This window comes from Arachis hypogaea, chromosome 19 (genome assembly GCF_003086295.3).
Source record: "Arachis hypogaea cultivar Tifrunner chromosome 19, arahy.Tifrunner.gnm2.J5K5, whole genome shotgun sequence".
Classification (NCBI taxonomy): Eukaryota; Viridiplantae; Streptophyta; class Magnoliopsida; order Fabales; family Fabaceae; genus Arachis; species Arachis hypogaea.
The window spans coordinates 144,731,467-144,803,555 of NC_092054.1; the positions used below are offsets into that span (position 1 = coordinate 144,731,467).

General features: G+C 36.6%; 1 protein-coding gene, 2 long non-coding RNA genes and 1 other non-coding gene across 8 annotated transcripts; 3 read left to right on the forward strand and 1 right to left on the reverse strand.

Moving 5' to 3' along the window:
- Positions 1-22,290: 22,290 nt before the first annotated feature.
- LOC112781592 (small nucleolar RNA R71) lies at positions 22,291-22,398 on the forward strand. Its single transcript, XR_003192360.1, has one exon. It is a non-coding gene; the product is annotated as a small nucleolar RNA R71 (small nucleolar RNA).
- A 7,957-nt stretch (positions 22,399-30,355) lies between these two features.
- On the forward strand, positions 30,356-32,146 carry LOC112777389 (uncharacterized). Of its 5 annotated transcripts, none has more exons than XR_011877051.1 (5): positions 30,356-30,463; positions 30,770-30,939; positions 31,031-31,090; positions 31,362-31,486; positions 31,992-32,146. It is a non-coding gene; the product is annotated as an uncharacterized lncRNA (long non-coding RNA). The 5 variants fall into 5 exon arrangements; XR_011877049.1 differs by having other exon boundaries at positions 31,365-31,486; XR_011877050.1 differs by having other exon boundaries at positions 30,369-30,575; positions 31,365-31,486.
- A 10,865-nt stretch (positions 32,147-43,011) lies between these two features.
- Positions 43,012-45,797, forward strand: LOC112780031 (uncharacterized). Its single transcript, XR_011877800.1, has 3 exons — positions 43,012-44,468; positions 44,565-44,619; positions 44,706-45,797. It is a non-coding gene; the product is annotated as an uncharacterized lncRNA (long non-coding RNA).
- Positions 45,798-58,137: 12,340 nt separating this feature from the next.
- Positions 58,138-61,509, reverse strand: LOC112779793 (uncharacterized). Its single transcript, XM_072227142.1, has 11 exons — positions 61,373-61,509; positions 60,945-61,250; positions 60,771-60,821; positions 60,496-60,627; positions 60,274-60,366; positions 60,069-60,155; positions 59,910-59,999; positions 59,698-59,832; positions 59,464-59,543; positions 58,704-58,773; positions 58,138-58,610 (listed from the first exon to the last, which is right to left on the reverse strand). The coding sequence occupies exons 2-4, from the start codon at positions 61,215-61,217 to the stop codon at positions 60,616-60,618; spliced, it is 336 nt and encodes a 111-aa protein (XP_072083243.1). The 5' UTR covers positions 61,218-61,250; positions 61,373-61,509; the 3' UTR covers positions 58,138-58,610; positions 58,704-58,773; positions 59,464-59,543; positions 59,698-59,832; positions 59,910-59,999; positions 60,069-60,155; positions 60,274-60,366; positions 60,496-60,615.
- Positions 61,510-72,089: the final 10,580 nt, after the last annotated feature.

Below are 72,089 nucleotides of genomic sequence, written 5' to 3' on the forward strand. Positions count from 1 at the left end.
ATCCTCAAGAACAGATTGTTGAACTAAATCAGCAATTACTTCTAATGACAAAACAATTAGCAGAATTCAAGGAGATGCTCCAAGACACTAAAAATGCTAACAAGAATATAGAAGCACAATTAAATCAGACAAGACAGCAGCTATCTAAACAGATAACAGAAGAATGCCAAGCTGTTCAACTAAGGAGCGGGAAGACATTGAATAATTCAGTTCAAAGTAGCAAAAAGTCAAGAAAGGAACAAATGACAGAGGATGATCAAACCACTGCCCAAAATCCCTCTGAGGACAGCAAGAGCCCAGAGAGGAATAATTCTGGCATTCAAACGCCAGAAAAGGGAGAAAAGTTGGCGTTAAACGCCCATTCCTTGCCCAGTTCTGGCGTTCAAACGCCAGAAAAGGGTGGGAAGCTGGCGTTAAACCCCCATCCTGCACCCAATCCTGGCGTTCAAACGCCAATGAGGGATCAGACAACTACAAGTGCTGATAGTAACCCCTCTAAGAAGGCTTCTCCAACCACTTCTGTAGGGAATAAACCTGCAGCAACTAAAGTTGAAGAATATAAAGCCAAGATGCCTTATCCTCATAAACTCTGCCAAGCGGAACAGGATAAATAATTTGCCCGCTTTGCAGACTATCTCAGGACTCTTGAAATAAAGATCCCATTTGCAGAGGCACTTGAGCAAATACCCTCTTATGCTAAGTTCATGAAAGAGATCTTAAGTCATAAGAAGGATTGGAGAGAAACTGAAAGAGTGTTTCTCACTGAAGAATGCAGTGCAGTCATTCTGAAAAGCTTACCAGAAAAGCTTCAAGATCCAGGAAGCTTCATGATACCATGCACATTAGAGGGTGCTTGTACCAAGACAGCTCTATGTGACCTTGGAGCAAGTATCAACCTAATACCTGCATCCACTATCAGAAAGCTTGGGTTGACTGAAGAAGTCAAACCAACCTGGATATGTCTTCAACTTGCTGATGGCTCCATTAAATATCCATCAGGCATCATTGAGGACATGATTGTTAAGGTTGGGCCATTTGCCTTTCTCACTGACTTTGTAGTGTTGGAAATGGAGGAGCACAAGAGTGCAACTCTCATTCTAGGAAGACCTTTCCTAGCAACTGGACGAACTCTCATTGATGTCCAAAAAGGGGAAGTGACCCTGAGAGTCAATGAGGATGAATTCAAGTTAAATGCTGTCAAAGCTATGCAGCATCCAGACACATCAATTGACTGCATGAGCGCTGATATTATTGACTCTTTGGTGGAAGAGATCAATATAACTGAGAGTCTTGAATCAGAGCTATATGACATCTTTAAGGATGTTCAGCCTGATCTGGAGGAACCAGAGGAAATAAAAGAACCTCTAAAAATCCCTCAGGAAGAGGAGAAACCTCCTAAACCTGAACTCAAACCACTACCACCATCCATGAAATATGCATTTCTGGGAGAGGGTGACACTTTTCCAGTGATCATAAGCTCTGCTTTAAATCCACAGGAAGAGAAAGCACTAATTCAAGTGCTAAGGACACACAAGACAGCTCTTGGGTGGTCCATAAGTGATTTTAAGGGCATTAGCCCAGCAAGATGCATGCACAAGATCCTATTGGAGGATGATGCTAAGCCAGTGGTTCAACCACAGAGGCGGCTAAATCCAGCTATGAAGTAGGTGGTGCAGAAAGAGGTCACTAAGTTACTAGAGGCTGGGATTATTTATCCTATTTCTGATAGCCCCTGGGTGAGCCCTGTCCAAGTTGTCCCCAAGAAGGGAGGCATGACAGTAGTTCATAATGAAAAGAATGAACTGGTTTCCACAAGAACAGTTACAGGGTGGCACATGTGTATTGACTACAGAAGGCTCAATACAGCCACCAGAAAGGTTCATTTTCCTTTACCATTCATAGACCAAATGCTAGAGAGACTAGCAGGCCATGAATACTACTGCTTTTTGGATGGCTATTCAGGCTACAACCAAATTGCAGTGGATCCTCAAGACCAAGAAAAAATAGCATTCACATGTCCATCTGGAGTATTTGCTTACAGAAGAATGCCTTTTGGTCTGTGCAATGCACCTGCAACCTTTCAGAGGTGCATGCTCTCTATCTTCTCTGATATGGTAGAGAAGTTCCTGGAAGTCTTCATGGATGACTTCTCAGTATTTGGAGACTCATTCAGCTCCTGTCTTGATCATCTAGCACTTGTCCTGAAAAGGTGCCAAGAGACTAACCTGGTCTTAAACTGGGAAAAATGTCACTTTATGGTGGCTGAAGAAATTGTCCTTGGGCCCAAAATTTCAAGCAAGGGAATAGAGGTAGATCAAGCCAAGGTAGAGGTAATTGAAAAATTACCACCACCTGCTAATGTTAATGCAATCAGAAGCTTTCTGGGGAATGCAGGATTCTATAGGAGGTTCATAAAGGATTTTTCAAAAATTGTAAAACTTCTGAGCAACCTACTAGCTGCTGATACACCATTTGTGTTTGACACAGAGTGTCTGCAGGCGTTTGAAATCCTAAAGCCCAAGCTAGTCACAGCACCAATCATCTCTGCACCTGACTGGACATTACCATTCGAATTAATGTGTGATGCAAGTGACCATGCCATTGGTGCAGTGTTGGGACAAAGGCATAACAAGCTTCTGCACGTCATTTACTATGCCAGTTGTGTTCTAAATGACGCATAGAAGAATTACACAACCACAGAAAAAGAGCTGCTTGCAGTGGTTTATGCCATTGACAAGTTTAGATCCTATTTAGTAGGATCAAAAGTGATTGTGTACACTAACCATGCTGCTCTTAAATATTTACTCACAAAGCAGGATTCAAAACCCAGGCTCATAAGATGGGTGTTGCTTCTGCAAGAGTTTGATATAGAAATAAGAGACAGAAAAAGGACGGAGAACCAGGTAGCTGATTACCTGTCCCGGATAGAACCAGTAGATGGGGCGTCCCTCCCTTCTACTGAGATCTCTGAGACCTTTCCAGATGAGTAACTCTTTGCCATTCAGGAAGCACCATGGTTTGCAGACATTGCAAATTATAAAGCTGTGAGGTTCATACCCCAGGAGTACAGCATGGTGCAAAAGAAAAAACTAATTTCTGATGCAAAGTACTACTTGTGGGATGAACCATATCTCTTTAAGAGATGTGAAGACGGAATGACCCGCAGATGCATCCCTAGAGAGGAGGCACAGAAGATCCTGTGGCATTGCCATGGATCACAGTATGGAAGACACTTCAGAAGTGAGCGCACAGCCACTAAAGTCCTCCAATGTGGCTTCTACTGGCTTACTCTCTATAGAGATGCCCGAGAGTTTGTGCGTAACTGTGACAGTTGCCAAAGAGTTGACAACTTACCTCATGGTTACGCCATGCCTCAACAAGGGATCTTAGAGATTGAGTTGTTTGATGTATGGGGTATTGACTTCATGGGTCTTTTCCCACCATCATACTCAAACACTTACATTCTGGTGGCAGTAGACTACGTATCTAAATGGGTGGAGGCAATTGCCACACCAACTAATAATACCTAGACTGTGCTGAAGTTCCTCCAGAAACATATTTTCAGTAGATTTGGTGTTCCCAGAGTACTAATCAGTGATGGGGGCACCCATTTCTGTAATAAACAGCTTTACTCTGCCATGGTCCGATATGGAATTAGCCACAAAGTAGCAACTCCGTATCATCCACAGACAAATGGGCAGGCTGAAGTCTCTAATAGAGAGCTAAAAAGAATCCTAGAACGGACTGTAATTGTCCGTAGAAAGGATTGGACAAAGAGCTTGGATGATGCTCTGTGGGCATACAGAACAGTATTCAAGACTCCTATAGGAACCTCTCCATACCAGCTTGTGTATGGGAAGGCCTGTCATCTGTCCGTGGAACTAGAACATAAAGCCTACTGGGCAACCAGATTCCTAAACCTGGATGCTAAGTTAGCTGGTGAGAAAAGATTGCTCCAGCTAAATGAGCTAGAGGAGTTCAGACTCAATGCTTTTGAAAATGCAAAAATTTATAAGGAAAAAGCAAAAAAGTGGCATGACAAGAAATTGTCATCCAGAGTCTTTGAGCCAGAACAAAAAGTTCTGCTATTCAACTCTAGGCTCAGATTATTCCCCGGGAAATTAAAATCCCGGTGGAGGGGACCATATGTGATTACAGGAGTGTCACCATATGGATATGTTGAGCTTCAAGATATTGATTCTGACAAAAAGTTCATTGTTAATGGACAAAGAATCAAACATTATCTTGAAAGCAATTTTGAGCAAGAATGCTCAAAATTGAGGCTTGAATGAAGCTCAGTAAAAGGTCCAGCTAAAGATAATAAAGAAGCGCTTGCTGGGAGGCAACCCAGCCATTAGCAGGTTATTTGTTTTAATTAATACTTGTAGAAATTTGATATACATTTTCTTCAAAGGTTAATCATCAAAATTGAAGAAATTCACAGAGTTGCAGAAGGATTCAGTGCAAAAAGCAGAGAAAAGGAGCTTGCTGACAAGAAAATGCCAGTAAAGGGCATTTTGGGCGTTAAACGCCAGAATGGGTACCATTCTGGGCGTTTAACGCCAGAATTGCAGCATCCTAGGCGTTCAGCAAAACGCCCAGTGATAAAGGGGTTTCTGGCGTTTAACACCAGCCAGGGTACCTGGCTGGGCGTTAAACGCCCATAATGGCCAACAATTGGGCATTAAACGCCAGAATGGATACCATTCTGGGCGTTTAACTCCAGAAAGGCAGGGGGAGGAGATTTTGTTTCCAAATTCAAATTTTTTCAAATTTTCATGTTTTAACTCATAATTTTCTGCATAAACATGTTTCAAACTTTCATTATTCACCCTCAATTTTCAAAAATTCAACAATTCTCTAAATCTCTTTTCAATTTTCTTTCAAATCCTTCCCAAATCTTCTTCAAAAACTCAAGTATCTTTTCAATTTCTTTTCAAATCTTTTCAAACCCATCATATCATCTCTTATTTCTTAGATGTATAACCAAATTTTCAGATTTAACCTCTTTATATCTTTTTCAATTGAAAATCTCATCTTTTTCATATCATGATTTTATTTTCTTCCACCAATCATATCTCTATGGCATATCTCTTTCAAAATTTTCGAAATCCCTTCCCTCTTCTTATAAATACACATTCGGCCATCCCCTCCTCTCCATTATTCGAATTTGCCTCTTCTCCTCTCTCTCCCCTTTCTTTTCTTTTGCTTGAGGGCAAGCAAACCTCTAAGTTTGGTGTGTTTTTTCGTGATCATTGAGCTAAGACTCATCAAGATCATGGCACCTAAGGGAAAGCAAACCAAATCAAGAGGCAAGAAAGAGAATACTCCAAAGAGTCTTTGGAATCAAGAGAGGTTCCTAACCAAAGAACATGCAGACCATTACCACAAAATAATGGGTCTGAGGTCAGTGATCCCGGAAGTTAAATTCAATCTGAAAGAAGATGAATATCCGGAGATCCAAGAGCAAATTCGAAACAGAAGATGGGAAATTCTAGCTAATCTTGAAACAAAGGTTAGAAGAAACATGGTTTAGGAATTCTACTCAAATCTGTGGCTAACAGATAAGCAGAGAATAACTGGAACCACCTTTCATACCTACCGAACCATGGTCAGAGGGAGGCTTATTTACTTCCATCTGGACAAAATAAGAGAGGTCTTCAAACTGCCTCAACTACAAGATGATCCAGAATCCTTTAATAGGAGAATGGTGAGAGTAGATAAGGGGTTAGATCAAGTTCTAGAGGACATATGCCTCCTTGGAACTAAGTGGATAACCAATTCAAAAGGTGTCCCAAACCAACTCAAGAGGGGAGATCTCAAACCAGTTGCAAGAGGCTGGTTGGACTTCATTGGGCGTTCTATATTGCCCACTAGCAACCGCTCTGAGGTCACTGTCAAAAGAGCAGTGATGATTCATTGTATTATGCTTGGAAAAGAAGTGGAGATTCATCATCTGATTTCTTGTGAGATTTACACAATTGCAAACAAGAATTCTACTGAAGCCAAACTGGCCTACCCAAGCTTAATTTCTCTGCTATGTAGAGATGCTGGGGTGAGGATGGGAGTAGATGAATTCATCCCAATCGAACACCTAATCACCAAGAATCAATGGAAGGACAAGTGAAAGACAACTCCATAAAAAGGAGGGCGCAGGAGTTCCTCCCAGAAATTCCTGAAATTGACTATTGGACCCGCCTAGAAGCATCTGTTACCAAACTGCAAGAAGCTATGGAACAACTTAAGGAAGAACAGCAGAATCAAAACTGCATGCTCTGCAAACTGCTGAAGGAACAGGAGAAGCAGGGGCGTGAGCTACAGGAGCTGAAGCACTAGAAGCTCTCCCTTGAAGAACCAAGCACCCCACAGATTGAGGGAGCATCCACTTCTCAAAATCAAGGTTGTTGAGTCCTAACTCTGTGATAACCTTTATTATTAAGAGTCTATTTTAAGAGTCATTTATTTTTTTGTTTTTTAATTTTCTGTCTTCTATTATTATTGGTTTGCTCTTATATTTATTTTTGAGTCTTATTGTCATTCCATGATTAATAAAATTTAAATTTTATGTCTTAAAGCTATGAATGTCCTATGAATCTATCACCTTTCTTAAATAAAAAGTGTTTTTAATTGAAAAAGAAAAAGAAGTACATGAACTTTAAATTTTAAAACAGTTTAATTATTTTGATGTGGTGGCAATACTCTTGTTTTCTGAATGAATGCTTGAACAGTGCATATGTTTGAATTTGTTGTTTATGAATGTTAAAAGTGTTGGCTCTTGAAAGAATGATGGAAAAGGAGAAATGTTATTGATAATCTGAAAAATCAAAAAATTGATTCTTAAAGCAAGAAAAAGAAGTGAATAGAAAAAAAAGAGGATGATATGCGAAAAAAAAAAAGAAAGAAAGAAAAAGCAAGCAGAAGAAGCCAATAGCCCTTTAAACCAAAAGGCAAGGGTAATAAAAAGGATCCAAGGCTTTGAGCATCAGTGGATAGGAGGGCCTTCAGGAATAAAATCCTGGCCTAAGCGGCTAAACCAAGCTGTCCCTAACCATGTGCTTGTGGCGTGAAGGTGTCAAGTGAAAACTTGAGACTGAGCGGTTAAAGTCGTGGTCCAAAAGCAAAAAGAGTGTGCTTAAGAGCTCTGGACACCTCTAATTGGGGACTCTAGCAAAGCTGAGTCACAATCTGAAAAGGTTCACCCAGTTATGTGTCTATGGCATTTATGTATCCGGTGGTAATACTGGAAAACAAAATACTTAGGGTCACGGCCAAGACTCATAAAGTAGCTGTGTTCAAGAATCAACATACTTAACTAGGAGAATCAATAACACTATCTGGATTCTGAGTTCCTATAGAAGCCAATCATTCTGAACTTCAAAGGATAAAGTGAGATGCCAAAACTGTTCAGAGGCAAAAAGCTAAAAGTCCTGCTCATCTAATTAATACTGATCTTCATAGATGTTTTTGGAATTCATTGTATATTCTCTTCTTTTTATCCTATTTGATTTTTAGTTGCTTGGGGACAAGCAACAATTTAAGTTTGGTGTTGTGATGAGCGGATAATTTATACGCTTTTTGGCACTGTTTTTAGTATGTTTTTAGTATATTTTAGTTAGTTTTTATTATATTTTTATTAGTTTTATTTAAAATTCACTTTTTTGGACTTTACTATGAGTTTGTGTGTTTTTCTGTGATTTCAGGTATTTTCTGGCTGAAATTGAGGGACCTGAGCAAAAATCTGATTTAGAGGCTGAAAAAGGACTGCAGATGTTGTTGGATTCTGACCTCTCTGCACTCGAAGTGAATTTTTTGGAGCTACAGAAGCCCAATTGGTGCGCTAACAATTGCGTTGGAAAGTAGACATTCTGGGCTTTCCAGCAATATATAATAGTCCATACTTTGTCCAAGATTTGATGGCCCAAACCGGCGTTCCAAGTCAGCTTAAGAATTCTGGCGTTTAACGCCAGAACTGGCATAAAAGCTGGAGTTAAACGCCCAAACTGGCACAAAAGCTGGCGTTTAACTCCAAGAAAAGTCTCTACACATGAAAGCTTCAATGCTCAGCCCAAGCACACACCAAGTGGGCCCCGGAAGTGGATTTCTACACTAAACACCCTAGCTTACTCATTTTCTGTAACCCTAGGTCACTAGTTTACTATAAAAACTACTTTTAGTGATTCATCTTGTACCTCATGACACTTTACACGTTTCATATTGTATCTTCTATGGCATGAGTCTCTAAACCCCATGGTTGGGGGTGAGGAGCTCTGCTGTTCTTCATGAATTAATACAATTACTACTGTTTTCCATTCTATCACGCTTGCTTCTATTCTAAGATATTCATTCGCACTTCAACCTTATGAATGTGATGATTCGCGACACTCATCATCATTCTCACCTATGAACACGTGCCTGAAAACCACCTCCGTTCTACCTTAGATTGAATGAATATCTCTTAGCCTCATGATTCAGATTAGAGTCTTCGTGGTATAAGCTAGAATTATTGGCGGCCATTCCTGAGATCCGAAATGTCTAAAACTTGTCTGTGGTATTCTGAGTAGGATCTGGGAAGGGATGACTGTGACGAGTTTCAAACTCGCGAGTGTTGGGCGTAGTGACAAACGCAAAAGGATCAATGGATCCTATTCCGACATGATCGAGAACCGACAGATGATTAGCTGTGCGGTGACAGCGCATTTGGAACATTTTCACTGAGAGGACGGGAAGTAGCCATTGACAACGGTGATGCCCAACATAAATCTTGTCATGGAAGGAGCCTTGCGTGCATGAAGAAGAAGACAGTAGGAAAGCAGAGATTCAGAAGACAAAGCATCTCCAAAACCTCAACCCGTTCTTCATTACTGCATAACAAGTATTTATTTCATGTTCTTTTACTTTTTACAATTAAATCTGAGAATTATTGATATCCTGCCTAAGAGTTACAAGATAACCATAGCTTGCTTCAAGCTGACAATCTCCGTGGGATCGACCCTTACTCACGTAAGGTATTACTTGGACGACCCAGTGCACTTGCTGGTTAGTTCTGCGAAATTGCAAAAGTGTGATTGTGATTTTGTGCACCACATATTCACAATGCTTCATTGAAAAAAGAATAGTAGAAAACCAAATTTACAATGTTGTATGTGATTTCAATGCACTTGGGCAACCAAGGTGGATTAACATCAAAGGATCCAAATTAATTTGGATACCTAAGGTTGATTGAAATTTTATGCAGATTTGCCTAGCATCCAAGTATAAAAAGGACATGTGATACTTAGATAGTGGGTGTTCTAGGCACATGACTAGAAGGTCAACTTTCTTCATCAAACTAAACAAGTATGATGGAGGTTTTGTGACCTTTGGAGATGATGGAAAAGGTAAAATAGTTGCTATTGGAAAAGTAGGTAACAATCAATCTACTTTCATTGATGATGTTTTTTTGGTTAATAGTTTAAGGCACAACTTGTTGAGCATAAGTCATTTGTGTGATTTGGGTTATTTGGTAATTTTTAAAAGATTGGAATGCTGTGTTGTAAATTAAAAGACCAATTAAGTATTGTTTATTGCTAAGCATTGTAATAATGTGTATGGACTTACCCTTGATGAATTAAAGGATCAAAATGTAGCTTGTTTTCATTCTAAAGAATCTGAAAAGTGGCTATGGCGCAAGAGATTAGGCCATGCAAGTATGTTTCAAATAAATAAACTTGTCAAGAAAGGATTAGTAAGAGGTCTTCCTTTGATAAGGTTTGAGAAAGACATCACTTGTGATGCTTGCTAAATGGAAAAACAAACAAAGAGTTCATTTAAATCAAAGGAAGAGATCCCTACTAAAAGACCACTTGAATTGCTACATATTGATTTATTTGGTCCAACAAGAACTCAAAGCTTAGGTGGTAAACATTATGGTTTAGTAATTGTGGATAACTACTCTAGGTTTGGTTGGGTTTTATTTCTTGCACACAAAAATGAAGCCTTTTCGGCCTTTGAAATTTTTAACAAGAAAGTTCAAAATAAAAAGGATTTAAAGATCTCTTCTATAAGAAGTGATCATGGAACTGAATTTGAAAACAAATTATTTGAATCCTTTTGTGAGGAATTTGGAATATCTCACAACTTCTCTTGTCCAAGGACACCACAACAAAATGGTGTTATGGAAAGAAGAAATAGAAGTATTCAAGAAATGACAAGATCTATGCTTTGTGAGAGTCGTGTTCCAAAATTCCTTTGGGATGAAGCGGTTAATACAACTTGCCACATTTTGAATAGAACCATCACAAGAAAATTTTTGAAGAAAATACCTTATGAACTTTGGAAAGGTTACCCTCTAAACTTAAACTACTTGCATATATTTGGATGTAAATATTTTGTTCTAAATAACAAAGATAATTTGGAAAAATTTATTCCAAAGGCATATGAGTGTTTATTTGTAGGATATTCCACAACTAGTAAAGCATATAGAGTTTATCATCAAGATGCTAGAATAATTGAGGAGTCCATACATGTTACATTTTGTGACACTAACTTGGTTCAAGGCATTTTGGAAGATTGTAAAGCAGGAAATCAGGTTCAAAATGAGGATGGAAAAGACCAAAATTGTGAAAAAGAAAACTCTGCACAAAAGGAATCTGAAACTGCAGCTGCTGAAAATTCTGCACGAGACAATTCTATTTTGTCTCATGAATCTGGAGAAGATCCTGAAACCACCAGCTCCTTAGTTCCCTCAGTGACCGAATCTGCTTCTAAGTCCGCTAAACCTAGGGAATGGAGATTCCTAAAGAATTATCCACAAGAGTTTGTTATTGGGGATGTGTCACAAGGTGTCAAAACACATTCCTCCACTAGAAAAGCAAATGAAGAAATAAACATGACTTTTCTCTCTCAAATAGAGCCTCAAAACGTCAAGGAAGCACTTAATGACCCTTCTTGGGTAAAGGCAATGGAGGATGAGCTCTATGAATTTGAAAAAAACCAAGTGTGGACTCTAGTTCCAAAACCTAATGGAAAGAAAGTGATCGACACCAAATGGATATTTCAAAACAAGCTTGGTGAAGATGGTAGCATTGCTAGAAACAAAGCAAGACTAGTGGCGCAAAGATATGACCAAGAAGAGGGAATAGACTTTGATGAATCCTTTGCCTCTGTTGCCCGAATGGAAGCCATAAGACTTCTTCTAGCTTATACAGCTTTTTGTAGTTTTAAAGTATATCAAATGGATGTGAAATGTGCATTCTTGAATGGTGTGATAGATAGAGAAGTGTATGTGGCACAGCCACCTAGTTTTGAAAACAAAGAACTTCCTAACCATGTTTTCAAACTATCAAAAGCTCTCTATGGTTTAATACAAGCTCCTAGAGCTTGGTGTGAGAGACTTAGCTCTTTTCTCTTGAAAAATGGTTTTTAAAGAGACACCACAGACACTACTCTATTTATCAAGAATTCTAATGATTCTTTCATTCTAGTCCAAATCTATGTTGATGACATTATTTTTGGATCAGCCAATGAATCCCTTTGTAATGAATTTGGAAAACTCAGATAAGTGAATTTGACATGAGCATGATGGGTGAACTTAATTTTTTCCTTGGACTTCAAATTAAGCAAACTGAAAATGGTATTTTTATTCATCAAGAGAAGTATGCCAAGGAACTAGTTAAGAAATTTGGTATGGATAATGCCAAACCTATGGGAACTCCCATGCACCCTAATTCAAAATTAGAAAAGGGAGAAACTGAGAAAGATATAGATGAGACTAGGTATAGAGGAATGATTAGCTCTCTTATGTACTTAACTTCCTCTAGACCTGATATTGTGCAAAGTATTGGAATGTGTTCAAGATTCCAATCAAAACCAAAAGAGTCACATCTTTCTGCAGTTAAAAGGATCATTAGATATATTCATGGCACATCTAATTTTGGTTTATCGTATCCTAAGATTGATAATTTTTCTGCAGTTGGTTATTGTGATGCAGATTTTGCTGGTAATAGAGTTGATAAAAGGAGCACATCAGGCTTATGTTGTTTCCTTGGAAAGTCTCTGAATGTTTGGTCAAGTAAGAAGCAGTCCACAGTGGCTTTATCCACTACAGAGGCTGAGTATATAGCTGCTTCTTCTTGTTGTTCTCAGCTTATGTGGTTAAAAACACAACTTGCTGATTATAAATTAAATGCTGAAAATATTCCCTTGTTGTGTGACAATATGAGTGCCATGAATATTTCAAAAAATCCAGTTTTGCACTCTAGAACTAAACATATTGAAGTGAGATTTCACTCAATAAGAGAACATGTTCAAAAAGGGGATATTAGCATTCAATTTGTTAAATCAGAAGAGCAATTGGCAGATATTTTCACTAAACCACTAGCTGAAGACAGATTTTGCATGCTTAGGACTAGTCTAGGGATTTTAAGTCATGATTCATTATTTGAAAACTGCTGATGTGTTTGTTGAAGTTTTTGTCTCATAGGTTAGGATGAGACAATTTTGGGCATATGAAGAACCATCTCTCTGAACGGCATTCTCTGGGCTTTATTGCATGTGCTGAATCATCTGGGCCAACCTTAAAATTCGGATTCTAAGTGTTCCAATGTGTTTCCTTAAAATGAACCATCTCTGGGCCCAAATGAGTGTTACATCATCCTTGTGTTTTATCTTATTTTATTATTTTTGTCCTTTAGTCAAAAGTTTTCAAATTTAAAATTACCTTCTGTTTTCTTTTTTAATAAAATCAAATCTTTTTTTTTTGTGATGTCAAGTCCTTTCAATGTCAAATCATAGATGATGCAGTTGCATGTTTTAAGAAAATCTTTTTCATGGTGCGGTTACCAACACTCCATCTTCTCTCTTCATAAAGCCTTCCACTAACCCTTCGTTTCCTCCTCCACTACCATAAATGCTCCTCACATTTTGAAACCAGGGTTTCACCTAATGAGGAAGAAGGTTATTCAGCAGAAACCACCGCGTGAAAAGCTTCTCAAACTCCCTTCGAAGCCAAAACTTTCCACTCGCTCCAGAGATCAAACATTCACACCCTCACCTTCTCCTCCTACATCTTCTCCTCGCACAGATCCCATGGCTCGCACCAAGAATCCCTCAAGGGTTCCATCTTCCTCCAAGCCAACCTCAACTCCCAGTGCTCCTCACAGCGCTCCATCAAAGCCAAGCTCCTCAAAGGGGAAATGCCCTGCTACAGCCGAACCAACTCCTGAGCCATCTCAACCTAAGTCAAGGTATGTTCCTACACGTGCTTAGAGAGGTAAACCACATATCCCTCTTAAATATGTTAGGGAACCAGACATTGATTTGTTTGCACACAAATCACACTTCATGACCTTTCACTCAAATTATAACCCTCACAGATTTAGGTCTGCCATGAATAATGATTTTTATGAAGGAGTTATTAAGTACCATATCCTGTGTCCCACATTTCTTGCTGATATACCCAATCTGAAAAAGAAAGGTTTTCCTTTTGTTGAAAATTTGGAATTTCTGAACTGGAATCATCTCTTTAACATCAAAAAGCCAATGTACCCACTTTTAGTCGAAGAGTTTTATGCAAATATGATTTATCATGAGGGCAGTGTTCATTCTTATATCAAGGGCTGAGACATTGTGCTAAACAATGAAACTATTAGTGATTTCTTGAAATACACTAATGTTGGGGCTTGTGCATATACTTCGGGTAAATGGGATGAAGGAGTCGGTATATCTTTCAATGATGCTCTGGCTCATATCTGTGAACATGTTTCTTTGATTGATGGTATCACCCCTACTCATAGAGCCCTGGGTTATGAACGTGCTCAATTGCACCGTATTGTAAATCATATCATCCTTTCTCAGAGTGGTTCATATCAAAGGGTATCTTACACTGACACTCTTGTTTTGTATGCTCTTCTCATAAAAATAGAAATATCTTTTGCTTATTTAATGGTTAGATATATGTTTGATTCTGTTCGAAGTGAGAAAGACAAAGCTCTTCCTTATGGCATGTTCTTAACTTGTATTTTTGAACATTATGGTGTTGATTTGTCCAATGAGTCATATGAAAATAGACACTCGTATCTAAAAGGAGGTGGTTCAGTGAAACAGCAAAGAAAGGGACCCACTCGCTCTGAAAGGGTGGTTCTAGATGATGATGATGATGAATCTGTTCCTGAGGATTCTCCCCCACCTTCTACCGAGGGAACCTCAGTCTCAACTGGACAAAAATATGCTTTATTTGGGGTTGTTAAGGACGTGATTCAAGAATTTGTCTCCCAGTCAAACCATATGATTGCTATGAGCAAGGAACATAGGAAGCTAGCAAGCAAGCATGAGAATTTTCTCAAAAAATCAAGAGATAGAGTGGCTGTTTTCATGAAGTTCATTGATAATCTCCAACAAGATGAAGATGCTACCACTGATGCTGAAGAAGAAGCTGATTCTGAGGAGGATGGTTTGGATGCCTGAAATTATCTCATGATTGCTGCTGCCTTATGTTTATTTTTGTCTCATAAAAACTGTTGTCATTTACTTTTGAACTACTCTATTTTTGTGGATGACTGTAATACTTCTAACTACTGTTGCACTTAGTTAATTACCTACTTGTTTTTTGGACTTTACACTAACACTTTGTTGCAGGCCTTAGCTCACTTTTGTTCCACTCTTGATGACAAAGGGGGGAGTAGTATGAAGAATTTGAAATTTTGCTGTGATTGCTAAATTTTGCTGCTGTTGTGTTTGTTTGGCATGTGAATGTGAATTTGATTTACATGATTTGTTGCTCTGCTTTGCCATTGCTAGTCTTGATGCTCTGTATTGTTAAGTTCTTGAACAGTTTTGGGCTGGATATTTGTTATTATTGCTGATATGTTTTGTTCACTTTTGAGATAGATATTTGGTTGTTTGCACAATCCCCTTATTCAAATTTATGAGAAGTTAAATTATTTAAAAACCTAACTGATTGCTTCATCCATGGTTAACATAGTGTATGTAGTCTATTATTGTGTTTCCTATGAGTACATGCAAACAGAAAAGAAGAGAAGAGCATAAATCTAGGGGGAGCATCTCTTGAAAAGGAAAGGGGGAGCCACACAAAAACAAGTAACATCATTCAAAGGAAAGTTTCTTAACTTTATTCAAATTCAATTCCTTTGATTAATTTTTTAATTATATTTGTCATCAAGGGGGAGATTGTTGAGTTAATAAGAAATTAACTAACATAATTGATGATGACAAACATTAATTTCATTGGGCCAACTACCCAATTAGTTTTGATGATTTTGTTTTAAGTGATGCAGGCCAAATTTCATTGTTGTAGCAGCCGAAATAAATGAAATAAAAATCAGAAGCTCCACAGTATGCATCATTTAAAAATAAAGCCTAAGGTAAATTATAACAATGAAATCAGATGGGCCAAATGGACACAGCCAACCCAAGTCCGAATTGATCTCTCAAGCTAATCCCTCCAAAGTGATTCCACCAAAGCAACGTTCACCTTTTTCATTTCGGTCAGAACTCAGAGAAAAGAGAGAAAGCTTCGTTCCTAAGCCATTCATCAAAGAAAAAAGAAAGAGAAGGGTTAAGCAAAAAGGTTGAGGTCTAATCACCCAAATCTACCATCTTAGGCTAAGGCAAAAGCTAAAGGTAACTTATTTCCTCTTGCATGCAGCGTGCTTTCTGCTCCTCTTCCCCAACTCTCTGCCACTCCAATTTGGGATAAATGGAGAAAGTGAATTCTGTTAACCACTGGTGTAAATCAATGGTCAAATTTGTTTCTTGGAGACAAAGTAGCAACTTAAGGGTACAGATGTGGGATTGCCATTGAAAACTTTTTCTTCTTTGCTTCCCTGAGGCTTTCGGTCAAGCAAGAGAAAGTCAGATCCAAATGTCTAAATTGAGGATTAACTGAAAAAGTGATATCGCAAGTTGGTAGCACACAGCTCAAGAAGTTGACTTGGAAGAAAACTGGTGCACAAAATTGTGATCATCAACAATGGCGCCAAAGACTTGGAGCTCTCAAACGTGAATCACACTTTGTCACAATTCCGCACAACTAACCAGCAAGTGCACTGGGTCGTCCAAGTAATAAACCTTACGTGAGTAAGGGTCGATCCCACGGAGACTGTCAGCTTGAAGCAAGCTATGGTCATCTTGTAAATCTCAATCAGGCGGATTCAAATGGTTATGGAGAATTGATAATTAAAATATGAATAAAATAAGATAAAGATAGAGATACTTATGTAATTCATTGGTAGGAATTTCAGATAAGCGTATGAAGATGCTTTGTTCCTCTCGAACCTCTGCTTTCCTATTGCCTTCTTTCAATCATTCATACTCCTTTCCATGGCAAGCTTTATGTTGGGCATCACCGTTGTCAATGGCTACTTCCTGTCCTCTCAGTGAAAACGTTCCAAATGCACTGTCACCGCACGACTAATCATCTGTCGGTTCTCGGTCCTGTTGGAATAGGATCCATTGATCCTTTTGGGTCTGTCACACACCCAACACTCGCGAGTTTGAAGCTCGTCACAGTCATCCCTTCCCAGATCCTACTCAGAATACCACAGACAAGGTTTAGACGTTTCGGATCTCAGGAATGGCCGCCAATAATTCTAGCCTATACCACGAAGGTTCCAATCTTAGATTAGAAACCCAAGAGATACACATTCAAGCTTGTTTGCATGTAGAACGGAAGTGGTTGTCAGTCACGCGTTCATAGGTGAGAATGGTGATGAGTGTCACATAATCATCACATTCATCATGTTCTTGGGTGCGAATGAATATCTTGGAGAAGAAATAGACTTGAGTTGAATAGAAAAATAATAGTACTTTGTATTAATTCATGAAGAACAGCAGAGGTCCACACCTTAATCTATGGTGTGTAGAAACTCCACCGTTGAAAATACAAAAGTGATAATGGTGTAAGCATGGCCAAATGGCCAGCCTCCAAGGTCTAGGGACTAAACGTCCAAAGATGAAAATACAATAGTATAAGGTCCTATTTATAGAGAACTAGTAGCCTAGGGTTTACAGAAATAAGTAATTAATGCAGAAATCTTCTTCTGGGCCCATTTGGTGTGTGCTTGGGCTGAGCATTGAAGCTTCCATGTGTAGAGACTTTTCTTGGAGTTAAACGCCAGCTTTTGTGCCAGTTTGGGCGTTTAACTCCAGCTTTTGTGCCAGTTCTGGCGTTTTGATGCTAGAATTCTTAAGCTGACTTGGAACGCCGGTTTGGGCCATCAAATCTTGGGCAAAGTATGAACTATTATATATTTCTGGAAAGCCCAGGATGTCTACTTTCTAACGCAATTGAGAGCGCGCCAATTGGGTTTCTGTAGCTCCATAAAATCCACTTCGAGTGCAGGGAGGTCAGAATCCAACAGCATCTGCAGTCCTTTTTCAGCCTCTGAATCAGATTTTTGCTCAGGTCCCTCAATTTTAGCCAGAAAATATCTGAAATCATAGAAAAATACACAAACTCATAGTAAAGTCTAGAAATGTGATTTTTAAATAAAAACTAATAAAAACATAATAAAAACTAACTAAAATATACTAAAAACATACTAAAAATAATGCCAAAAAGCGTATAAATTATCCGCTCATCACAACACCAAACTTAAATTGTTGCTTGTTCCCAAGCAACTGAAAATCAAATAGGATAAAAATAAGAGAATATACAATGAATTCCAAATACATCTATGAAGATCAGTATTAATTAGATGAGCGGGGCTTTTAGCTTTTTGCTTCTGAACAGTTTTGGCATCTCACTTTATCCTTTGAAGTTCAGAATGATTGGCTTCTATAGGAACTCAGAATCCAGATAGTGTTATTGATTCTCCTAGTTAAGTATGTTGATTCTTGAACACAGCTACTTTATGAGTCTTGGAAGTGACCCAAAGCATTTTGTTTTTCAGTATTACCACCAGATACATAAATGCCACAGACACATAACTGGGTGAACCGTTTTAGATTATGACTCAGCTTTGCTAGAGTCCCCAATTAGAGGTGTCCAGAGCTCTTAAGCACACTCTTTTTGCTTTTGGACCACGACTTTAACCGCTCAGTCTCAAGTTTTCACTTGACACCTTCATGCCACAAGCACATGGTTAGGGACAGCTTGGTTTAGCCACTTAGGCCAGGATTTTATTCCTGTGGGCCCTCCTATCCACTGATGCTCAAAGCCTTGGATCCTTTTTATCACCCTTGCCTTTTGGTTTAAAGGGGTATTGGCTTTTTCTGCTTGCTTTTCTTTTTTCTTTTTTTTTTCTTTTTTTTTCCGCATATATCCTTTTTTCTGCAAGCTTTTCACTGCTTTTTCTTGCTTCAAGAATCAATTTTATGATTTTTCAGATTATCTAATAACATTTCTCCTTTTCCCATCATTCTTTCAAGAGCCAACAATTTTAACATTCATGAATCAGCAATATCAAAAATATGTACTGTTCAAGCATTCATTCAGAAAGACAAAAGTATTGCCACCACATCAGAATAATTAAACTGTTTTAAAATTTGAAATTCATGCACTTCTTTTCCTTTTCAATTAAAACACTCTTTATTTAAGAAAGGTGATGGATTCATTTTCATAGCTTTAAGGCATAGACACTTAGACACTAGTGATCATGTAATAAAGACACAAATATAGATAAACATAAAGCATAATTTTCGAAAAATAGAAAATAAAGAACAAGGAAATTAAAGAACGGGTCCACCTTAGTGATGGCGGCCTGTTCTTCCTCTTGAAGATCTTATGGAGTGCTTGAGCTCCTCAATGTCTCTTCCTTGTCTTTGTTGCTCCTCTCTCATGGTTCTTTGGTCTTCTCTAATTTCATGGAGGAGGATGGAATGCTCTTGGTGCTCCACCCTTAGTTGTCCTATGTTGGAACTTAATTCTCCTAGGGAGGTGTTGATTTGCTCCCAATAGTTTTGTGGAGGAAATTGCATCCCTTGAGGCATCTCAGGGATTTCATGATGAGGAAATTCCTCATGCTCTTGGTGAGGTTCTCTTATTTGCTCCATCCTTTTCTTAGTGATGGGCTTGTCCTCATTAATGAGAATGTCTCCCTCTATGTCAATTCCAACCGAACTGCAGAGGTGACAAATGAGATGAGGGAAGGCTAACCTTGCCAAAGTAGAGGACTTGTTCGCCACCTTGTAGAGTTCTTGGGATATAACCTCATGAACTTCTACTTCCTCTCTAATCATGATGCTATGAATCATGATAGCCCGGTCTATAGTAACTTCAGACCGGTTGCTAGTGGGAATGATCGAGCGTTGGATGAACTCCAACCATCCTCTAGCCACGGACTTGAGGTCATGCCTTCTTAGTTGAACCGACTTCCCTCTTGAATCTCTCTTCCATTGAGCGCCCTCTTCACAAATGTCTATGAGGACTTGGTCCAACCTTTGATCAAAGTTGACCCTTCTAGTGTATGGGTGTGCATCTTCTTGCATCATGGGCAAGTTGAATGCCAACCTTACATTTTCCGGACTAAAGTCTAAGTATTTTCCTTGGACCATTGTAAGCCAATTCTTAGGGTCCGGGTTCACACTTTGATCATGGTTCTTGGTGATCCATGAATTGGCATAGAACTCTTGAACCATTAAGATTCTGACTTGTTGAATGGGGTTGGTGAGAATTTCCCAACCTCTTCTTCGGATCTCATGTCGGATCTCCGGATATTCATTCTTTTTGAGCTTAAAAGGGACCTCGGGGATCACCTTCTTCTTGGCCACAACTTCATAGAAGTGGTCTTGATGCACCCTTGAGAGGAATCTCTCCATCTCCCATGACTCGGAGGTGGAAGCTTTTGCCTTCCTTTTCCTCTTTCTAGAGGTTTCTCCGGCCTTTGGTGCCATAAATGGTTATGGAAAAACAAAAAGCTTTAGCTTTTACCACACCAAACTGAGAAGGTTTGCTCGTCCTCGAGCAAAAGAAGAAAGAAGAGAGTAGAAAAAGAAGAAATAGAGGAGATGGAGGGGGCTTTGTGTTTCGGCCAAGGGGGAGAAGTAGTGTTTAGGTTGTGTGAAAATGAAGGAGTGAAGATGGGTTTATATAGGAGTGGAGAGGGGGGTATGGTTCGGCCATTATGGGTGGGTTTGGGAGGGAAAGTGGTTTGAATTTGAATGGTGGGGTAGGCGGGGTTTTATGAAGGATAGAGGTGAGTAGTGAAGAGAATGGTGGGATTTGATAGGTGAGGGGTTTTTGGGGAAGAGGTATTGAGGTGATTGGTGAATGGGTGAAGAAGAGAGAGAGAGGTGGGATAGGTGGGGATCCTGTGGGTCCACAGATCCTGAGGTGTCAAGGATTTCTCATCCCTGCACCAAGTGGCGTGCAAAAATGCCCCTTTTCTGCCAATCCTGGCATTAAACGCCAGGTTGCTGCCCATTTCTAGCGTTTAACGCCCAGAATGGTGCCAGACTGGGCGTTTAACGCCCATTCTGCTACCCTTACTGGCGTTTAAACGCCAGTAAGTTTCTCCTTCAGGGTGTTCTGTTTTTCATTCTATTTTTCCTTCTGTTTTTTCTTTTTCAATTGTTTTTGTGACTTCACATGATCATCAACCTACAGAAAACATAAAATAACAAAAGAAAAGAGAAATTTAACATAGATAATTAAAGATTGGGTTGCCTCCCAACAAGCGCTTCTTTAATGTCAATAGCTTGACAGTGGGCTCTCATGGAGCCTCACAGATGTTTAGAGCAATGTTGGAACCTCCCAACACCAAACTTAGAGTTTGACTGCGGGGGCTCTGTTTGACTCTGTATTGAGACAAGCTCTTCATGCTTCCTCTCCATGGTTACAGAGGGATATCCTTGAGCTTTAAACACAAGGGAGTCTTCATTCACTTAAATGATCAATTTTCCTCTGTCAACATCAATCACAGCTTTTGCTGTGGCTAGGAAGGGTCTGCCAAGGATGATGGATTTATCTATACACTTCTCAGTCTCTAGGATTATGAAGTCAGCAGGGATGTAGTAGCCTTCAACCTTTACCAAGACATCCTCTACAAGTCCATAAGCTTGTTTCTTTGAATTGTCTGCCATCTCTAGTGAGATTCTAGCAGCTTGTACCTCAATGATCCCTAGCTTCTCCATTACAGAGAGAGGCATGAGGTTTATGCTTGACCCTAGGTCACACAGAGCCTTCTCAAAGGTCATGGTGCCTATGGCACAAGGTATTGAGAACTTTCCAGGATCTTGTCTCTTCAGAGGTAATCTATGCCTAGTCAAGTCATCCAGTTCTTTGATGAGCAAGGGGGGTTCATCTTCCCAAGTCTCATTACCAAATAAATTGGTGTTTAGCTTCACGATTGCTCCAAGATACTTAGCAACTTGCTCTTCAGTAACATCTTCATCCTCTTCAGAGGAAGAATACTCATCAGAGCTCATGAATGGCAAAAGTAAATTCAATGGAATCTCTATGGTCTCTGTGTGAGCCTTAGATTCCCATGGTTCCTCATGAGGGAACTCCTTGGAGGCCAGTGGACGTCCAGTGAGGTCTTCCTCAGTGGAAATCACTGCCTCTTCCTCCTCTCTAGATTCGTCCATGTGGGTTATAGTTATGGCCTTGCACTCTCTTTTTGGATTCTCTTCTGTATTGCTTGGGAGAGTACTAGGAGGGAGTTCAGTAACTTTCTTACTCAGCTGACCCACTTCTGCCTCCAAATTTCTAATGGAGGACCTTGTTTCAGTCATGAAACTTTGAGTGGTTTTAATTAAATCAGAGACTATGGTTGCTAAGTCAGAGGGGCTCTGCTTAGAATTCTCTGTCTGTTGCTGAGAAGATGATGGAAAAGGTTTACTATTGCTAAACCTGCTTCTTCCACCATTACTGTTGTTAAAACCTTGTTGAGGTCTCTGTTGATCCTTCCATGAGAGGTTTGGATGATTTTTCCATGAAGGGTTATAGGTGTTTCCATAGTGTTCTCCCATGTAATTCACCTCTTCCATTGCAGGGTTCTCAGGATCATAAGCTTCTTCTTCAGATGAAGCTTCTTTGGTACTGACTGTTGCTGCTTTCATTCCAGACAGACTCTGAGAAATTATATTGACTTGCTGAGTCAATATTTTATTCTAAGCCAATATGGCATTCAGAGTATCAATTTCAAGAACTCCTTTCTTCTGATTTGTCCCATTATTCACAGGATTCCTTTCAGAAGTGTACATGAATTGGTTATTTGCAACCATTTCAATGAGTTCCTGAGCTTCTGCAGGCGTCTTCTTCAGATGAAGAGATCCTCCAACAGAGCTATCCAATGACATCTTGGATAGTTTAGACAGACCATCATAAAAAATATCTATGATGCTCCATTCTGAAAGCATGTCAGAAGGACACCTTCTGATCAATTGCTTGTATCTTTCCCAAGCTTCATAGAGGGATTCACCTTCCTTTTGTCTGAAGGTTTGGACTTCCACTCTAAGCTTACTCAATTTTTGAGGTGGAAAGAACTTTTCCAAGAAGGCATTGACTAGCTTTTCCCAACAGTTCAGGCTTTCTTTGGTTTGTGAATCCAACCATCTCCTAGTTCTATCTCTTACAGCAAAAGGGAAGAGCATAAGTCTGTAGACCTCAGGGTCAACCCCATTGGTCTTGACAGTGTCACAGATTTGCAAGAATTCAGCTAAGAACTGATGAGGATCTTCCAATGGAAGTCCATGAAACTTGCAATTTTGTTGCATTAGAGAAACTAATTGAGGTTTAAGCTCAAAGTTGTTTTCTCCAATGGCAGGGATTGAGATGCTTCTCCCATAGAAGTCAGGAGTAGGTGCAGTAAAATCACCAAGCACCTTCCTTGCATTGTTGGCATTGTTGTTTTCAGCTGCCATTGTTTCTTCTTCTTTGAAAAGATCTGTTAGGCCCTCTAGAGAGAATTGTGCTTTAGCTTCTCTTAGCTTTCTCTTTGAGGTCCTTTCAGGTTCATGATCAGCTTGAACAAGTATGCCTTTATCTTTGCTCCTACTCATATGAAAGAAAAGAGAACAAGAAAGTAGGGAATCCTCTATGTCACAGTATAGAGATTCCTTGAGGTGTCAGAGGAAAAGAAGAATAGAAGGAGGAGGTAGATAGAAGAGAATTTGAACTTATCAAGAGGGATAGAGTTCGAATTGCACCTTGAGGAGGAGTGTTAGTCCCTTAAATAGAAGGATGTGAGAAGAGGGGAAGAATTTTCGAAAATAAATTAAAAAGATTTTGAAATAATAAAAAGAAATTTGGAAATTTGATTGAGATTTTCGAAAATTAAGATTGGGAAAGAAATTAAGTGATTTTTGAAAAATATTTTGAAATTAGAAATCAAAAAGATATGATTGAGAGTTAATTTTGAAAAAGATGTAATTGAAAAGATATGAATGAGAAGATATAATTGAAAATCAATTTTTAAAAAAAGAAAGTTTTAAAATTAAAGTTGATTACTTGACTAACAAGAAATTAAAGGATATGATTCTAAAATTTAAAATTTGATCCGTTCTTAATAGGCAAGTAACAACTTGAAAATTTTGAAGTAAATCATTAATTATAGCAAGGATTTTCGAAAATAATAAAAAAATGGAAAGAAATTAATTTTGAAGAGATATGATTGAAAAGATATGATTTGAAAAAGATTTGATTTTGAAAAATTATGAATATTTGAAAAAGATTTGAATTAAAAACAAAATCTTCCCTCTAATGTCATCCTGGCGTTAAACGCCCAGAATGGCATCCATTCTGGCGTTTAACGCCCAAAATCCTACCTTTTTGGGCGTTTAACGCCCAGCCTGGCTGACGTTTAAACGCCAGTTTTCCTTCTTCACTGGGCATTTTGAACGCCCAGCTTTTTCTGTTTGATTCCTCTGCTGAATGTTCTGAGTCTTCAATTCTCTGTATTATTGACTTGAAAAGACATAATTTTAAATTTTTTTTGAATTTTTTTAATGATGAGAAACAATCAAAATACAACTAATCTTAGGAAACTCAAATCAAACAAACAATGCATGCAGGACTCCAAACTTAAAAATTTTCATATAAGAGACACTAACAAATTGAGAATGCATATGAGAAACAACAAAACACACAAAACAAGAGAATTTAAAGATCAGAGCAATGAAATCATCAAGAACAACTTGAAGACTAATGAAGAACATAATGCATGTAATTTTCGAAAATTATAGGTATGCAATTGACACCAAACTTAAAATTAGACACTAGACTCCAACAAGAAATATAAAATATTTTTTATTTTTATGGTTTTATAAATTTTTTTGTGATTTTTCGAAAATTGAGTGGAAAAGAAAATAAAGGGGTTCAAAATTTTTAATAAGAGTTCCAGGAATCATTGCAATGCTAGTCTAAGACTCCGGTCCAGGAATTAGACATGGCTTACTAGCCAGCCAAGCTTTCAATGAAAGCACCGGTCCAAAACACTAGACATGGCCAATGGCCAGCCAAGATTTAGCAGATAATTGCTAACAACAGCAAAATTGATAGAAATCAACAAGCTCTTGTGATGATAAGTTGAAACCTCGGTCCAAAAATTTAGACATGGTTTCACAACCAGCTAGACTTTAACAGATCATCATGAAACTCTAGAATTCATTCTTAAAAACTCTGAAGAACAAAATAAAAAAAAATTTTCAAAAATAAAAAGTAAAATTACCCAATCTAAGCAACAAGATGAACCGTCAGTTGTCCAAACTCGAACAATCCCCGGCAACGGCGCCAAAAACTTGGTGCACGAAATTGTGATCATCAACAATGGCACCAAAGACTTGGAGCTCTCAAACGTGAATCACACTTTGTCACAATTCTGCACAACTAACCAGCAAGTGCACTGGGTCGTCCAAGTAATAAACCTTACGTGAGTAAGGGTCGATCCTACGGAGACTGTCGGCTTGAAGCAAGCTATGGTCATCTTGTAAATCTCAGTCAAGTGGATTCAAATGGTTATGGAGAATTGATAATTAAAATATGAATAAAATAAGATAAAGATAGAGATACTTATGTAATTCATTGGTAGGAATTTCAGATAAGCGTATGAAGATGCTTTGTTCCTCTCGAACCTCTACTTTCCTATTGCCTTCTTTTAATCATTCATACTCCTTTCCATGGCAAGCTTTATGTTGGGCATCACCGTTGTCAATGGCTACTTCCCGTCCTCTCAGTGAAAACATTCCAAATGCGCTGTCACCGCAGGGCTAATCATCTGTCGGTTCTCGATCATGTTGGAATAGGATCCATTGATCCTTTTGTGTCTGTCACATGCCCAACACTCGCGAGTTTGAAGCTCGTCACAGTCATCCCTTCCCAGATCCTACTCAGAATACCACAGACAAGGTTTAGATGTTCCGGATCTCAGGAATGGCCGCCAATAATTCTAGCCTATACCACGAAGGTTCCAATCTTAGATTAGAAACCCAAGAGATACACATTCAAGCTTGTTTGCATGTAGAACGGAAGTGGTTGTCAGTCACGCGTTCATAGGTGAGAATGGTGATGAGTGTCACATAATCATCACATTCATCATGTTCTTGGGTGCGAATGAATATCTTGGAGAAGAAATAGACTTGAGTTGAATAGAAAAATAATAGTACTTTGTATTAATTCATGAAGAACAGCAGAGGTCCACACCTTAATCTATGGTGTGTAGAAACTCCACCGTTGAAAATACAAAAAGTGATAATGGTGTAAGCATGGCTGAATGGCCAGCCTCCAAGGTCTAGGGACTAAACGTCCAAAGATGAAAATACAATAGTATAAGGTCCTATTTATAGAGAACTAGTAGCCTAGAGTTTACAGAAATAAGTAATTAATGCAGAAATCTTCTTCCGGGCCCACTTGGTGTGTGCTTGGGCTGAGCATTGAAGCTTCCATATGTAGAGACTTTTCTTGGAGTTAAACGCCAGCTTTTGTGCCAGTTCTGGCGTTTCGACGCCAGAATTCTTCAGCTGACTTGGAACGCCGGTTTGGGCCATCAAATCTTGGGCAAAGTATGGACTATTATATATTGCTGTAAATCCCAAGATGTCTACTTTCCAACGCAATTGAGAGCGCGCCAATTGGGATTCTGTAGCTCCATAAAATCCACTTCGAGTGCAGGGAGGTCAGAATCCAACAGCATCTGCAGTCCTTTTTCAGCTTCTGAATCAGATTTTTGCTCAGGTCCCTCAATTTCAGCCAGAAAATACCTGAAATCACAGAAAAACACACAAACTCATAGTAAAGTCCAGAAATGTAATTTTTAAATAAAAAATAATAAAAACATAATAAAAACTAACTAAAATATACTAAAAAAAATTAAAAACAACGCCAAAAAGCGTATAAATTATCCGCTCATCAAAAGCTACTCAGCAACTGGCAAGGAAATACAAAAAGAAAGAGTTTCAATTTTTTGAAGCCAAGGAGAGAGAACCAGCGTTTTGAAGTTTGATGTTCTAAGAAGAGTTCTCTAAAGAAATTCATCAACTTGGACAGTGTTTCCTAATCAAAGGAGCATTTCGCCAGAATGAGGAACTAAATCAGAGACTAGCAAATCTGGTTCACCACATAGCAACAGAGGCTATTGAAGCATCAATCTCCTTCATGTTTTACAGATTGTAATTTTCTTTTTAATATTTATCTTTCTGTAATTTCTTGAGGTAAAAGGCAGAATGAGAGAGCTCAAGTAAAAGCCTAAGAGTGGAAAGAGGCAGAGAGAAACACTTGAGTGAAAAGCTTAGAGTGATTTTAGATTTCTTTAGGTTGGTTTTGTGTCTTGTATCTTGTACTAGTGAGGTACCCCTTTCTTAGTTGGGTAAGCACTAAGAGTGAAGAGTTAGGTATTAGCATAGCCAAGTCAAGTTAGGTTAGAACTTGAGAGTGGAAGAATTGTGTCAATCATGTGGAATTGGTGTATGTAATACTGTAACTATAGTAAAGATTCCACCACTGTTGTGGTGGAGACTGGATGTAGGTTGCATTGCACAAGGCAACTGATCTAGGATACATGATGGTGTCAGCTTCTCTCTTCCATTCTCTGTTCTGTTTTCTGATATTCATGAGACAAAACTAAATTGTTTCATAAATTTTTCGCTGCTGAGTTCAAACTGATTCAGACTAAAAGTTTGTTTTAAAAGGGTTATTTTATTAAAGTAAAAGAAGGTCATAGATTCAACCCCCCTTCTCTAAGCCTTCTACAACAGTATTGGCATAGGAAGAGTAAGACTTTCATGAATAGTATTGGCGAGATTTACAAAGAAAAGTTTGTATGTCACAGGGAAGGACTCAGGGAGGAAAAGTATTACACGATGGAAAAAAGGAAGAAGGAGCCTAAATTGGAAACAAGAACTGGGTGTGAAGCCTAAATGGATGTTAAATTTATACCTGAAACTGAAAGAAGGTATATCTTTTATTTCTCTAACGAACACAACCATGATCTATTGGATACACAATTCAGTGCTATGTTGCTTGCCCACTGAAAAATGTCAGAGGCATATATTATGCAAATGATGAACATGCTAAAGTCTGGGATTAGCACTTCACAGATATTTAGTCTTCTAGTTAATCAAGCAGGCGGGTATGAATTTGTTGTCTATGGTCCCAGAGATATGGAAAATGAGATTGCTTGGCAAAGGTGTCAAGTTCCTGGTGATACATCATGAGTGTTGAAGAAGTTGGAGGATATACGGTTGAAGGATCCACAATTATATTTAGTGTCATATCATGATTCAAGAGGTTTGTTACGTAACGTGTTCTGGTCTGATGGGATTAGCCAACTAGACTACCAACTCTTCGGGGATGTTATTGCTTTTGATGCCACATACAAGATGAACAAGTATAGTTGTCCATTAGTCATATTCAGTGGGGTTAACCACCACAACCAAACAATTGTTTTTGCTACTGCGTTAATTGTGGACAAAACTACTGATACATATATTTGGCTCCTGCGTCAGCTCATGTTTGCAATGAAGTGTAAGACCCCAACCTCAATAATAAATGATGGGGCCATGGCAATTAGGAATGCAGTAAGGGATGTATTTTCCGAAGTCATACATAGATTATGCGCTTGGGACCTTATTCAAAATGCAACTAGCAATGTTGGAAATCCATCGTTTACATCTAAATTCAAGAAAATCATGTTGAGAGTCTACGAGATTCCCGTGTTTAAGCGTAAGTGGGTTTAGCTTATTGAAGAATTTGGCCTTGAGGATAAGCCGTGGGTGAACAACATGTATGAAGAGAAGCATATGTGGCCTACTGCATATATAAAAGGTAAGTTTTTTGCTGGCTTTAGAACAACCTCAAGATGTGAATGTTTACACTCAGTTGTGGCAAGGTATGTGGGGTCACGATATGATTTGACAAGTTTTGTAGAGCATTTTCAAAGGCGTGTTGCACACTTACGCTTTAAAGAATTTAATGCTGATTATGAATCCACGTGGGGTGCCTGTCATGCAGACTTGTATAGAGCTGCTAAAGAGATTTGCTGCTGAGGTATACACTCATGAGATATTCTATTGTTTCAGCCATTTCCTTCTAGAACTGGATCAATGCGGGTGCTAAACATAGAGAACAATGATGATTTCTCAAAGTACATTGTGTGTAAGCATAGGAGGCTCGATTTTCTGTGGACCATTGAATTTCGTCAAGAAGAAATGATCTTCATGTGTTCTTATTTAAGAATGGAGTCATTTGGAATTCCTTGCAAACATATTGTGAAAGTTCTGGTTGACAGAGATATTTGTGAGATTTTCCGGTCATTAGTGTTGGATAGATGGACAAAGAAGGTGAAATCAGCACTCAATGATGCAAGTGGGTTCACCAGGGATGCTGTTATTATGGGGTTGTACACATCTTACAAGGTTGCAGACAAAGGCACTAAGCAACCTCAGTCAGGTGTAGCTAAAAGTAGCAATCCGTATGTGCATCAAACCAATATAGGCTCAGGACAACCATTTAAGAAGAAGCGGCAACGTTGTAGTGTTTGTCAAATGGAAGGATATAAAAAGACATGTCCTTGGCAAAAGGACATAGACAACAACGTTATGGATGATGAGGCTAATGGTTCAGATGATGGCGACATGTACACCGAACCGACGGCTGAGTTAAATAGTGATAATTAGCAATCTCCATTAAGTTAATATTTTTGCGTAGAGAATCACTTACATATTTGCGTTTATATTTTTATTCACTATATTAATGAAATTTTCTATATTCTTCCAATATTCGTGTTTATGTTTTTTAGATGAAATAATTGTCATATAAATCTTGATTAGACAATAAATAAATTAATAATTTATTTAATTCATAAAATTATTAATTTTATAATTATTCTTAATAAAAATTTTACAAAAATCATTGGCATTGACAAACCGGAAGAACCAGTGTCGTTATGCGTTTTGTATAAAAAGAAAAATGGAAAAGTCAGACGTCCAGCAGCCTCCTACTCCTTTCAATTCGCACTCTCTCAAATGAAGCTCTTTTCCCCCAAAAAACACCCTAGCACATTCCAACTCCTCTCAACTCTCACTCTTTCAAACGAAGCTTTCTTCCCCACAAAAAGAAACACTAGCTTATCTGCCGCAAGGAGGGGGACACTATCGCTGTCCGTCGCGCCGTTGTTGTTCTTTAGCCCTCCAACCAGTGTTATTAAAACCGGACTGGACCGACCAGTTTAACCAGAAAATCAATGAACCGGACTCTCTACCGGTCCGGTCTGATGTTTGAACCGCATGAGGTAGAAAACCGATCGAATTCGGTAAAGCACGGTCCAACCAAACCGGTTAGGAGTTAAATTTTAACAAAATGTTAAGGATGGGATTTGAACTCCTCCCCCTTTGGAAAAGCAACACTATTTAGCGCCACCAGGCTGTGATGATTTTCATTAACATTTATGCAAATTATAATATATATATCTTTTATCAAATAATTTATTTCTATCTAATTTATTTTAAATTTAGTTATAAATTCACTTATTCTTAGATTAATTATATTTTTATTTAACAATAATTATAAACTCATTTATTTTTTTCATAATTATATAATATCTATTCATATTATTTTTTAATAAATACTTGTATTATATAATAATATAATAGATATAAACTAATTAATGAATTATTAAAATTTAAAAATAATAGTTATTTTAAAAATATTTATGATAGAGTAAAAATAACAAAATACTTATTGTTTCTGGTCCATATTATTTTAGAATAGCTTGATATTCTTAAAATATTAGTAAAAAAATATATTTTAAATTATAATTTTAAATTTTTTACTATTTTTATTTTTTATTTACATAGTACCGAATTAACCGGTTCAACTAGTGACCTACCGGTTAAACTAGTAACCCAGTAATCTGATCGGTTCGATCACCGGTTCGATCACCGGTTCGGTTCTGAAAACTATGCCTCCAACCTATTCACTACAATCGCACTTCTTCGTCAAACTCGGTCTCTCTCACCCAAGCCAAGCAGAAACACAAATACCCCCTTCTCCAACCCTAGCCTTTGAGAATCTGATTCTTATTAAGATTTGGAGGTTTATCTCATGGAAACTTTTTTTTCTATGGTGGTTTCATAGCCAATTCTCTGTTCTTCCCTTCCATTTTTTTGTTGATAGATGAAACTTGTCGAATTCTACTTGAATGCTGGTGGTTTTTCCTATGATAAATTTTTGTGCTTCTATTTTGAGTCTGTAATTCGTGCTTTCATAACCAGTTATAAACATCGTTTATAATTGAGGAATGATTTCGCAAAACCTATTAGATCTGATCACAATTGAACCCATTCTCAAGTGCATCGTGCGAGATTTACATATTTTAATCTGTGTATTTGTATTTTTCAGGTGAAAACAACCAATCCTAATATTGTGTTCCTCATTTGGTGATATGACAAGACTTGTGCTGTTGGAATTTTCTAATTCAAGAAGGAAGAAGGACATTGGGTTGAGGAGTGCAAATTGAGAGTGGCTGTTGGAATTTTCTAATTCAGCTGGCGTCTGCAAATGGTGAAAAGGTACATAGATAACTTTATATGGATTTTCATGTTACTTATCCATATTTTAGTTTAGCTACAAATAACTAATTCTCTACTGATTGATGAGCAGAGAGTAGAAGAACTTGAGCTGGAGACAAGAAGTTCAAAGAAAGAGCTTGAAAGCGAAAAGGTATAGATGAAAAGGAAGTTCATGGTATAGAATACAGATAGCTTTTGGTACAAAACCTTTTATGAAAATATTGTCTACTTTGCAGTAATTCCTGTGTTCTTATCTTATTTTTACTAATGTCATTTCTATGTGAATGCAAAGTTATTCTATGAGTTGAGTTGACCAGTGCTTATGGTTCAAGGAATACTGAATCCCATAGCAGATCTGTTTCTTCAGCATTCCATCTGATTAATTTTTTCCCTCGAGTTTCTTTCTTTGTTGCTGTTGTTAGCAGGTAGCCAGAGAAGAAGCGTGGGCTAAAGTTTCAGTTCCTGAGCTTGAAATAAATGCTGCAATCCGAGATCTTGATTTTGAGAGACAGAGGTTAAAGGGTTCCAGAGGAAAGCTTATGCTTCGGTAAGGTTTTTATGTGATTGCTAATATTCATCATGGGTGACATGGCTAGTCTCAATAGGATAATGTATATAAGAGTTGAATGGTAGATTTTTTTTAGTGTGAAATGCTGATTGATAGTGTAGCTGTCTTTTAATGCAACATGTATGCTTCTGCCTCAATCTTCATGGTGATGATAATTTGATACACTTCGGCTGAAGCTCGATCACTTAATAACCATAACTATTTGTGATGTAGGGAAACATAGATTCTGTTAGATAGTAGTAGGGAATGGGGTGTATCCGATGAGTCTTCATTTTGTCCCCTGAATATTTAATTAGGTGTTGTTAGATATATATAAAAATTAGTGTCATTGATGAGAACAAAGAAAAAAACCCACTAAGTCTACAAAGTTCTACTTAGCATTTGGAAGTGGTTTTGCATGCTGATTACGAACAATAACTTTGTATGTCTAGCCATTTAATTTATAATATTTATTTTAACTTTTTTTAATTATTTACTGGTGAAGAGGGCTACTCAACTTGAAGAAGCTGAGGATGCAGCTGCAAAAATGCAGAAGAGGAGATCGATGGAGTTCTTAGATGGAAAATGAAATTCTTAGATGGAAATGAAAAAAATACATTGTTTGTTATGTTAAATAAAATATTTATCATTTTTCTCTCATTCAATTTTCTTATTCTTATTCTATTTTCACTTTTGATTTTTATTATAACGATTAATCAAAATATGAAGGAATACGCTCTAATAATTATAAGATTTGAGGAAAAAAATTGCTTGAGTGTGATGATTGAATCCAATTGTCTTAGTAAACTTGTAATCTGTAACTATTATTGATGTTTGAATGTTTAACATAAACCATTGTAATAAATACCTCTAGTTAAATTTGCTAGTTTGTATTTGACAATTTTAGTTACATTTGCAGCAAGAATATTATAGTATCGGTTAATAGATTTCTTGTAATCTCTATTAGTTGAAATCTCTTATGATTTTGGACCTCAATAAGTTTAACGTATGCCTTACAAATATAAATAAGTTTAAAATATGCCTTACAAATATAAATAAGAGGATTTAAGAAAAAAAAACTTTTGTGCCTTGAAAGATCATTTATCATACTTGTTCAAATCTTGAATATATGAAAACATAAAAATAGAATGCAAACAAATAAAAAAATAAATTTTTTTAAAAATAAATTAATTGTATAAAATAAAATATAATTCACAAGACATAATATTTGTATGGCATTGTTGCTAAAATAATAAATGAAAATGACATTATTTCATCATAAAAATATGAGTTCTTTTAAACTAGATATCTATATAGTGCATAGAAATAGAGAAAAATTGTAAAGCCACAAAGCAGAAAATATCTATTTAAGAAGTCATTGAAAAATAACTAAAGTACATCCATCAAACCTAACAAATAAATACTCAATAACCAAAGTATTGTAATTTATCTAAATTACTATTATTATCTTTACATCTCATGGTTTGTGTACATATTCCAAAACTCATTGGCCGACGCTATAACTCGTGACTTCTTCTGGTTGATCCGACTCCTGAGTAAATGCACAGCGGTTATCATGCGAATATCGTGATCCTCAAGCTGCAATTTATTTATTATAAATTAGTACAAAAAAATAGAGTACAAATATTAGAGATTTGTTTTGGTTGCTCACCTTATTGTTACCTTTTGGTTTAAACTCAAAAGTCATATCCATCCACTTCATTACCCAAGTTGCAGAGTTCTAGCTTGAACTATATTAAGGTATATCTTCTGGCCTTTTAATTTTGTAGTCATGAAATTGTTTATTATATTCTTGAATGCCATCATCATTGTAAAAGTTTGACATGATGATTTGCTCCAGTACGTTTGCCTGATTTCAATTAAGTAGTTAAAGATTAAAAACAAAATATCAGCAAATAAGCTTAAAAAAATTTTTATTAGCCTTACTAGTGTATTGATAACACCTTCATGATAGTGAATTCTGTCATCATTAAAATGGGTATCCAAGTGATAGATTGTGCAATCGTCAAATGAGATTACCATTAGATACCAGTGGTCACCCTCTTGAATAGGAACATATATCTAGACCATAAAATTTTAATGTGAGTTATGTATGTTGATAAGGAAAAACTATATTCAACAAAGAATATTCAAAACAAAAATCGTATAAATTTTAAATTAGCAGTAGGTTGCATAAATTTATAAATATAGTGTTGCATCTTGTGCTTTAAATCTATCTTGCTGAAGACATCCGCCTAAAAACATTAATGCGTTCATATAACTGTTAGTACATGATAAAGCATGGTTCTTTATTAGCATTACATTTAAAACTTATAATCAGTAAAATTATCTTGTTAGGTGTTATAGAATGTAAGAACTGCAGCTAATTACCCAATTAAGTAAATAATTAATATTTCCCAAAATAGGATCCAAAAATTTGGAAATGAGAATTTGAGGATTTAAATATGATTTTTGGACTCAGTAGATTTTTCTGAGTCAGAAAATGTATTTTCTCCAAAAAATGGAGAAAAATCGCAAATCAGCAGTTGAACCAGTCGAACCGGTTTAAGTTTGTCTAGTACTGTGCAAGAAAAATTAGAAATAGTCAAAAACCTTAGAAAAATATTAGAAATAGAAAACCGAGCATTAATTTTATAGGTTTGGCCCAACTGGCTAAAAACGCTAACGGGTTAGACTAGGCTCAAGTTGGGCCCAAGCCCAACATATATATAGGTTCAATAAGTGAACCCATTCAGCATACCACTCTCATAAACACAACAGACACCAGAAATTGAGAGAAGGAGCACTATTCACATTTCACTTCAAACTGCGATATCTTGAGCTACGGTGCTCCGATTCGCGTGTCGTCAGCGGCTACGCGAAGCTTTTGCTGAGCTCGTCACTTATATTTAATCTTTGTGGTAATTTTCTCGAAATTTCCCTTCCTTCCTGCTGCCCTAAGAAATTCGAGTTTGATGAGTAATGATTTTGAGAAAACCTTATATTTTGGTTATTTAGGTGCTACTCCGTAGTGAGGAAATGTTAGGTTCTAGCCCAAATTTCAGTGGATGAGGTAAGATTCTCAAGAATCCTAGTAAAATGATTAATTGTGAGTATTAGGTTTTGACTTATATAAAATGTGTGGTATTAGCTTGAATATTGGAGCTTGTTGGTGAGTGTTAATGCTTGTTGGAGATTCTTGGTGACTTGGATTGTGATTGGAAGCTCATTTTGCACTCAATTTGAGTTTTGGAACATATTGGGAATCGGCCAAGGTATGATTTTGGTTTTCTCTATGTAGTATATAATATTTCTGGACACTTAGGCTAGTGACCCATATGATAGAATTGAATTAAATTGGTTGTTGGAAATTGTGGCATGATGAGGTGTGGTAATTTGTTGATTTGGGATTATTGATGAATTGATGAGTTTTGGTTATTTTGATGAATTGTGATGTAATGTTGATAAAGTGATGTTGAAGAATGAGATGGGGGTTGAATGAGTTTAATTATGATGATTAATAATGATATGATGGTGATGAATGATTGTGTGGATTGAAAAATGATTTAGTATGATATATGTGATGTTGAGCTTGATGATATGGTAATGTGGGTGGAAAATTTGAATGAGGGGTGAATTATGACAAAAAGGGGTAGCTTTTGATGTAAAAATTGAATTTGGAAGGGTTTTGATTTGATTTTGGTTGAGTATTGTGGAAAATTGAACTTTGTGAACTTTTGGTAAAATTAAAATTTTGGTGAACTTCTATGAATCATATCTTGAGCTACCTTACTTGAAATTCAATGTATTTTATATCAAATGAAAGGGGATTAAACAAGCTTTAAAATGGTTTAAATAGTGTGGAAATCTGAATTTGGTAGAAGAAGATATGATTGTGAAAAGTTTGGTGTCAAAATCTGAAATTCTGCAGCATTGCAGAATTTTGTGATTTCTGGTTTGTGTGCGCACGCACAACCTTGTGCGTACGCACACACAGGGGAAGGCTTGCTGTTGGCAGCGCTAGCACAACCTGTGCACGCACATAACCAATGAAGTATTACAACATGTGTGCACGCACAAACCTGTACGCACGCACAAGTTGGAAGGTGTGTTCTGTTGGGGGCGCTAGCACGCCTTGTGCGAGCGAACAGAATTGCAAAATTTGGTACCTGTGCGTACGCACACCCCTATGCGTACGCACACTTTTTGAAAATCTCCCTGGGCGTGCACACGCACACCCCTGTGCGTACGCACATGCCCTGTTTTTCAATTAAATCTTTGTTTTCAACTATTTCACCTTCCAAACAAGCTTGTAAACTTCTGTGACACCATTTTAAGACTTTTAAGCTTATTTTTGGGTATCAAGGCATGGGAAAGATTCTAGGAGATTGAATTTGATATTATCTTGAAAAATTAGAAAACAGAGGCTAAGGTTTCTGGTGCACTAAGGATGGGTTTGATAGAATGAGAAGGAAGAAAGAGGTATGAATTGAGAAATTGATGAACTACTGAGTTCAAAAAGGAAATGTTGAATTGACAGTGGTTGAGATAAGTCGAGGACTCGAAATGAAATGATGGATCCTTGATATACTGAAAATGTTTTCTAAAAACCACTGTACCACTGTTTTATACTGAGATTGATGAGATGCTATGCGCCTGGCAGGGACGGTGGTTAATCCCGCCTGTCGAGGTAGCAACGGCGGCATAAGGACGGTGGTTAATCCCGCTTACGTTGAGATGTGAGGTCTGTGGCAAGAGTATCCCGCTCGCATCCCTTCGGATCCATTGAGTGTGCAGGCACAAAATCCTGGACGGTGTTCTGAGCACCATATCTCGGGGGTTCCCAATGATGATTCTGAAGGGCGACATCTCCATGGAGATGTGTCGGGTTGGCAGTTGAACCGACAATGTGATATCACAGCCAGTAGGACAAGCATTCATCATGTGCATCTTCTATCCGTTTGTATGCTTTGCCGACTTGTAATTGATTGCCTATTTGTATAACATGTCTAATTGCCTACTTGAATCACTTGATATATATATATATATATATATATATATATATATATATATATATATATATATATATATATATATATATATATATATATACTTGTGTTTTACTTGCATTGAAATTAATTGTGCTTTCTACTGGGATTGAGGAGGCTCGGAAGGCGGTGGCAATGGGATCGCATGGAGGATAGGTTGGTGAAGGCTGTGGGACAGCGGAGAGTTGTTAGTTAGAGAATCCTTTAAGAAATTACCCTTTTAAATGTGTTAAGGGTTTACTTATGCTGTTTTAGTCATGCTGTAAGATGAATCATGTGATGGATATAAAGTTCTAGGATTGCCTTTGGCGTTCCAGAGTCTTATATCTTACATCACTGGGCACTGTTACTATACTGAGAACCTCCCGTTATGATACCATATTTCTGTTGTATTTTTCAGATGTAGGTTGCAACCCACCTTGCTGAGTTACTTGGATGGTGACAGAAGTGGAGGATCCTTATCTGTTTTGGATGTCTTTTGATTATCTTGTTTTAATCTCTCATCTTTTGTATTTTACTTTTGCCCAGAGGCTTGTTTTGAGAGGAATCTTGTATAAGCTGTTTTAACTTCAGATTTCTATATGGTCTGTATATATAGATAGCCAGCTTAAACTCCGCGAGCCGTGGCTAGATTCTCATACTATTATACTCTTATTTTTGGTTATATCATATCTATATCTTGTGCTTTAAATTTGTAGCTTCGTGTGTATATTTTGCGCTTTTCAAATCCTGTTTTTGAGCTATACCCTTCATCGGGCTTCTAGAATATATCATTTCTTTCTATATATTATATGTATGAGCTTAGAACTGTCGCAACCTTTGATTAACCTTTACTTTACGACGCGAGGTAAGGCTTAGGGTAATTAGGGTGTTACGTAGAACATATCACAAATTTCGATGCAAGTTGCCACGTTGTCTTGAAACTTACATCAGATTGCTCATCAGTGCATCTTAATGCTACTAATTCAAGAATTTGAACCATAATCCAAATGTATTACTAGATTGTGCAAAAAAATCAAATGTAAATTAATTAATAGATGGTTTGTGTACCTTATCAGTAATGGGTCTGTCAGGTACAAAATGATCAAAGTCTAATCTAATAGCTCTAATTGTGTCTGTTACCACAAGTTATTCACTGTATCAATTTAAAACCAAAACACATTAGATGGGTCCTCATTGATCGATAACACAGATAATATAAACTTAACTTACGATGAATCTAGTGAGGTTGAAAATGCATATGCACAGGCCTTTATCTGATCTTCCAAAAGATGCATGGTTAGGGTTGGCATAAATTTACACTTCATTGACTACAAGTTTTAAAACAAAATAATTAGCAATACTCATTGTAAACTAGATGGTTAATTAGCACTACTCATAACAAAGTAGATGATTAAAGATTGGTTCCTAAGAGGTAATTATGTTGGTAATGGAAAAGAAATAAATAGGTCTTCTATAGTCTTTTGTGGGTTGGCTCAGTGCATAAGATGCCTTGGATTTATTGAATGATTTGGGCTCAATCTTTGGCTTCCTAACTCCTCCTGGGAGCGTGAAAGGTAATTTTTTCTGTGTCCCTATAATAGTCTTACCCTAAAAAAAATAATAGGTCAGTAAACACTTATTATCATGTTAGGAAATACTAATAGAAATGATATATGATTTTTACTACACATGCATATACCTTTGATATTTTTTTCTTTCTCGTTGCAGCTCTTACAGTTGGGGATACTGGTTTGTCCATATTGATTTGGATGTTGAACGCATCATCGTGAGTGAAAGACCTTTTATCCAGCTCAATAAGATCATCTTCATCCTCCGATATAGTAGTATGAATATCAATATCCGAACTCTTAGCCTTCAATCTATTTGGGAATGGATGTGTCTTTTGTGAAGAAAGTTTGGTTGGAGTCTCGAAATCATTGTTCAGATTCAGTTGTGTCATCATTGTCTCAATACGGCTTACAGATTCAAGTATTTTATCAATTTTTTCATCCCGAGCGATGTTTGCAACTCTCATTGATTGCAAAAATTTTAGGTAAAATAACTCCATAAATGTAAAAATACAAAAAGATGATGCTCTTAATTTTGTCGTAAACATACAAAAAGAGTGATGGTTGTTCTGATAAGATTGTCAATAGAAAAAGACAAAGATTTCCTAATCACAACAAATAGCGAAAAAATGTTTATAATATATAAAATGTATTACATAATATAATTTGCATTACTATTTGCCAACTTAAATTACCTGCATGCTAAGGAGGACCTCTTCTACTTTAATAGATAAATTTTCACTTTTATTTAGATCCTTGTTTTGAATAACATCGTCATTGATAACTAGGTCATCTTGTATAAAGAAAATATAAAAGATTAAATTACTCATAATAAAATCTAATAAAAAATAAAAATACATTAAGTCTTACATTGGCATTGGGAACTATAGTTCCAATTTGATCAACAAGATCAATTGTGATAAGATTATGGTCTGTAGCCGTGAGATATTCTGTGTATTACATGCATCATTGGCCACTAAATCTTCGTTAGGAGGAATATCCATGATTGTTATCAATTGAAGAATATTGTATGAGTAAAATTGGTTGAATGGCAAATATTTACAATAATTTGTCAAAGTATAAAAAATTAGTCGGAGTGAGCACATATATATACACCTCATAAAGATAGTTAAATTTTAATTCTATCTTTTTTTAATTTTTAAACAAAGTGAGAAATCCTAAAAATAATCATGTTATCTTATCTTTTAGTTAAAATCAATTACAAATTGAATTTTATCTTGATTTTTATTTTAAAATTTAACCAAGTGATGAGTTTTAAACTAATATGATTATATCTTATCTATAATTATTTTAAAGTCAATAAATAATAATAATAATAATAATAATAATAATAATAATAATAATAATAATAATAATAATAATAATAATAATAATAATAATAATATTGGACGGATCACTAATAGTTAAAGAAAAATAGGAACAAACCGTTCGATTAATATTATCATGGAAAACATGAGGAATCTAGTTGAATAGCACTACATATGTTCAAGCATTAACCAATTGATTGAATGCATACACAAGAGGATTGCAAGCATTCTTCAATCGATTGGTTTCCTAACTCAATCGATTGAATGCATATTAATTGATTTTAAGAACAATTGAAACAATTTCAAGCCCCTGAAACAGATTTTTTTCATTCTTCGACACATTTCCTTCATGGTCCATGCCTTGGGATAATGCCCCTTAGGTTTGTAATGCCTAGATTAGTGTATAAAAGATCAATTGCTTCTCCTTGACGATTGATAGCTTCAATTTGCCTGTCTTGACACTGCCTCATCTCAGCAAATTATCCCTCAATGTATAATCTTATGCTTCGCAATTCATCCATCAAATCTCGCATTGTTGGCGAAAGAGGCGGTGGTGGTGGGGATTCCTGGGATTGTGCTTGCACCTTAGGGTCTTGTGGTTGTCCTTGGTCCTGAGGTTCTTGGGCATCTGGATCTCTTCCCATCTGTCTTAGAGTGTTGTCATCAATCTTGGCTACATTACTCAAGACGATACTTTTCTCTTCACTCAACTCAATTCCAAGCCATTTGAAAATCTTGGTCCATTGTCAAGCATATCCTAAACCAACACTTGATTTTTCTCTCTTCATTTCAAGCATATGATGAACCATAAAATAAGGTCAATTCTTCTCCTTTCCAGTCACCATATCCCAAAGCACTAGAATATCTTCGTTAAACAAGATTCCATGATTATGTTTTCTTGAAATCAACATGTATGAAAACAAATACATCAATATACGCTGCTCATTACCCAAACCACCGCAACTTATATTACCTCTAGCATCCATGCGTGGATCCTCATATTGCATACTCTGCAAACTAACTAATCTATTATATTCACCCCATTCCTCATCTGCCGCAATACCTCCAGTAAATTTTGTCCCGTGATAAACTAAATTCCATTATTCAGCTAATTGTTCCAAAGTAACTCTATAATGCCGTGACCCTAAATCAAACTCAATCAGCAGCATTACTTCCTCACCCTTTTCATCACTTTCAGGAACAACATAATTTAAAGTACTATAAACAGCCCTAACCAAGTGGGATAATAATCATCCTTAGTTTGTACAAAATTAGTCAAGTGCGGTGTTTGTAAAGCATTCCAGAACAAATTATAATGTCTATCATGAATGAAATTGGCTGTTATATACTTGGGAGGAATAATGGCCCTTGACTCGAACTTCTCCACATAGTTGTTCAATGCCCTCGAAGACGGCAGCCACCTTGCCATGTAATGGGATGAAGCAACTAGTCTTGCAGATGCAGAACTTTCACCCTCAACCTTAGCTCTTTTTGTGTTTTTAGTTCTGGCCATTTTGGGGATATTGGTTCGGTGGGTTTTGTAGGAATTTAGATGAGGATTAATAATATGTATGTAGTTTGGAGTGGATGTGGATGAGATTGGAGAAGAAGAAGATAGAAGTTTTCTGGATTTAGAGAGAGAAGAGAGGTTATGCAGAAATGGAGTTGTAAAATTTAAAAAAAGGGAGGGATGCTGAACACAGATGGTTATCAGGATTAATATATAGCGCATATCAAAATTCAATTGATTGTATTATCATACCAATCGATTGAATGTAGAAAAAACCTTATTCACGTCACATTTAAATCGATTGAATGCTCATACCAATCGATTGAATTGGAAAATACCATTAGTCGCGTACAAACTTCAATCGATTGTATTATCATTCCAATCGATTAAACTTTCATATATCATTTTAATAGCGTAAGTCAATCGATTGGGTAACAGAACCAATCGATTGAATTAACTAAACCCAGATTGCTTTGATGATTTCAATCGATTGGGTAATATGACCAATCGATTGAATAAGAAAAACCCCACATGCCTTGCAACATTCAATTGATTGGTTTGTGCATCCAATCGATTGAATTTCTAACAAATACGATTTTTCCAATCCAATAAGTATGTAACGGATTAATGATAAAATTATGATCGATTAATGAAAGATCTAATTTGTTATTGTTTTAGTTTTTTATTATTAATAAACATGATAGATAATGATAAAATAATGATTATAAAATAAAAAATAGATTTTATAATTAAATAATATATAAGGGATTAATTTGTAACTAAAATTAGATAAGGACTATTTGGCAGTTATTAAAAAACTTAAAAAACATGTTTTGTTATGGGACCATTTAATGGTCCAAACATTCTGGGATCATCGAATCCTTTGCCTACAATGTGATGGTCCAGGGCCTAAACTCTTGGTGGTTTCTTTTTCATTCAACAAATTCCAAACAGGCACATTTATTCTTTTGGGGATTAGACTCTTACATGTTGAAATGAGGTTTTGATTACTTTATTATTAGGAGTATTATTTCATTGTCTTCCATTATTATCTTCTTTAACCTTCTTCAATGAATCTCAACCAACCATCGTTATTATCCCCAACTATCAACAAGACTAAGCTATGCGTGTGAGAGTTTATCAGCTTTTTTTAATTTTTTTTTGTCCATAAACATCTAACTCTAATATATAAACACTTGAAGTTTCATAATTTTCATTAGTGTGAGATTAAGTTTCAGACATAACAACACAAGCAAACATTAGATTTCTTTGTAACACTTACAACCATAACGCGATTAACATGTTATAAGGGGATTAACGCTTTTCATATAAATTTTCACTTGTATAATCCTACAGCACAACCACCTAACACAATTTATAATCATGTTGAAATTTTCATTCATAAATTGTTCTAGAATAACAGAATTTACACTTTAACCTAAAAAAAGTATCTTAACATGATTGATATAAATAAAAAAATAGGACATTTATGTATTTAAATTTAGTTTGGAGGAATCATGTAAAAATATTTTTTATTAATTTATCTATTCAAAAATGCTTAAGATATTACCTCCTTATTATTTCTCCACTTTTCATTTATTTCTCCAATGGATATTACGTGTGCACAGTGATTGGCGAACACGTTTGAGGTAGTGTAGACCTGCAGGTTTAATTGATGCGACAGCTTGTCTGACACTAGCAGTTCTTTTGCAGCTTCTCTGCACAATGTACGGTGAATTAGATGGCTAATGAAATGGTAATAAGAGAAACACAATGCTAATTACTTTTGACAAGTTGGGCCTAAAAGGCAACTTGTGTTCTTTTTATCTATGTGGCAACGAATGGTTTTTCAGCTTACATCACCACATTTGTTGCAGAGCTACAGAAACAATTTTGTTTGTGGATAAAAACAAGAAAAATGTAGCATAAAAAAAGAAATGGGCTGATTTTTTTGGACTGGTTTAGGGTAAATGGACTTTTTATTTTCTACAAAATGAGAGTATGCATTCTTCTCTAAATTTTTGTTGTCATCATGTTCTGATAACATGGAAGGGATTTTACATTGTTAAATGGATAAAAAAAGCAAGAGGATGCGGTGCATAGTTTTGTGGTTTGACCAAAAAAATAAGGGAAAAAAACAACTTCTCTCTCACCTCTCACCTATTCTCAGCCTCACTCATCTCCTACAATAAAGAATCGGCACTTCTCCTGAACCCTAGCACCGCTGACCCTCTACCTTCTCCATCGCCTAGTTACTGTCGTCGTAATAAGGTGTCGTTGCCGGCGCTAATCGTGTTTCTGTCGTCATGGTCTTCTTATCGTGTTTGCAGTGCTCTCCTTGTGGGCGTTGCAATGATTGGTTCTCTCCTTCAAATCTCTCCCATGGTAAAGTCATTGTCTCTGCAACTGGTTCACAATTTATGGGAATAATTTTTCTTAGTTAATGTTTTATCATTCTCTATCTTCTGAGTTAATTATGATGTTGCTCATTATTAATTGTGTGAGTTAATTTTTTATCGTTGTTAAATTTACTGAGTTAATAGAGTATGTTGTTAATTTTGTTAGTTAGCAAGTATCTGTTTTTGTTCTGAGTTAATAGGGATCTGTTTTTGTTCTGACTTAGTAGATTTGATTCTTCTTTGCTGATTAATTGATGCTAGTTTTATTTTGCTTGAATGCAAACAACATGATTTATGGAACTTTGTGTCTGAAGAACAAAAGAAAATAAATGCAGTATTTGAAAAGAAATATTCAAAAATAATTCGTCGAGAACATTCATGTTTATAATACATTTCAAGAGTAAAGTACTAAATTGGTCCCTTACGTTTGGACATAATCCTGTTTTAGTCCTTAAGGTTTAAAGTGTCCTATTTGAATCCAAAAAAATTTTATTTAGCTTCAATTTAGTCCCACCGTGAGGTCAAAGTTAAATAATTAATTAAATGTCCTACATGACAGCAGTACAAGAACAAGGTCGATAATTTGGAGAATAAATACAAGCTCCAGAGGCACAAAATTAACTATGGATACATCATTACATTTATTTATCATTCTTCTTATTTCTATGGAAAATATTTCATTTAAATTATAAAAAATTGATAAATTAAATATATTGATGCATCCACGGTTGATTTTGTGTAAAACCCAGATAATTAATAAATAGTTAACTCATAAATTAAAATTTATTCTAAAAAATTAGAAATGTGATTTTTATGGTTTAATATGATAGAGAAAATTAAAACGAGAATTTCGAAACTAATTTTAAAGAATTTGGCCCAAAATTGGGCCGAACGGGCCGAACCGAGCGAACCGGTCCCAAAATGGGCCCAAGGCCCAACCGATTTCAGCCTCCACACTTAAATGAACTTCAGCATTCCTCCCCTCCCTTAATGAAACAAGCTAGGCAGCTAAGAATGGGTGAAGAACACAAACCCTCACTCCAAAGTTTCAATTCCTTATAACTTTTGATCCGGAACTCCGATTGACGAGCCGTCAATGGCCACGCGTTCGTCTTGAAATTCTCTACAAAGCCCAGTACTTAATTTGGTAAGAAAGCCATATTTCCAGTTTCAATTTTCTCTTTCCCAATTCGAAAATTATGTGTTTTAGGTGTTGAGGTTTTTGGTTAATTTGATGTTTTAGGGTCAAATTAACTTGAAGAATTAGCAGGCTTTTGTTTGATTGAGGCATATTCAAGGTAAGGACCCTCAAACCCTAGTGAATCCCTTAATTAATTGTGTTTGAGTATTGAGGGTGTATGTATGGATATATGATGTGAAATAGGAAGTGTATATATGTGGTGTGGAGTAAGATTGTGAAGATGGAAGCTTGACTGGGCCCTTGGATGCTGAATTTTGGCGGTAGAGCTTGTGAACTTGCTTAGTTGGGTCATCTTTGGGTTTTACAAGGAATCGGCTAAGGTACGGTTTAAGTTTCATTTAAGTACCGTGTAATATGATGTGGATTCCTAGGTTAGATGTTCCTAGGATTGATAAACCCCAATTTTGTGGTTTATATTGTGTAGAATTTGGGGGGTTTTGTAAATATTTTCCACACTTATTCATAGAAATTGCATGGTTTTGTGTTCTATTCCTAATTTTGCTTCATGGTGGAAAACATGCTTCTTTTGCCTTAAAAATGCCATAATTTGATCCTCTTCTATTGCCATTAGATGCCGTGATATGTTTGTTGAGTGTTTCAGAGTTTATAGGGCAAAGAATGGCCTAGAAGAGAGAAAGGAGGCATGCACAAGTGGAAGGAACATGAAGAATTGAGCTTTGGAGAATTGGCTGCGACGCGCACGCATGGGTGCAAGAAGCTAGGGATGGCACGCGAGAGTGATGTATTCGCGTGGATTGGAGAAATGCCCATCAACGCGCACGCATGCCTCACGCGTACGCGTGGATCGCAAATTTCAGGCGACGCGTACGCGTGACCCACGCGTACGCGTGACATGCAGTACGTGACCTCATTAATGAAATCATGGCTGGCGATTTCTGAGGAGCTCCAGGCCCAAATTCAGTTGGATTCTGCATGAAAAAGACCCAGGAACTCTAGGGGGAAAGGGGAGGATCAAACATTACACACTTAGACATAATTTTGGCTAGTTTTTGGTTCTTGTTCTTCTAGAGAGAGAGAAACCCTTATTCCTCTCTAGATCTAGTTTGATTTGATCTTCCCTTATTGAATTCTGAATTGGGTTTTGTTGATTTCTAGTTTTGATTACTTAATTTGAATTCTCTAGTATAATTTTGTTGAGATCTTGTGTTGGATTTATGTTTTCTTGTTATTTCCCATTTTCTATTCATTTTATGAACCTTGTGGATCTTGAATTGTTAATGATACATTGATGTCTTCCATGATTAATATTGTTAATTGAGTAGTTTTCCATTGATAATTGTTAGTGGGTACTTTTAAATTCCAATTCATTTGCCATTTGAATATGTCTTTTATTAATGCATACCATGTGTTTGATGAAATATTTCCCTTGATTATGGAGTAGCTTTCCTTACTCTTGGCCTAGGCTAAGGGAATTGGGTAAACTTGAGTCATTGGGTCTAATTGATTTGGTGATTTGAGAACCCTTAGTGGTCAACAAGTTGATACCCATTGACACTAATCCACTACTAAGTCAATTGGTAGTTGGATTGGGACTTATGAGTTGAGATTGATTAAGCCACTTAACATACCTCAAGCTTAGGAGTAGATATTACATATTTAAAGCTCTTGGAGGTAGACTTAGTGCATTTGATTCCTCATAATTGTCAAGATATGGTTATTAGACAAGGATGGTGACCCCAATTCCTATGCCTAGCCAAGGGTTCCTTTTATTATTCATATTTAAAACCCAAAAATTCCAATTGCTTAATTCTAGTTATAGTCCATTGCTTAGTTTTAGAATAGAATTATATTAGATGCTCTTTTGTTAGTTTAAAATTGCTCATACCTTACCCTAGTTACTTGATTTAGTTTCTTGTACTTTAAGATTTCTTGCATGCTAAGTCTAGTAGTTTAATTTCTTGATCTTGACTCCCAACCCCAGAATTTTAACCAATGTTGATGCACATGCTTGCCCATTCTTTGTGAGACGACCCGAGGTTCGAATACTTCGGTATACTTTTATTGAGGTTGAACTTTGTGACAACCAATTCTTTAAAATTTGATTGAGAGTTATTAGTTGGTTTGGAACTATGCTTACAACGAAGTTCTATTTCTATTAAGAGAAATTCTAGACCAATAATCATTTTTGTATCAAGGATTAAGCTTGAATGATAGGTTTGGATGGATTGATGTGTGTAGAAGATGCATGAAGGAATTGATACTATACTTACGAAATTGATATTGGTGTTGAATAATTATTGTGTGTTTATAAGTTATGCTGAATTGATGAAATATTGGGCCGGAGGCCGTGAATTTCGGCCGGAGGCCGAAAAGAGGTAAGAACGGTAAGTGAAGGTTGATGATTGATGACTTTGATGATGATTAATATTGAATTGTGAATGTTGATAATGTGATGAAAAGTGTGTTGTAGGATGTTGGTTGTGATGGAGATAGAGTAATATATACGGAGTATATGTAATTGAGTAATTGGGGGAGGAAATTATTGAATGAGGTATGATTTGGTATGTCTTGATGTATGTTTGTGATACCTGTGCAGTAGCAAGGATGGTGGTTCGTCCCGCTTGCTCCAGGTTAATGTTTGAGTTTTGGTAACAATGATGATTGATTTAAACTGAATGAATGTATGCTTGAGATACCTGGGTAGTAGCAAGGATGGTGGTTCGTTCCGCTTGCTCCAGGTCAGCGATTGTGACGCCTGGGTAGTAGCAGCAGTAGTAGTTATTCCACTTGCTCCAGGTTGAGCTTTTAAACACCCGCCTGGGTAGTAGCCACAGTAGTGGTTATTCCACTGGTTTTGGGTTAAGCGGGTAGTAGCAAGGTGGTTGTAGCTCAAATCCACTTGCTCTGCATGGGTGTTTTAGTCCATGGTTAGCTACCAGAACGTGTCGGGTTGGCTATATAACCGACAGGTGATATCATCAGTCATAGGACATGCATGCATCATATGCATGCATCATATGCATGCATCATATGCATTTGTGTGTTTTGATTTCTTGTGCATTAATTGGGCTTGCCTACGTGATTATTTTGCTTACTTGCTAAATTGTTACGTGCTGTATCTGTATTCTGTTTGTGTTTGCTTTGTTTGTCTGTGTAGATCTACTGGTGTTTTGGAGGATTGTGGAGGAAGAGGGATAGTTGAGGATTCGGTTCTTGGTTTATTTGGTTGGAGGATAGTGAAAGTATGAAGGTAACCGGGTTAGAATAGAATATCCTATGATAGTGGCCAAGTTATGGATTAGTGAGAATTTAAGTTGGATATAACGAGATAAGAAGTTTAAGATACTTAGTGAATTTATATTATAATGAATTGTAGTTATTTGGTACTTTTACCGTATTGGGAACCCATGGGTCGGGGGTTCTCATTCCGTATATATTTCTTGTTTTTCATATGCAAGTCCAGGTGCACAGCAGTGAGCTGTGGTTTATCTGAAAGACGGCGAAGACCTTTGAAAATTCTCTAATTTACATTTTTTTAGATTCTCTTCGCTTTTGTTTTGAAAACTTATGCTATGTATTTAATCTTTTGAAACTTGTCTATAGAGGCTATGATGTATTTTGGGAGAGATAGAAATTTTTGTTGTCAAACTGGTTTTCATTCTGTAACCCTAGCCGGCCTAAACTTTGCAGGTCGTGACTAGTGGCTATTTGCATATATTATACAATTATATTATGTCTTTATCTCATTCTGCTTTACTGTTTTATCCTTACCTTTACTTTCTGATCGCGCCTTATTTATATGTTATCGATTCATGAGAGCTCCCGTTATCGTGATTTTATTTTACTCCTTTTCAGGCTTTTCGTTTAATATTTTCCTTCAACATATATGTAATTACGTATTATAATCCACCTTGAGAGTCATACCACCTTAATATCATTGACTTATGACTCGAGTATAAGGATCTGTATATTAGGGTGTTACATTTTGTGCCTCTGAAACTTGTACTTATTCTCCATATTATTGACCTTGTTTTTGTCCTGCTGTCACATAGGACATTTCGTTAATTATTTAACTTTGATCCCATGGTGGGACTACATTGAAGCTAAATGAAACTTTTTTGGATTCAAATAGGACACTTTAAATTTTAAGGACCAAAATAGGATTATGCCCAAATATAGGGGACTAATTTAGTACTTTACCCTACATTTCAATTAATAAACAATGAAATATGATATTCATGTAATTATTAAGGTGTTGAGGTCAGAACGAGAAGCATGATGTTTTTTATAGGAACCTTGCATGTTTTTAAAATAACAAAAGGGTATATTGTGGTGGGTTCGTAGTGCTAGCAGCATTATATTTTCTTGTGGTGGACACGAGATTTGTGTGGTTGGTTTTGTGCGATAAAGTTAGAGTATGTATTCATTGTAAGGTTATTTTGCAGGTCTGATTTTTGAATTCGGCATTCTGTTGTGAACATTGAGATGGGCGGTGTCCCCCATGTTGATGATGTTGTTAATACAATGTGTGAAGTTAGATTTCGTGAAATGGACACAGTTGGTTGTGGAGTTGTTACGGAACTAACGAAAGATGATATTTTGAGAAAGGTGTTTCGTAGCGAAGACGATGCATATGAGTTTTATAAAAAATTAGGAAAATTTTACGGATTTGGTATTAGAAGGGAAGACATGTACAAGGATGAGGAAGGTCATTTGGTTCAAAGAAGATTTTTTTTGCAATAGAGCTGGACAAAGAGATAAGAAACATTATAACAGGGTCGATAGGAAGAGGCCTTACAAGTTAGAGACCAGGACAAATTGTGAAGCGAGGATGTGTGTATATTTAGATAAGAAAAGCTCGTTGTGGAGGGTCAAGAAAGTCATTTTGAACCACAACCATGAGATGACTCATCACGGAATGGTTCATCTAATTCTAAGTTTTCATTCCATGACGAATGCTGCGAAGGCCCAAATAGATGGGTTTCAGGGATGTGGCATATCAACTTCAAAGACAATGCGGTATATGGCTGAAATATTTGGAGTGTATTCACTGATAGGTTTTCTAAAGAAGGATACTTACAACTATGTTGATAAGAGGTGTCGTGCAAAGATAGTTGATGGAGATGCAAACACAGCTACTATGTACTTGGAGGGTAAAATTGATACAGACCCAACTTCGATGGCAAGATATAATATGACGTACAACAAAATTCTAGCCAATTTGTTTTGGGCCGACGGTGGCAACGGGATAGATTACCAATACTTTGCAGACGTACTTGTATTCGACTCAACTTACAGGAAGAACAAATACAAGAGACTGCTTGTGATTTTCTCTAGATGTAATAACCACAAGCAAACATGTACTTTTGGGTTTAGTTTGGTCTTAGATGAGAGTATTACAAAATATACCCGGCTTTGGGAGAATTTCTTGGAGGTCATGTGTAGCAGGCAGCCGTCTGTTGTTGTTACAGACGGTGATAATTCAATTCGAGAAGCTATACAAGCAGTTTTTCCGAATGCGACGCATAGGTTATGTGCTTGGCACTTTGATAAGAATGTCACGTCAAACGTGAAGGATGACAATTTACTCGGCTTTTTAATCAGTGGATTTATGCTGATATGAGGGTTGAAGACTTTGAGGCAGAGTGGGCCTAGGCCGCAGCCGATTATGACTTGCAGGATGCACTGTGGTAGAACTAAGTGTATGGAAAGAAGGAGATATGGGTAAACGCTTTCCTGTGCAAGAAGTTTTGTGCTGGGTATCGGACAACATACATCACGATGCAAAGGGATAAATTCGGTGTGTAAGAATTTCCTTGAATCAAAACCCAGTATGTTGGAGTGATAAACCACTATTTTATGGTTTATCTTGTGCTCAATTGAGTGGTTTTTATCAACTCTTTACCCCCTTATTCATACTATTTGCATGGTTTTACATTTGCCTTCCTAATTATGTGCTTTGATTGAAAACATGCTTCTTTGGCTTTAAGTTCCCTATGTTTAATCCTCTCTTATTACCATTAGATGCCTTAATATGTGTGTTAAGTGATTTCAGAGATTACAGGATAAAAATGGCTCAGAGGATGGAAAGGAAGCATGCAAAAGTGGAAGGAATACAAGAAGTTGGAGAAATTGCTAAGCTGTCCAGCCTGACCTCTTCGCACTCAAACGGCTATAACTTTAGCTACAGAAGTCCAAATGACGCGGTTCTAGTTGCGTTGGAAAGCTAACGTCCGGGGCTTCGATTTGATATATAATATGCCATAGTTGCCCTGACGCTAGGCGACGCGACCGCGTGATCCATGTGGACGCGTCGCAGTGACGAGAAATCAGCGTGTTTGAATTCGCAACCAGCGAATTCTGGGCTGTTTCCGATCCAGTTTGCGGCCCAGAAAACACAGATTAGAGGCTATAAAGTGGGAGAATGCATCCATTCATGAGAAGGCTTTCATATTCACAATTTTAGGAGTAGATGTAGTTTTTAGAGAGAGAGGTTCTCTCCTCTCTCTTAGGATTAGGATTTAGGATTTCTCTTAGTTTTAGGAGTGCCTCTCAATCCCAGGTTCAATGTTCTTTTACTTTATATTTATCTCTTACTTTCAGATACTTTAATGCTTATATTAGTTATGTTACCTATTTAGCTTATGCTACATTCATGTTATGATTTTCTTAATTAATATTATTTGAGGTATTTTTCAGATTTAATTTTGCTTTGCTTTATTTATATGAATGCTTTTTAATTTAGATATTTTCCCTCTTGGCTTTGGTTAAATAATTGGAGACACTTGAGTTATCAAACTCATTGTTGATTGAAAATTAGGATTCTTCAAGAATTAATTCAAGTTCCAATAACTCTAACTTTTCCCAAGGAAAGACTAGGATCTGAGGAATAAAAATTAATTCATCCACTTAACTTACCTTCATAGTTAGAGGTTAACAAAGTGGGAGAAAAATCCAATTCTCATCACAATTGATAAGGATAACCAGGATAGGACTTCTAGTTCTTATACCTTGCCAAGAGCTTTGTTATTTATTATTTTAACGACTTGTTATCTTACATTACTTGCTCCCTCATTCTCAAACCCCCAATTTACAATCTCCATAACCAATAATAAGAACATACTTCCCTGCAGTTCCTTGAGAAGACGACCCGAGGTTTGAATACTTCGGTTATCAATTTATTTAGGGGTTTGTTACTTGTGACAACCAAACGTTTGTACGAAGGGATTTCTGTTGGTTTAGAGACTATATCTACAACGCGTCTATTTTTATAAAATTCTTTACTGGCAAAAATCCTAACGTCAAAATGGTGCCGTTGCCGGGGAATTGCAAACGTGTGCCTTATTATTGGTTATTGTAAATATTTGCTTTTTACCTGTTTTATTGTTTTTATTTTTGCTTTTTCGTAAATTAAGATGTTATTGGTTTTTATTTAGTTATTAAAAATTTTTCAAAAATTTGTTTTTGGTGTTCATCTTGATCTTCAACTTGTTCTTCGTGTTCATCTTGACATTCAAGTTGTTCTTAGTTGTTTTTCTAAAAATTTCAAGTTTAATGTCATTTTATTGTTTTTCTCTTTCCTCATTAAATTCAAAAATTTAAAATTAAAAAAAAAAGGTTACGCGACGCGACCGCATCATTGACGCGTCCGCGTCGCAAAGAGTTGGGAGAGACTAATAATATGAATAGAGAGTTACGCAGGAGCAGGGTTGGAGGCGTGCCAATGGCACAAATCATCCCACGCGACCGCGTCATATGGGAATAATGGCCTCCCACGCGACCGCGTACCCCACGTAGCCGTGTGACCTGGATTTCGACGTAACAAGGGTGCACAGCCGAAAGTTGTGCTAGAGTGGTGCTGGACTGGCGCTGGACGCGCAGTCCCTCTCATGCGATCGCGTGCCCAACGCGACCGCGTCATATCCTTCTAAAAGCCCACTCACGCGATCGCATGCCCCACGTGATCGCGTCACCCAAAATTTGGCACTAATATGATCTTAAATAGAGAGTTGTGCGAGTGCGAGGCTACCCTCGCGCCATTAGCCTAAAACGAGTCACGCGACCGCATGACCAACGCGACCGTGTCAATCAGTTTCAACGCAAGTCGCGCGACCGCGTGCCCCACGCGTTTGCGTCGCTTGCGCCGCACAGCTTATCCTAATTTGCCAAATATCTTATCTTTTCTTCCCCAATCCTAATTTTTCCTCCCTCCTTTCTTACTTACTTCTTCTTCCGTTCTTTCCCTTCTCATTCTTCTTATCTTTCACTTTATTTTACTTAATTTATTTGCATATTTCATTCATTGCATTTTAATTTTGTGCATATTTTTATTTTTTTTCTAAATTTATTATTTTACCATTGGTGTTAAATGTTCTTATTCAACTGTTGCATCTTTTCTTGAATTATTTTTAGTGACTTATTTTACACTATGGGATGATATTAATTATCTGCTAATGCCAATCTTTTATGATACTTGCACTTCACTTGCATTGACATGAACTTATATTGATATTTTCATTACCTACACACCTCCCCTTTGTTGCAAATTTTGCACCACTGGTATGCCATAGCTTCTATTGTTTTCTTACATACATGTTGAAGCTTCCATGTAATTGAGACCCTTATCATTTGGCATTAACCCACCCATACTTCATTTATGTTCTTATCTTTATTTCTGGGTTACTTTCCTTCTTTTTCTCTTCTTTCAGGATGGCCACCGAAGAAGGGAAAGGGAAAGCTTCTAACTGGGGAGACAGGCAAGTCAATCTGCACAACCTATAGAGAAAGACATCAGTTGGAGCAGCCTGTCCACTTGTACATCTTAGCATGCACCGAGGACGGTGCAATCTTTAAGTGTGGGGAGGTCGATACCGACTTCCAGGGGTTAGTTACCTTCTTTTCAACACCAATACTCTTATTTTCTTTATTTATTCATTGTTGCATCTGCATATTTGATTGCATGTTTATTTGACTTTATGCATTTAGTTACTACTTGGTTGAAGTAATATTTTCTTTTTCAAGAAATTTTATAGTATTTCACTAATTTAAATCAAAATTTTTGTGTTAAATTTGTTTGAAGTTGTATTTGGAACATGATTTTTGAGCTAAAGAACACACAACCTGTGAGATTTGAGCTTATTTATATGGTTACATTATTTAACCATAAATATTTTATTCCTGTGTGTTTTCTTCTCTATGATTGTAATCTATATTTTGTTCCAATCTATATGTCCATTATTTAGTGTACTTACATACTTGCATATGATTGAGGCCATTATTTGATTTTAGCTCACTTATCCCAAATAAGTCTACCCTTTAAATCACCCTTGTCAGCCACTTTGAGCCTTTTAATCTCCATTTGTTTTGTATTTTACCACATCACTAGCCTTAAGCAGAAAAACAATTAAATATCTCAATTGAATCTTTGGTTAGCTTAAGATAGGGATTGTGTAACAATTAAGTGTGGGAAAACTATGGGAACTTGGGTTAATAAGGAAATGTATCATGTTTCTAATTTTGAATATTGAAAAATTTGGGTACCTACTCATGTAAAATAGAAAATTAAAAAAAAAATTCCATATGCATTGATACGTTATTCTAGTTTTTATGTCTCTCTAAAAAAAAGAGAAAAAAAATATATAATATAAATAAATAAATAAGGGGACAAAATTACCCCAATGTTAAGTTAATAAAAGATCAATGCATATGTGATAAAATTAAAGAAAAATTGATACATGAGTATGTAATGCAAAAGTAAAGACTATGGGTAGCTAGGCATGATTCTAGAGTTATATAGAGTGTATGTATGTTAGGTGAAAGCTTAGGTTAATTAAAGATTCAATTTATAAAGCTCACTTAGCCATATACATATACCCTTACCCTTACCTTAGCCCCATTACAACCTTGAAAAGACCTCATGATGTTTGCATTGGTATATTAAATATTGTTGATTGGTTAGGTAAAGAACAAATTTTAGAAAGCATGACTAGAGAAGAGTAGAGTGATTGACCCTAGACACTTGAGAGTTAGAGTGATATACACTACCAGTAAGGGTTCAGTGCTCAATTCTATGTCCCCTGCTTTCATGAGCTATCTTCTTACAAGTTTACTTGTCTTTTATTGTATAATTTGAATTAGTGAAATTTGATTTATGTTTGTCTTGGAGAACTTATTTATTTTTTAACCAAGTAGATAAAAACATTTTGCATGTAGTTGCATTCATATAGATAGGTTGCATTTCATATATTTTACCATTCCTCTTCATCTTTATAGCTTCTCTTGAGCTTAGCATGAGGACATGCTAGTGTTTAAGTGTGGGGAGGTTGATAAACCACTATTTTATGGTTTATCTTGTGCTCAATTGAGTGGTTTTTATCAACTCTTTACCCCCTTATTCATACTATTTGCATGGTTTTACATTTGCCTTCCTAATTATGTGCTTTGATTGAAAACATGCTTCTTTGGCTTTAAGTTCCCTATGTTTAATCCTCTCTTATTACCATTAGATGCCTTAATATGTGTGTTAAGTGATTTCAGAAATTACAGGACAAGAATGGCTCAGAGGATGGAAAGAAAGCATGCAAAAGTGGAAGGAATACAAGAAGTTGGAGAAATTGCTAAGCTGTCCAACCTGACCTCTTCGCACTCAAACGGCTATAACTTTAGCTACAAAGGTCCAAATGACGCGGTTCCAGTTGCGTTGGAAATCTAACGTTCGGGGCTTTGATTTGATATATAATATGTCATAGTTGCCCTGACGCTAGGCAACGCGACTGCGTGCTCCATGTGGACGCGTCGCAGTGACGAAAAATCAGCGTGTTTGAATTCGCAACCAGCGAATTCTGGGCTGTTTCCGACCCAGTTTGCGGCCCAGAAAACACAGATTAGAGGCTATAAAGTGGGAGAATGCATCCATTCATGAGGAGGCTTTCATATTCACAATTTTAGGAGTAGATGTAGTTTTTAGAGAGAGAGGTTCTCTCCTCTCTCTTAGGATTAGGATTTAGGATTTCTCTTAGTTTTAGGAGTGCCTCTCAATCCCAGGTTCAATGTTCTTTTAATTTATATTTATCTCTTACTTTCAGATACTTTAATGCTTATATTAGTTATGTTACCTATTTAGCTTATGCTACATTCATGTTATGATTTTCTTAATTAATATTATTTGAGGTATTTTTCAGATTTAATTTTGCTTTGCTTTATTTATATGAATGCTTTTTAATTTAGATATTTCCCCTCTTGGCTTTGGTTAAATAATTAGAGACACTTGAGTTATCAAACTCATTGTTGATTGAAAATTGGAATTCTTCAAGAATTAATTCAAGTTCCAATAACTCTAACTTTTCCCAAGGAAAGACTAGGAGCTGAGGAATAAAAATTAATTCATCCACTTAACTTACCTTCATAGTTAGAGGTTAACAAAGTGGGAGAAAAATCCAATTCTCATCACAATTGATAAGGATAACCAGGATAGGACTTCTAGTTCTTATACCTTGCCAAGAGCTTTGTTATTTATTATTTTAACGACTTGTTATCTTACATTACTTGCTCCCTCATTCTCAAACCCCCAATTTACAATCTCCATAACCAATAATAAGAACATACTTCCCTGCAGTTCCTTGAGAAGACGACCCAAGGTTTGAATACTTCGGTTATCAATTTATTTAGGGGTTTGTTACTTGTGACAACCAAACGTTTGTACGAAGGGATTTCTGTTGGTTTAGAGACTATATCTACAACGCGACTGTTTTTATAAAATTCTTTACTGGCAAAAATCCTAACGTCATGGAGCTTGTTCAGAATCTCGAACTTCTTGTGCGTGAGTATAGGAATAATGAATTGCTAACATGGTTCAAGTCGATTTATAGTATGCCGGTTCGGAAAACCTTGTTAGACTCCCTTGAGTGTCATGCGCCTTCTCTTTACACAAGAGCGGTCTTTGCGGATGTTAAAAAGGGAGATTGAGAGTGTATCTTCAATTAATTTTGTTGGGGTGAGGAGGTTGTTGGCCATGAAGGTGTACACAGTTGAGGAGTACGGTCATCCTAGCCGTCATGTGATGGTTTTATGTGATAAAAATATGGGTAAATTGGAATGTCATTGTAATTTTTGGAAAATTCAGGGATTTCCATGCAAGCATATGTTTTTTGTGATGAAGCTTGAACACTTGTTGGCAATACATGGTAGTGTAGTGTTGAAACGTTGGACCAAAGAAGCAAAATCATTAGAGGCATATGTCGTGAAAACTGATGACGGTGGTGATAGAGGATTCTTGCTTCGTCACGGAGCACTTCATTCAACGTCACGATGGTTGTTCTTTTTAGGTGCCCAGCAGGTTGGTTTATTCACTTCTGCTTTGGAGGGTATTCGCAGACTATGTGCAACCGTAGAATCAGAGTTTGCCAAAGGTGTCCATCCTACGAGGTCTAAGGCATGTGGTGAAATTCGAGATCCTATTTTCATCAGAAGAAAGGGAGCACCAAAACGTCATAAGAGGAAGGCGTCCAAGAGAAAGTGTTCTAAGTACAACAAGCTGGGGCATACTAAGAGGACTTGTGTAGAGGGAAGACCTCAAAAGGGCAAAGGGCCCGACCGGATGAGTTGGATTTGGAATAAATTGACGAGGGACAACGCGATGAGATAATTTAGATTGTTTTAGAAATTCCATTGTTGTTAAATCGTGAAGGTTTTTAATTGACTTAGATACTTGGCAATAACGATTTGTTCTTTAAGGTTTTGTGATGTGAAGATCCTTTTTGGTGCTATGAGAATTAGTTAAGTGTTAATTATTTAGGTTGCTGAACTGGACGTGACTAGATCCAATGATCAAACAATTGGGGTAGAAGAAGTGTTCAGAGGTGGGTCTCTTTGCATGTCCCGGGTAGATTCCATGAAGACTATTCCATTTGATTGGAATCATGGGCACAAGTCGTTTAGAACCAACGAGGGTCTCGGTCCAAGTCGTAGGTTTGAAGCTGCATGCATAAACAATTAGTATGTTAGACTAATAAGGTTCGACATGACGAGTGTTATGTGATGAATCACACTATTTTAGGTGCTGGAACTGTTACATAGCTTGTCCAAACTGGTGTAGATGAGTGAGGATTCGATTTGAGAGTTCCGCAGAGTCGTGGGTTTTCCTTTCAGTCAGAAAATACAAAGATAGGCATTGGGAAGTAATAGTGTATTTAGCTCGTTAGATATTGTAATCAGCACAGTTGGATAATTCAACATAGTCAAGCAAAATGTTATTAGTCGAGCAGTGACAATGGCCATTGTGTGCATATGACAATAGAATTCCCTTCAAATATATTACTGTATGTAACCATAAATAAGCGACACTTGTAATTGAGGTAAGTTATCAGTCTTATTTTAATTATGTTTGACACATTGGCCCTCATTATTAACCTGTTAAACGTAAAATTTAAGAGGTAATGCGATGCTAAACAAATATTATAGAATAAAAAACTTTGCGAAACTAAAAATTCATTGAAAAGTGTTGACCACGTTTAAGACACTCAATTGGATATTGTGTGGATAATTAGTTAACTTCTGCCAAAAAGGACCAACTATTAAAAAAGTCCTTTTAACATCAATAACCTTTAACCAGACTCAAGAGTGTAATAATAGCTCAAGAGAGGAAGTATACTTCGCGTTGAGCCTAATCATTAGACAAACTTGTTTCAAGAACATCTTAACGGCCCAAGATAACCAATGTTACTTCTTGCACCAAAAGAGCACCCAAATACAATAATCAAACCCATGAATTCTGAGGAACAAAAAAAAGACACACCAAAAGGGCCTTTTTATATCAACCAATCAACCCTTCGTTGGAAACATGTTGGTTGGATCTGAAGGGGCATTTTACAACATAAAGTCTTGTTATAATGTCTAAACAGCTCATCACTGGGCACAAAAAAAGGGTACAATTTGGCTGACTACATCCTATATGGTAAGACTTGTAGTAACATCCACTTGGCCAGTATTCTTCTTGGTTTTTTTGTCTGACCTCTTGCATCTTTTGTCCCAAACTTCTACGGCCTTCTAACCGATTTCAGCTCGAATAGGGTTGTGTCTCCCCAATACAATATCAATCGCTAACCTTATTCTTGTATGTTTGTTAACCACCTAAAAAAATGGCAAACATTACAATAGAAAGAGTATTATGAACTGTGATTTTGCCAAATAATTGACGGCACATCAACTGGGTTATGCAGTTACCGGTAGATCTTAGTCACTCCACATATGGGACTGGATCATCCATTGGGCGACCCACACTCTGCAGTCATTACTGAAGTTAATAGCATTAGTCAACATGGGCCTGAGATATATCAGTCCAATAGTGAAAAATGTTTGGTAGTGCTATAACAGTACAAGAAAACAAGTATGGACGTGGTATGTCAATTTTGTTAATCAATTTACATAATACAATATAATATTGTTGTCAATACCACCAAATTTATGATCTCGCAAACTAACAACGTAATAAACTTTGATATAAGATAATTTAAAAGTTAAGCAAACTTTATTTGTGCATAGAGAGGCCTGTGGCACCAATTTATATCCCAGCTGGTGTTTATTCACTTTTAAAAAAGCTACTTTGTCTCGTTGGAGATTTTTTTTTTTTTGGCTTAGTAGTTTCGAAAGAAAAAAGTATTGGCTGGAAGTACTTACAATCCGGTAACAAAGAACAAGCAAGGATGATGTATGTCAATTTTTTTAAAGAATGTACATCATATAATATAATATTGTTCTGCCTACCACTAGACTTGTGATCCATTAAAATAGCAATGTAATAAATTTTGATATAAGATAATTTAGAAGTTAACCAAAATTTATTTGTGCATAGCGAACCTGAGGCACCAATTTATATCCTAGCAGGTGTTTATTCACTTGTAAAAAATTTACTCAGTCTCGGTGGAAAACTTTTTTGGTCAGGTAGTTGGGCAAGAAATGAAAAAAAAATATTCAAAATAAATACTTAGGATCCGTCAGCTTGTTGTCCGATCTCCGGCTCTAGTATTTCATAAGTGGATGGCTTGTGCATTTCATTTGGAGTTCCTTCATAGAAAAACTCATCACTCAACAAGTTCTCCAAGAAAAATGCATGTTTCATCCAGAAAATAACATGCATTATTTTATACGAATAAAATGCATTATTCGCTTCTGTCACATAAAAGTCTTAACTAAAAGAATCCACATCACTCGCGCTTACCACATATAGCATCTGATCCTTACGGACCTTTGTAACCTTGGAATCTTTTAGCGAGTCAAGATACACTAACTTCCAGTTGAAGAAATCAATGATCATCAAGTAGCAATGATCCTCCGTGTGGAGGGGAACGTAAATCTGAGAATGTTAGATCAAACATGATGTTTGCCATGTATAGATACATTGAAAATATCATGACAAATGGAGAACGTTACCTTAAACAGTTTGTCTGCCTTTCTCATGAACTTGTGCTTGATGTACTCCAGCTTGTTTGGACAATAATTTGTTGGATTAACCGTGATTTGCTGCAATGGAAAGAATCATATACAACAATTTTGTAATGCTTAAAAGAAGGTGTGGTGTGCATTCCTTACCTAGAAAGAGGTGGGAAGCCACCACCTCTTGAGTATTGACTTCGACATAGCGCCTTCGGTGCACATGACGGCAACTAGGCTAATCACCTATCAAATGGAATGCCAAAAAATGATTTATTCATGATTAAGACAAGGGTCAGACCATGGTTTTCAGGAATTTGTTAGAAAAAAATAATCTGGCATCAAGGTTGTATATCATTCTTACATCGTCCATGACCCGTTCTCTAGGACAGAGGGTGTGTAGGGCATGCCTGTCTCCAAGACAATGCTCAATTGGGACAAGGACCTCGCTGTTATTCTGATCGTTGTACCACAACCATGTAAAATAACACAGAAAATATTAGCCTTTTATATGTGGACACCGCAACTATAAGAAACTACCGAAGCAAACAAAAGAATCCAAATCGTTGCATTTAAATAGCCAAACCTCTTCGGCAAATCTTTTCCAAATATATAGGCCACAACTCCAAGTTCCATTCGAACGAACTCCATTCCCTCAGGCGGTGGGAATAGTAATTACGTACACCGTTTATTGAATCCAAGTTAGTCAGGGGAGAATCTTATAATGGAAAAATGATATATATTAATATATAATCATTAATAGGATGACAATGATCATATCCTGGGCATCGCAGCACCATCCATATAGGCATTAAAATGAGTGTAATAGGTGAATAGAGTTCCATGACCCTCCTGGTATACCTCCATCATGACATCGGTTCTAGACTCCTCCTCTTCAAAATTTAGCTTTCGCTAAGCAACATGACCATAAATGAAAAAGCCATGGTATAAATACATAAGGCTCCATGGATACCAAAGTAACTAAATAAGAAATATAGCTTGTCACATATGACAATCATTTCAACCCAGACTAACCTTAAAGGAACTATCTGCAGTCTTCGACTTCATCGATTTCAACTCTGGCGTCGTCCTTGCTACAGTTCCCGTCCCTATCTTCTTGTTGGCGTCGTTGGCCTTTCGAGGTCGACCGCGTCTTTCTTTTGCTGAAATGTTCTTTCCCTCATTCTTCATAGCTGGCACAGGATCTTCTTTGGTGGACACATTCTTGATCAAACCTCCGAGTATGTGGTTGTGACCGTCAACCACTTCTGCCAGCTTCTTAATTTGGTCTCCATGAGACTGCACCATAGCCTATTTTGTTTTCTCATTTTTATCCAGATGCTACAAGTGCAATGGGTAAGTATCAACTCAACAAATGATTAAGCACATAAAGCCAAACATAGTACAACCCCCCGTGACATTTGCATCTCAACAAAGAAACTTGAGCAAATAAGAACTCATACCTCCCTAATGCTACCAAGGAGACGAAACACTTCTTAGTCTTGCATTGCCCCATTCTCATTGGCATCAGTTCGTCCTTCCCTGCAATAAAAAACAACCCGCCGTATAGGGGGATAATTTTACATCACAACTCATTGTATCTATGCTCGTACAAACTAATAATCTATATCTGTCAAGTTTAGATTGGGATGATGGGGTATCCTCAGAAAACTTCAACACTCCTTTTCCCTTGCTAATGGGTGAGAGACACTGTTTTTCTTCATCAGTGTTAGTGAGCAGGATGTGTCCTTGATGTGTGGGAAGAAAAAGAGATTGTATGAATAGTGTTGAGTTCTCCAAGCGTGCATTCATTCTTTTATTAAGACAACAATGCAACCATAGTCAATAGACTTGGGCCTTGTTTATCTTAGACCAATTCAGTCAGGGGAGGCCCAACACAAAGTCTTGCTTACATTCAGGAACACTTCCTGTAGTGCATCATTCTTAACATTTACATGGATAGCAATTATTTTTTTATTTAATATTGTATAGTTTTATTAACCAACCATCACCCTTTCACTTTTTAAATACATACTCACTCTCTCAGCAAGGTTGAGTGTGAGGAACCATGCTTTTGAACGTATTGTCACATCATGAGAAAGCCATTATTTCCTTCAGATGCGCGCCCATCAATCAAACCATCGTATCCTTTTTTCAAAAGAAAATATCTAAAAGATACCCTCACCAGATCATCAAAATCACGGTTAGTTAAATAATTAACCTTTGCGCCAACTAAGAACATGAGTTCTTGCTAATCACTTTGACCTTTTGCTAAATTAATGTTGTTAAATTTATTAATTGAAAATTAGAAGGGAAACATAAAAATCATTACTTCCCATTTGGCGTTTTTAATAATTTCTTTGTCTCATTAGAAAGAAATTGTATCTCTTATATATATTTATGTTGCTATGGCACTATATAACATTAAAAAAAAACAATTGAAACCGAAAATTCGCAGAATCAACTAATTAATATCAAAGTTTATTGATGTAAGCATTTTTTTTAACAAATGATTTGCTAATAAAATAATGAATAAATAAATATTCAATTAAATATATTTTAAAACAAATAGCCAACTTTGTTGTCAATGTTTTTAAGTTTTTTGTATCCTTTTAATTTTCATTACCGAAAATTTCATAATTGATTGACAATGAGTAAAAATTATCATTGTTTCTTTAATCTATAATTACAAAGTTTGCTCAAAATCATTTTTTTCTTTCGTTTGTGATTTTTTATTTTAATTATTAATAATACAATACGTATTTTCTACAAGTTTTATAACCAACAAACATATGAAGGAAAAGATGTCAAAATATTGATCACAAATATAAGCACTTAAAATTTAAACCTGAATAACAAAACAAAAACAGAATGCATATAACGATAGTACACTTTTCATGTGTATAGTATTCTTGATCATTTTTTTGTGTTTAACTATAAATAAAATGTATTATTTCTAACTTTATGAATTTATTTGAATAATATTATCTTATTAATTAAAAATGCTTTACCTAGTTACTTACTCAAATGAAAACCACTCTAAGTTAACAAGGATTTAATTAAACCTACTTGAAACCCACATGAAAATTATATTATATTAGGATCCACATTAAGTTTGTTTAAATCCTAAACCCCAACCAAAACACCTGCAACATAATCACTTACAACCAAATACTTGCAAGTTTCCCATCTAGTTAAAACAAAAGGAGAGATTAAAATCAGAACTACATACATGAACACTATTACATGCAGCCTATTCATTTAATATTTCTCCAAACATTTCAACTTGTCCTCTAAGATCATCGTTTTCAAGCTCTAGTAACCGAATTCGCTCATTCAATCGGTCAACTTCCTCCTTCTTGATCTTATTCAACTGCTCTGTGACATGTCCAAGAATGCGATAGTTGTAATCATGAACGGTATATCCCATAGCAGCAAGAATCTTGTCAACCATTGTGAATGAAACTTCTTGACGAGCGAAACGTTCCTCGTAGTACAGCGGACCATGAGCCACAAGATCTAGACCTCTACCGTTGTGGGAAAGAACCACCGTGAACCCAAAAAGCACGTCACCATCCTTTGAGTTGATTTCTTAAGGAACAAAAATTTGGGGACCAATATGGAAGAATGAGTATGCTCGCATTAACATGAGCTCCATGTGTTCGACATGCATGAACTCACTCTCTGTCACTGGCTCCCCTACTACACAACCCAAATGTGCATTGTCTATTACCTATGCACATGAATAACATGACACTCCCTCCGGTATTAAAAGATTCCTATATGAAAATCTTGGTAAAAGCTTTAAAAAAATTGTAACATCTCACCTCCCTCTCCATCAGGGTTGTTGCCACCTCCATAGTGCTGGCTATTGGTTGCCACTACTCCCGAAGATACTTGCTGAGATGAAGGGATTGAATAGAAAGTCCCTTTTAATAATCTAGACAGTCTTCTTCTTATCGGTTGAATAGGTTGGTGTTGGTTGATGGCCAGGAGGAGCTGCAGCGCTGCACAACCATGCCACAGCCTCATCCAAATCACGAAAGCCACGATGTTCACTATTTAGGTAGCCATTCACTTGTTGGTCACACTCTTGCCATGTCATATAAATGCCAGGAACATGACCCTGCGCACCGCATAGAATGAAAAATGACAAGCCTCAATACTCATCACCACTCGCGCATAAAAGGAAAAATGTACATTAGAAGAGGAGTGGGGGAAGAAGCAACGCTGACACCACTAATATCCTCTCTCACATCCGACCCTAATTCATAATAAAGGCATCTTATAACCCATCTCTATAAGATACATCCCCACACCCGCACGAGTCGCACCCACACCTCAGGTGACTATCCACTTCCTTACACAAGAATAATAGTAATTGTAAACAACAACAACAACAATAATACTAATACTGATACTGATATCTTTATTCAGATAAAGAAAACATAAATGAGAAAAAAAGTTTAAATATCTTTATTTATTTATTTTTTAGTGTCTTTCATAAATATTATAAAATATCGTACTTTTAAATATTTGATTTACGTTATTCATCTGATATATGTAATGTTTAAACGGGACTTTCTATTTTTATAGTATACTAAAACTATGAAAATTTAAGTTATATTAATAATTCTTAATAATAGCATAACTAAAGATAATATTAAAAATAAAATAAAAATAATATTTTTTATTTCTTGTTTGTGATAGAGAAAAAAAATTGTTGGTGCGATTCACACAAAAGTTTTTCTTCTATCTTATTTTTCTTATATCCAAACAAGATCAAATAAATTTTTGCGTTCATTTTCTTTCTATCATTTTTCTGTTCGCAACATTTTTCTCAATCCGAACATAGTGTAAATCTTCTGAAATATGATCCTCATCTACCAGCCTAAAATTTTTCAGTCATTAGTGGACCTATTAAAATAGGAAGGACGTTGTTATAACGCCAATCTATACAAATAGAATGCAAAAAAGGGGGTAAAGTATATTTTTTGTCCTTAAAGTTTAGCAAAAGTTTCAAAAATACCCTTAAGTTTTATTTTGTTTCAATTTTGTCCTAAAAATTTTCGATTTGCATCGAATATACTCCGATAGCTAAATTTTCAAAAAATTTAAAGCCAATCCAACAAAAATGTATGAAAATTATGCTTGATTTGCTTGTGTTGAAGGTTATTTTTATGAAATTGTTATTGAATTGGTCCTAAATTTTTTGAAAAATTAGCGGACAGGGGTATAGTTGATGCAAATAAAAAACTTTTAGGACAAAATTGAAAAAATAAAATTTAAGGGTATTTTTAAAACTTTTGTTGTTAGAATTTAAGGGGTGTGCATGGCCCGGCCCGACCCGAAGACCCGGCCCGGTCCCGAACACTTTAGGGGCTAATTTGTTGTGATTTCATCGGGTCTAGGGTCGGGTATGGGTCTCAAAAGTAGACCCGGTCATTATTTCGGGTCGGGTCCGGGCCATAGCTCGGGTCACCCGAAATCGGCCCGGTGGCCCGGTCATCACACAATTAATATTTTGTGTTATTAATGATGGATGATGGCTATTATTATGTAAAATTTAAGTATTGTAAACCTTAATATTTTGTGTTATTACTCATTATATATAAGACTATAAGTTAATGTTTTATGTTTAAAATGCATAAGACTTTAGACTAATGCAGTAATGCATAATCTTGTGTTATTTGTATTGATTTAAATATTTGGTGTTATTAGGCAATATTAGTATTGATTATGGTTATACTTTAATTTTAGAGAAGAGTTAGTTCTTATTATATTTTTCTAAGTGAATTTTACCATGTCAAATAATGGTTGGAGTCTTGGAAATTTGGATATTTTTACATGCTAACTTACAATAAGGTATCAAGGTAATATAATGTTAACGGCCCGGTTTTCACCCGGTTTTTATCCGGTATAATCGTGGCCCGAAAGTGTATAGGTTTCATCGGGTCTAGCGTCGGGTTCGGGTCTAACAAATAGGCCCGGTATATATTTCGGGTCGGGTCTGGGTCACATCAAACCCGGTTTCACCCGACCCATGCACACCCCTACCCTACAAGAGTAAGTCATCATGTTGTCGAGCGGATCATATCTTCAAGAAAGTTCACTATACACTCACCATATCACATATCTTCACTACTAATTTAAAATAAAACTACAAATACTGTTATGCATTGCCCCACTAAGGATAAGAATGCATAACCCTTTGCAACCCTAAATTCTTCTACCTAAAACCCTACTACTAGAATTATTACGAGTACTTCCTCTTGTTATCCAAAATTTTGTTAATTTAAACAATTATTTTATATTATTTTATTTTTTTATTTTACATATTCAAATATATTTTCTTACTTATTAAATTATTAAAAACTCATACTTACATAATAAATTCAAAATAACAAAAACAGACAATGCATGCTTTAAATCAAAAATAGAAATAATACATAAATAATATACCAAAATATATTTTTAAATATTTTAGAACTTAGAGTTTAAGGTTTATGATTTCTGGTTTAGATTTTATAGTTTAGGCCTAATGTTTTTTTCAGGTTTAGGTTCTATGATTTTCGATTTTGGCGTAATCATCATATAATGCTTCACAATACACAATTTAGGGTTTATGTTTTTATTTTACATCCTCTTGCTTTCTTTATCCATTTTACCATTTCATTAGCCATCTAATCCACCATACATTGTGCAGAGGAATTGAAAAAAAAAACTGCTATTGTTGGACAAGCTGTCACATATATCGAACCTGCAGGTCTGTCCTACTCCAAACATGTTTGCCAATCACTATACATACGTAATATCCATTAGTATAGATGTTTAATACCATCCACACATAGAACTTTCTTTTAAATTTTTTTCTTAACTTTTTTGCATACTCACACCTTGCAATTTACTCCATTATGATTCTTTTCTCCTATTTCTTTGTTTTTTTTTCACCATTTCTTCATCATCATTCAAAACTTATGAATGGAATTAATATAATAAACGAAAAACAAGTGAAAAAAATTAGGAAAATATATAACATCTGAAAGTAATTAATGAAATATAAACAAAATTCATATACACATTAAAAAGTTATGAACTAAATATAGGAACAAGAAATGAAAGAGTGAGAAAATTAAAAAATGTGAGTTTATTTTTGTGTATGTTAGTATGGAGAGATTTGGAAGGATATTAAAAGAGATTATTATAGAGATTCTAGTTTAAAAATGTTATATATATGTTAAAAATTAACTACCAAATGAATTATAATATGATTATATATATTTATGTAGATTGTTTTATATATTTTTAATGTGTAATTTTTTATTTTAATATGTATTTTATTTAAATGACTAATTAATTTTTATGTATAAATATTATGATAATTTCGTGTTTCATTTTAAAGCTTGTAAATGAAAGGAATATATATATATATATAGAATAAATTACTATTTGTACCCATGAAAGATGCAGATACTGACAAATGTACCTATATAAGAATAAAATGGCAATTGTAACCATAGAAGAAGGCTTATTTATGCCAAAAGTATCCTAAAAGACCAATTGCATAACCAACGTCCGGGTACTTTTGGCACACGAATGCCATCTTCCGTGATTACAATTGTCATTTTATTCTTATATGAGTACATTTGTCAACGTCTGTATCTTTTATGGGTACAAATAGTAATTTATTCTATATATATATCAAACATTTAATATTTTCAAAATATAAATACTCTATAATATTATACCTTGCTTGTAAATTTGTTTATATTGGAAAAATTATAGGTATTCTAAAATATTAGATGATATATAAACACACACAAGAGCGGTTACATATTGGTCACAATCCCACCTCACTCCATTAGAAAATGTAAGACCCAGAACTTTTGAAAAGTCTTATCATGATCAAGTCTCAAATCATATATGTATTTATAACCTTAATTTCAGAGATTATTTTATTAAGGATAATTAAGGCAAGTTTTGATTTATTGAATTTGAGATAAGTTATGATTATTATCCAATTTCACAATTTTTATATGATTTGGATTAAATAATTAATATTTTAATATATTAATACTGATACTTTGGAAAATAAATGGTTTAATTATATTATCCCTAATTATTTTGATTTGGGCATTTTACGGAAAATAATTTGTGAATTTGGTGAGCAAATAGTATTTTCTATATATAGTTAGTGTTGGATTTAATTTGAGTTTCAATTACTATATTATTCCCAACTTTATGTGAAATTACCAAATTACCCCTAACCTAATTTTGAAAATGAAACCCTAATCCTGAAACCTAACCCATGACCCGGTTCCCTTCAGCCACACCCCCAACCTCTCCTTGCTCTCAACAGCGGCAAAACACGCAGAGTTTCCTTTGTGTTTGCTGAGGAAGAAAGGAAGAAACGAATGGGGAGAAAGGGGGAAAGAGGTCCGGAAGAAATAAGGCAGGGGAAGCCTTGTCACCATCTATCCACTGCCCTGGAGCTAGCCGCCGAGCCCGTCATCGTGCCGATCGTCTTCATCGCCGGCCAGCCATGCCTTTGTCACCGCGTCCATGCCGCGTCGCCGCCATCCTTGCGATCACGAAGAGAGAGGCTGGCGGGAGGAACTGGCACGCACGGGAGGGGAAGAAACCGCCTCTGCGCCGCCGTCGTTCACAAGCTCAGCCACCTCGCCATTGTCGCCACCAAGGGTTCTGTCGCAGTCAACCCGCCGCGGTTGGTGCTGCTGCCGTCCCTGATGGGTTCCACCGTGGAGAAGGGAACGACGCAGGGGAGAGGAGACCGCGCCACTGCTGCCGCTACAGGAACCTGTCCCTGCTGAGCCGCCGCTGCCACTGCCAGGGTTTGCCGCCACCGTGCTGTTGAGAGAACGGCTGTCCAGTCACACCGAGCAGGAAAGACGGAGAGATCAGAGGCTGAGTTGGGGTTCAGCCACCATGCCCAGCAGTGCTCGCGTCGCCGGCGCCGCAGTCAGAAAGGGGTTTCGGCCGCAGCAGGTGTCACTGCCGGAGAAGGGGGCTGCGTCTCTGTGATTCTGACCGTCGGGAGTGGTTCTGTGACCTCTGGGAGCACCGCCGGAGCTCCGAACTCAGCTTTTGCCACTTGAGACCCTGCTGCCACCGTGCTCCACTGCCGGTAAGATTTTTGAGTTTGGTTTCTGTTCTGTTGGAATTCCGGAAAGGTTGTTAACGCCGCGTGGTTGTTACAGTTACCGTCACCGGTGTTTTTGCTCGCGATTGTCACTTGGGGTTACTGACGGAGCCACTGCCGGGTTGATAAGGAGCTGCGGCTGCTTCATTTTGTTATTTCAGTGAGTATTTCGACTTTCAAAAGCCCTGCGTTAGTGCTCTGTTCCGTGTAATAAAGTAATTGCGATGTTAATGGTTTTAGGAGTTAGAATCCGGTTTGCTTATGCCGCTTGTAGCTGTTTCTGCTCTTGAGAGAACAAGCCGAGCCGGGTTCTGAATGCCGGTGATTTTGAGCAGAGCGAAAAGAGCTCAGTTGACACGCTTGGGTTAAGTTTTGCTTGCTGAGGTAGGGGCGCTTTCCAAAAACTATAGTTTATTATTGGAATTATTACATATGGGTACTGATGTGAGATATTGTGTACTTGGTGATTGTATCTGCCTTATGTATCAATTGATTGACTCGAATGACTATGGATGTTGGTTTGGCTGAATTGTTGTGTGGCTTGTGAAATGTAATGTTTGAAGTTGATTCTTTAAATATTTGAAATGAGTTTAATCCGTTGAGGATTGGTTTGAATTGAGTCAATTATTTTGATGATGTGAAAGATAGAATGCTCTTGAAATTCAGCCTGGGTTGCTTTAATTGCTCTGGCTTTGATAAATGATTTATTGCTGAACCGATTCTTTAAAGCTTTATAAATGAGTTAAATCGGTTGATATTGAGTTGATTTTTGAAATGGTTTCCTTGAGGTATGCCATTGAGGCGACTGTTGGATTTAGCTTGCTTTTGAATTGATTTCTGGTTTTGAGCTGTTGAAAAGGAATGAGAAACGGTTTAGTTGGGACCCGAACCGGGTGGCAAAAGTCCAAGTTTTAGGGGAGGTGCTGCCGAAATTTCTATAAAATCCGAGTCTTTATTGAAATGTTGTTTGGAAAATGATGAGTTAAAGACTTCTACTATTTTATTTGAATTATCGAGAAAAGGATGATCCATGCTTTCGAAATGAATTAATAAAGAGGAAATTGTGATTTAGTCTTGCTTCTTAAGAAAGGCATTGAATCTCTTTCAGGAGAAGGTTATTCAGATGAAACTTGTGTTTTAAAGCTGTTTGGATGTGAAAAGGGTTTATGCCTTTGAATTTGACTTGGGGGTTTCAATTAAAGAAGTTTCAATGACTTTGAAAGAACCTGAATGTCTATTGACAAGTTTCATTTTGAAATGTTTTGAGAAAGGTTTTAAGTACTCTTTGAATTCTGAATTCTTGCAAGACTAAAACAATTTTGAACAATTGAAACGTTCTAGAATTTATCATGGGGGTTGAAGTTGGTTTTGCCTAAGTAAAGGAAGCGGCTTTGAAAGAAGTAAATGATTACATGACTCGGTTCGGCTTAGATCCTATTTGCTTACTCAAATCAGAAAGCCAATGTTTTAATGATTTTAAATGAATTTGGCGAAATGAGTTATGTTATTCTCTCCTAAAGACTTGGGACTCTGCCGAGAAACTTTTGTTATGAAATCCCATTGTTGTATGGGTGATTTTGAATACTTTGAAATAAATCTTTAACTTTCCATGGTTTTGGAAGTTTTGGAAAGAGGAAGCCGAGAGTGGCTTATTTCAAAAAGGAAATTTTCCTTGAGTAAAATTGGCTTATGAGCCTGAGATAATTTGAGAAATGAGATCTTTAAAGCCAAGGCTGAAAAGAGTTGAAACTTGATTTCAAAGTGAAATGAATTGAGAAAATGATTTATGGCTTAAATGCCGATTTCATGAATTTGATGATTTTAAATGTGGAAGTGTTGTTTTATTACGAGCCGGAATGGCTATGTATGATTATGAATATTGACTGGTTCTGGATTGAACCGTGAGCCGGAATGGCTGTGTGTGATTATCAATATTGGCTGGTTCTGGACTTAACCGTAAGCCGGATGGCTGAGATGGATGATGATCCATGGATGAGAATGAATGCATGTATATGCTGAATTATTGATAATTGTGATTTTTGCACTTCCACTATTGGAGATGAGGGTTTCCCTGGGTAGTAGCAATGGCTAGCCACCATGTGCTCCAGGTTGAGATTCGAAGCTCTGTTAACCCAATGTCGTAAGTGTGGCCGGGCACTGTGAAAGGCCCGGATGAGCTCGCCCCCATAAATATTCACCAGTGATGGTGATGGATAAATATTCACCAGTGATGGTGATGGATAAATATTCACCAGTGAGGGTGATGGATATGGATCATGATTATGATCAAGTTTATGATGAGTATAACTCGAGTTGGGGATGCACGACAGAGGGACAGTTCAATGGTTAGCTACCAGGACTTGTCGGGTTGGCTCTATAACCGACAGATGATATCATCAGCCACTAGGGACAGGCATGCATCATATGCATTTGTGTGACATTGGTTGGGTGTGCATATTATACTTGGTTTGCCTATGTGATTAATTGCTAACTGTTCTACTTGTAATAACTGTTTGTTTGTGCTTGAACTTCCTTCCTGTGTTTGCATCTGGGACTCTGTTGGATTGTGGTGATTGGTTGTTGGTTGGATTGTTTGGGCCTAGGGCCGTGGTTGGATTGAGATGGACCGATGGTTGGTTTCGGTATTGTGGTTATGGTTTGGAAATGCGTGAAAGGCTAATTTGGTTCAGCATAGATAAACCTTCTGAAATGCTTTTGAATATTGTTTTAAATGAACAGTTTCTTCTTTTAGAAAAAGGATTTCAGATTTCTCTTTTATTGTAAACGGTTGTTTTTGAAAAGAGGCATAAGATGGTTATTAATCATTGGTACGGTTTATCTTCATGTATCCTATTACAGTAATTCCCAAAAACCCTCTACTGAGAACCCTTTCGAGGATGATGTTCTCACCCCCCTACATTTTTCCCCTTTCAGGATATGGGCGCAGAAGTTACGAAGAGCTTATTTAATTGTTGTTATGATGCTCTGTATTGTTTTAGTTATGGTTTGCTGCACCCTCG

Excerpts from the sequence above, each read along its gene's own strand:
- LOC112779793 (XM_072227142.1), bottom strand. The coding sequence starts at position 61,217 with ATGGTGCAGTCTCATGGAGACCAAATTAAGAAGCTGGCAGAAGTGGTT. Across the intron at positions 60,822-60,944 it reads CTGCAGATAGTTCCTTTAAG|CGAAAGCTAAATTTTGAAGA; the intron begins GTTAGTCTGGGT and ends CATGTTGCTTAG.